The sequence below is a fragment of the Pinus tabuliformis genome, chromosome 2_2, assembly GCF_031772625.1.
Source record: "Pinus tabuliformis cultivar Carrire ecotype Pingquan chromosome 2_2, CPIR1, whole genome shotgun sequence".
NCBI classification, from domain to species: domain Eukaryota; kingdom Viridiplantae; phylum Streptophyta; class Pinopsida; order Pinales; family Pinaceae; genus Pinus; species Pinus tabuliformis.
The window spans coordinates 363,685,847-363,757,935 of NC_142300.1; the positions used below are offsets into that span (position 1 = coordinate 363,685,847).

The window sequence follows — 72,089 nt, forward strand, 5'->3', positions numbered from 1 at the left end:
GTTGTGATGAGCTTGGTTAATTTGGTGTTACTGTAGCAGAGGATGATGTAGTGAGCCTAGCCCTTTTAGGCCTTCCCAAGAGATGGCACAACTACCAAGATTCAATGAATAGGTGGGAGAAACTACCAAATTGGGAATGCTTGTGGTTGGATTTGGTAAAGGAGAAATAAGGAAGAATACGAGAGACGTGACTTCATCCAAGGGCGAGGATGAGGAGAATTGTGCCTTGGATGGAAAAGAAAAGAAAGGGAAAGAGAAGAAATCCCAATCCAAAGCAGAATCTAGCTAACGGGGAAAGAAGAAAGACTTATCCAGAATCAAGTGCTTTCACTGTCAAGAATTCAGGCACTATTCTACAAAGTGTCCACACAAGAAGGCAATTAAGAAGACCATAGGAGGAGCATCGGGTGAAGCCTTAGCTTCACAGTTCGAGCTTGATTTTACTCTCACTTCATGCATGACCAACACAATAATGGGAAGCATGTGGTATCTCGACAGCGGTGCCTCATTCCATATGACGGGGAATAGATATTTTTTCAGTGATTTGGAGGAGAAGTATCTCCATATGCACATCGAGATGGGAGATGATGGAAGGTACAATGCTACTGGGATTGGTACAGTCACCTTCAGAGGGAGTCGGGCTCCCCTGTGACACTCAAGGATGTCATTTTTGTTCCAGGTCTAAAGAAGAATCTTGTATCCATTGCAGTTTTGGAAGACTGTGGCTACGATGTGATTTCCAGCAAAGGAAAGGAATTCTTGAGACACATAGCCACGGGACAGGTGAAGCAGATCAAGGTTTGTGTGAAGAACCTCTATAAGCTAGACCTGGAGGATTGTGTTGCATTGAGAACAAAGACGAAGAAGGTGCAGAGTCATGATGTTGACGAACTTTGGAATAAAATACTTATCCATTTGCATCATGGTGCTTTAAAGATCATGCAGCAGATTACCACGGGCCTCCCCAAAGGAGCACTAGAGTAGGAGGACACGTGCAAATGGTATACCTTGGGGAGGTACACAAAATCAACTTTCCATGATTGGGACAGTAGAGCACATGCAGTCCTTGAAAGGATCCACTCTAATGTTTGTGGAACTTTCTCGACAACTTCCACTGCCAGACACAAGTATTTTGTCATCTTTATTGATGACTACTCGTGGAAGTGTTGGATCTTCTTCATGTAGAAGAAGGATGTGACTTTCTTCAAGTTCTTAGAGTTCAAGGCACTAGTGAAGAAAGAAATGGGAAAGAAGGTGAAGGCTCTCAGGAGTGATAATGGAGGTGAGCACATGTCGAATGAGCTTAAATTTTTTGTGCAAAAGAAGGCATTCGACGAGAGTTGAGAACACCCCACAATGCACAACAAAATGGGGTGGCTGAGAGGAAGAACTGAAGCATTTTGGGAGAAGCATGGGTGATGTTGCATGACCAAATCCTACCTCTGCACTTGTGGGTTGAAGCATGCAATAAAGCGGTCTATTTGCAGAACATGAGTCCTCATCGAATTCTTGGAATGATCACACCATAGGAGGATTTCTCAAGGAGGAAAACAGATGTGTCACACCTCAGGATCTTTGGGGCCTTTGTCTATTACCATGTCTCCAAATAATCAAGGAAGAAGTTAGAGTCAATTCAAATTGGGCAGGTAGTCCATCAGAACAGAAGAGCACATCAGGTGGAATTTTCAGCTATGGGTCCGCGATAGTTTCTTGGTACAACAGGAAGTAGAGATCAGTGGCACTCAACTCATCAGAAGCAAAATACATGGTTGCAAGTCAAGCAACATGTGACGTTATCTCAATGAGGAAGATACTTGTTGGCTTGTTTGATTAGATGATGGATCCTACTGTGATTTACTATGATAATCAGAGTTGTATCAAGCTCTCTGAAAATCATGCTTTTCACAATCAATCCAAGCATGTTTATACCCAATATCACCATCTACGTGATTGCATGCAGAGGCAGATTATATTGTTGCAGTACATTCCGACTGAGGAACAAGATGTAGATATTTTGACAAAGGCCTTGTCAAGAGGGAATTTTAAGTTCCACAGGTGCAGGATAGGGGTGGTTGATAATCCCTTTCTTGCTAAGAGGGAGTGTTGAAAATGCAACAATAAAATCTAGTTTTGACTTTGTCTTGGTCAAACTAGATTAAAATTTGAATTTCTATTTCAACAGAATACTTGGGGGTAGTGAACTGAGGCGACATAGAAATTTTCACTCATTTAAGTTAGTTAATTCAATTTGGTGAAGCTTGAGTTTAATTTAGCATGAGTGATTGCTAATTTGTAGCAATTTGTTTTAGTTAATTTGAGTTATTGTCAGTTTAAATAGTTTTAACTATCAGAAGAACTAGTGGAGGTCAATTTGTGAAAGTTGAACTTCAACCACATTCAATGATCAACCAATTAATTGATCAATCAACCCAAAATAATTGTTGCATGCAGAGATTTCGATTTACCCAGTTGAGATGGAGATTCTAAGGTAGTGTACTATCAGTTGTATCATATTCCAACAATGTGTACATGTGGTGCATAGAGATTGACCTAAGGAAATTGCGTAATTCCATGGTGTGAAATTCCTAAACAACAAGGGAAATTTCCCAAGGGAACAATGCAAGGAAATATGAGCTTGGAAGGCTTGAAGTTGGCTAATTTTTTGCCAAGTTTAGTCTATCGGGCATATGGATAGACTATACACTTGCAAGGTGTTCTCAAGCTTGAGCAGACATATGTATTTCTTCTCTATTATCTTATTAATGCAATATAGATAGTAAGGGGTTTTGAGTAGATTCTTCCCCTAGATAAATATTTTTGCATGTGTGGTGTTTCCTTTTACATTACCATGATTCTTGTTTTAGATGGTGAATTAACTTCCGCAGATCTGTAGATTAGCTTCAAGTCTTGTGATTTTGTAAATTTCATGAGCAGTATTGGATCTACACATTAATTTCTACATCTAAAAGTCATATTCTCATAATCTAATACTTGATTCCAACTAAATTCTTTATGTTTCATTTAGATATGGCCAAGAAGAATTTTACCGAGGTCTATCTCTACACGTATTTTGGAAAAAGTAAAAATTCGTTTCTCATTGCTTTCATGGTCCATCTTCTTGAATTTTCAAATAGTATTCCCAATGTCCTCTAGGACCCTATGGTGCCAAAAGGTTAGGGGAATACTTGGAAGTCTCACCCATCCCAACATTGTAGAAGCCATCATAGTTGTAGCATCAAACTATGGCAACCATGGTGTAATGAAAAGCCCACTATTGCCCCAAAACCATGGCCCTTCATTCAAGACGATATATGTTTCTTTTTGTGTGTCAAATTAAATAATGAAAAAACATTTAGAGCATAAACATATGTTGCAGTTTGGCATCCAAAGAGTTAATATCCATTAATGTAGTTCTTTAAGTTTGGGCCAAAACCAATTAACCTACAAATGACAACGTTTGATTTGAGAGAATAAAAGAGAGAGTTTACCTTTGTAAGATTTACTTCCATGGTTGGTACATTCTCCATTTATTCAACATTGTAAAGACTAGGATTATTTTGGATCAGAGGTCCAGATCTATTTTGGGGTTGTTCAAGAGGAAGGGAAGCCTTTCCCTTTATTGCATCCTTGTAAGAAACTAAGCCATTTTGTTTCATAGATATAGGATCTCCACGCAACCGTAAATTTAGAACAATGGATGAATTCCTGAAGATACCATTGTATTTGATATATGTGCAGTCCTAGAGAAATTTCCCTCCATATATGGGCTTTGATACTCAACAAGAAGTTCTGAATACTCTATTTCAGAACATAAATAGTGTCTATGGCATTTTTCCAAAATAGGGATGTCTTTCCATCAACACTCTATATGAAATTCTTGCAAGCATATGAATCCCCCTCGCTTAAGGAATGAAATACACCAGACAGGGAGGGAGTTGATCCCTTTTTTGTGCGTTAAAATCCCTACTAGAGCCAAATCCATTTCCCTTCACCAGCCCCGACACACCCAAATCAGCGCACAAGGAAATAGAGAGGGATATTTTACATCGTCCAAAACAGAGGAATGTATGTTGATAGAAGAAAAAACCAAAAGTATAAATACCTTTTCGCTAGATACATCAGACATAGTACTCAATAGAAGCCCGAGATATAAATAAAATGAGTTTAGATGTTCGAAACAATGGCCAACCTTGCCACTACCATGCTAGAATTTTGTTAAAAGATTTAGAGACAATATTTGAAAGTTTTTCATGATTTTGGAAACAGGTAACATCCATAAGAAGGGCCCTGATAGAGGGAATTTGTCTAGAACCAGATCCATGTCTATCATAAAAAATCTTTGAAGCACAACATTGAAAGGAAAGTCGAACCACCACATACGAAAACCCATGAGATCCCCGACCATGGTTCTATGCAAATGAGGAAATGGCCTCTCCATGCCGAAGGCAATGGATAACATCCGTCGTGTGTAGAATCTTGGCGATGGCGCAACCCCCTGTTGGCTTGAGGGGGCTTGGACCCAGGTTCAGAGTTAGTTGTGCTAACCAACAAAACCCTACACTACCGGCCCTTTTGGCAACAACCCACTTAGCGCAGGCTGTAATCTCACCCAAGGCAATATTGGGGGATGCTAGAACCAGTTTTCTACATCTAGAAGGCTATGCGATGTGGGGCTAGGGCGTTTCTTTAGTTCAGGCTTGATCTAACCTTCATGAAACCTTATCCCCGAAATCCCCAAAATTAAAGCAATTTTCAATTAACAAAGTTATGAACTTCGTGTAAACATCTAGTGACTAGTCATTCATAAAATAACGTATAACAGTAGATCCAGCTCTTCGTGGAGCAATTAATACAAAAATACAGATAAATGGCATTTAATTGCGTGTAAATATAGAAAACACTTAAGCATATAAATTGGACACAAAATTGCTTCAAATACTCTTTATTTCCTTAGATCTTCAATATACCGACTTTCCAGATCTTGTGCACACAGTTGTAGGGACCCGTGCACTCAGTTGCAGACTTACTAAGGTCTTCGCACACTCAGCTGCAAACTTACCAAGGTCTCTGTGCACTCAGCTGTAGGAGCCTTCCCCTTCGCCAAAAATAAAGAAAGATCGTACTGACTCAAAACATATCAAATCCCATTCTATTTATTGATTGATTTCCATATACTCGCTAAGACACCCTTTTATATACTTTTTTCTATTAAAATACCATGGTCTACAAACCATGGGCGAATCTCAAAACAATAACAAATTGTAAGGGGTTTGACCTTCCTAAAACCCCTTGACTCCTATTGACCTACGCGCTACACGCTCCACTCCTCAAAATGCGGAGAGTTTGCAATATTTTATCAAAATTTGACCCAGGGACCCCATTCCAACATGCCCCCAACACAAATATGTGACTTGTCCTCAAGCCACTCCACTGGTACACTATGGATATTTGCTTTCAAGCTGCCAAACGAAGAATTCACTTGGTGAAATTCCTTCGTGCATTTTACTACTTCCTGTCGAACTTCTTCGACCAAATTTTCCATAGTCTGCCCTTCTACTGCTAAGTTGATTATTCGTTGCCTTTTTTGCATACTCTTGAGTGTGCCTTCCACAATTTGTGAGAGTTTCCCTAACTCTTCTTCCCATGGCTGCATCCTTGCAGTGATAATCTGCATCTTCTTCCACAACTCCTCGATTTGCACTTGCAGGGTTTCCCTTCTTTCAACCGAGCGAACTGTTGCATAGGTGCTAAGGTGTGCATTGTTGCCTTTATCTTTTCATACTGCAATTTCTTATCTTGGATAGCTACTTCAATAATTTTCACCTGTGGGTCCTCCTACAGTGAGGCCCATAGTTCCAACGTTTCTTCGAACAGTTGGCTACAGTCCTTGACTGCAGCGTCAAGCTTTCCCTTATTTGTTCTAATGGCAGCCTCACACTACTCTCGGATCTCCAGTGGCATGGTGGACTACAAATTCAATTGAAGCTTAGTAATTTTCATATACAGAGAAAAATGAACTTTATCCACCCGTGCCTTCAATTCTCTGAATGCATCTGCAAGTTGTTTCACTTTGTCTTCTAAAGCGACCTCAAACTGAATTTGGAGCTCTGGAAGCTCATTGCATACTGTGGAAATGGCCTGGTCTAGTTGCACCCTTCTTGTAGCTGCCTCATTGTGATCTTGAAGAGCTTTGTGATTTTCATCATACATCTGCTAACTAGTGATCTTCACATCTTTGATCACCATGAGAGCCCGTTTCTTTCGCACCTTAAGCTCATCTGCTACACCCTGGTGTAGCTCATGCAATATATGCAGAGGGAGTGGTGCGAGGTTAATACCCACATTATTAGGCAGCTGCACACTCTCCCTAGCTGTGGAATCAGTCAAGTGTAAGGATCCATCAGGCAGGGGTACAACAGGGAGCTCTGAAGTGAGTACCAACTGCACACAGCCCGATGTCGTTGGTTCCATGCTCACTTGAGACGAGCTCACTTGAACCACGTTTTCTTGAACCTGGCTCACCTAACTCTACAATTCCTTGAGGCCCTCTTGGAACTTCATTAATACAGACTTGTACTTCTCTTCAATATGGCCCCAGATGTCTTTTGTCGCCGACCTAAAAGTATCCCCAATTTCATCAAGGTCCCCCTTGGTGAGGACCATGGCCTCCGGGCAGGTGAACTTATTAGATTTGTGCTTTTTACGTGCACCTCTTGCAATTTCCTTTTGTCATCATTTGATAATAAAGGGAGAATCAATGTCCTCTGGGTCTACATAGGGGTCTTCGCTACCCTGATCAGGTTCTTCTCTATGTTGCTCACATTCTAGTTCATGCATGGTATTCTTTTCCAGGTCGATGGTCACCTTCTTATTTTCCTTCTGCGCCTCTTTACTAGTCCCTATTGCACCCTCTACAATATCGGTCAGAAGAAGCCAGTTAGTTGGCCACTGAAGGAATAGCTGGGTGATATCGTTTTTGGTGACCAAAAACAACAATGTTGTCCAATTCTTCGTCAAATCACACCTCGCGCGGATGTATACATGGTGGAAATCGGCCTTAAAATCAGTGATGTGTGGATATTCTATGAATAAACTTGGTGACAACCTTGGCTTTTGGTTAATCACCATTCATAGGTCCATTTCAAATAATACCCAAAACATCTTATTTTCTATTACGCGAGCAAGGTCAATTGTTTCCCATAGTGAGGCAAATCTGGCAGCCTTGCACAACTCTGGATCTGTAGTAGGGAACTTTGAATCATTTGGTGTCCTCCAAGATATCAGTGTGATCAACAATAATAGCCACGCATAGTGGAATGCTTTACTGTCCTTCTGCGCTTCACGACAATCATCTAGGAATTCTTGACACAGGTATTTTTCCCAATTGAATTGAACCTCCTTACTGCACTGCGTAGCCAAGGATACCACTGGTGCCAGTAATTCATCTACCCGACACTTTTGCATGATCTTGCCTACCAAAATCTGTGTAGCAAACCGCACAGCTTTGTCTGAGATGGAACTGATGACATAGCCCCTAGACTTCTTAACCAACCCAAAGTCACTTTTCATTTGATCCACAAGATTTTTCTCTTGTGACTTCCCCACAAAATCATATGCGGGGTTCACACCTTGATAGGGTAGTGTTGTGATTCTTCGTATCAACATGTTGTCGATTAGGATGGGCTCTCCCAGCTAGAGACACCCATCATGGACCAGCGCCAACAACTGGCACACAAAAATAGTGTTAATGATGCTTCGGCTAAAATTTGGGACATACAACATGTTTAGAAAACCTGTGCGCTCAATATCGGCTAAGCATTTCATTGGTTCAAGTCTTGTAAGGCCTACCTCCTCATAGTATACTGCCTTAAGATACTTGTTAGGTTCCAATTGTGGAAATTTCTCATGGTCACCCAAATCCAAATCTTCCATCTTCAAGTATGGCACCCGGGCCAATAATTCACCCTCAATAGGTACTTCCTCCAGCAACAATAGTGTGAATACCTTGAACTTTAAAGAGTCTAAGTCCTTATTTACTTTTTAGGTAGGCTTCCGCGGTGCCATATGCGACGGAAACCAAAATTGGCTTCGTGCCTTCTGTAATGATATCCTCAAACCCCTCATTTAGTTCTTCTTCGTCCAAGTCCTATGTCTCCATTGGCTGCTTGTTTTTATCCATTTTTCCCTTCTGTCTCTACTCAGTTGGAACGTTCTGCAGTGATTGCCGAACCGGGGTTTGCTGCAGTTTCTTCTGCTTTTTCTCACCTACTGCAGAGGTAATTGGTTTTGGCCTCAGTGACCCGGGTGTTGTATCATGGACATGAGGTGTTGTAGTCATGATTTTTCCTAACCCTCTCTTCAACAACTCCTTCTCAACTTCCTCCCAACTCAGGTAACCAAGCATGCAGTAACACACTCAGCTCATGAAGCACAAAAACACATAGCAAATTATCAAGGATAAAAGTGTCCAAATGTGGAGCGGGGTGCGATTTTTATAACCCAATTCAAATTCAAACTATGTGTTCCCCCTCAGATATTCCTCATAAATGCGAATTTGGTGGCATATTTTCCCAGATTTGCGCCTTAAATGCATTTCCCATGCTCCTTTCAATGGAAAATTCCCTATCAAATCAACTGTAATTGTTCCAACGATAATTTTCTGGGCAAGATGTGTGGCACTCCTCCTTGTGGTAGAGCTACCTCATCGTAGCTTCCACCAGCGCCATCGTCCACAACATCATGCAACCCTCCTTCTTTTATAAATTTTTTCCTTGGCAGAGTAGTTTATAGTTTTGCGCTCTCTTTCAACTGCCAGAAGCAATAAGACTTTTCTGCGGTCATGTAGTCATTGCATAGGGGTGAGAACGTCCCCGTAAACTTTCAATCTACTCCCATTAATCCTACCAGGAAATACTTCCCCATTCAGCTTCATGAGCTGAACTGCACCACCATCTGAAATATCCTTAATTACATATGGTCCTAGCCAATGCATCTGAAACTTCCTCGGAAATTTGGAAAAAAATTTTGTCATACATCAGGACCAAATCACCATTCTTGAAGGTGAGTTGCTTAATGTGGCAATTGTGCCACTCCTTTTCTCTAGCTTTATTCTCCCGTTGATGAAAGCCAACCAAAAGGTGGTCTTCCTCTAATGGAAGTATCTGTGGTAGGCATTCCTCCATTATGTTGCGATCTTCCATCTCGGTTACTACTGCGATCCTTAGGCTGGGTACTATGTATTCCATCGATATCACTGCTTCTTTTCCATAAACTTGTCGAAATGGTGTTTTCCCAACCAATTTCATACAGGTTGTCCTATATGCCCATAGAACTGCTGGTATCCACACATCCCAATCATTCCTATTAACATTGCAGACCTTTGTTAGGGAATTCTACAAAATTTTGTTGAAAGCTTTGACAGTTCCATACGCTTGGGGATGATACGACATACTCTTTCGATGGTACATCTGAAATTCTTTTGTTAAAGCTGCAATTGTCTCATTCAAAAAGTGTGAACCTCAGTCACTCATCAGAATCTTTGGCATCCAAATCTTGACATAATAAATTCAAATACAACTTTGCAACAGTTTCTGTGTTGCAATCTTTCACAGGTTGTGCCTTGGCCCACTTGGTTAAATAATCTGTCGCAATGATAATATAACATGCTCTCGTCTTCTTCCATGGTGGTTGATTAGGTCAAACGAAATTAATTTCCCACTTATCAAATGCTTGTAGCGTGACTTGTGGATTTAAGGATAGTTTATCCCTCCATGATGGCCTCCTAGTCCTTTGACACACATCGCACGCACTACAATACTCCTTTGAATCTTTATGTACCGTAGGCCACCATAATTCTGCTTGTAGGATGTTTTGCACAATTGCCTTGCTTGCATAGTGTCCTCTAGCGACACCACCATGTGCTTCAGCTAGAATACAGTGTCTTTCATATTCAGGCACATATCGGCATTGAAATTCATTTGACCCCATCTTATATAATTGCCCTGCAATCACAGAAAAATCTGCAACCCTGACAACTAATTCCTTCTCTGATGTGTCGTATAACCTTTAGGAGCTACGCCAGTAGATAAAAAATGAAAAATATCTGCAAAATGGTCATCTACAACCCTTACAACAAAGAGTTGTGCATCAAACAATCCTTCATCAATATTTGTAGGCTCTTCACCATTCTTGATCCGAGAGAGGTGGTTTGGTCCAGCATTCAATCCCCTGGACTGTACTTTCACTTCAAAATCATATTCCTGGAAAAGGAGCAACCATTGACAGATTTCCCCCCAACACATGCTTATTGACTAGGTACTTCAAAGAAGAATGGTTCATGTACATCTTAAAGTGTGCACCTAGTAGATAATGCCTCAATTTATGTAGTGCATAAACCATGGCCAATCCTTCGTGCTCTGTGGTTGAATAGTTCTTGTCAGCCTTAGATAATTTTCAACTGACGAAGGCAATCAGGTGATCAATATCTCTTGTCCCTGGTTGAGTTAAGACAACTCCCAACACTATACAAGATGCATCTACATGCACATGAAATTCCTTCTTCCAATCCAGGAATACTAGGATTGGTGTCGTAACCATCTTTTCCTTCAGAGTATCCAATCTCTTCTAACAGTCATCGTCTCAGCAAAACGTAGCATCCTTCTTCAACAACTTCTCCATGGGTGTAGTGATCTGCGCGTATGCCTTAATAAACTTCCTATAGTACCCAGTATGACCCAATGTCATGCGTATCTACTTGACATTCCTAGGAGGCTCCAAATTGATAATTACAACAATCTTAGTAGGGTCTACCATCAATCCTGCTTACAGATAACATGGCCTAACAATATTCCATAAGGTATGCAAAAAATACATTTCTTCAAGTTCAAGGAGATCTGATACTTCCTACATGTATCTAACATCAAGCACATATTAGAGACATGATCTTGACTAGCCCAAACATTGTCCAATCATTGAAGTAGACTTCCAAAAATTTATGAATGAATTCCTTGAACATTGTGACTACCACCATTGAAAAGATCGCAGGAGAATTTTTTAGTCTGAATGGCATGACTGTTTATTAGAACAACCCCCATTCTATAGTGAAGGTGGTCTTTCTTCTATCCTTCGACATAATTTTAATTTGGTGGTATCTGGAGAATCCATCTGTAAATGAATAAGCTTCCTGTCCGCCAACATTCTCGAGAACTTCATCTGTAAATGGTGTAGGGTATAGATCATGTACGCATGCATCATTTAACTTCCACATATATATGCATATCCTGATATCACCATTTGTTTTCTTCTCCTGGACCACCATAGGACTGACCCATTCAGATTCTTCCATCGACTTAATTATTCCTGCCACGAGCATCTTATCGAGTTCTTCTCTTACCTTTTCCTAGTATTTGGAATTCAAGCGATATGGGCGATGCTTAACTAGCTTTGCATTAGGTTTCAAATTGATCTTCATCATACCCAAATCTCCTACTATCCCTTTTAAGTTAGAGAACTTAGTTGGAAATAAATCATGGTATTCATGTAATAATTCAACTACCTTATCCACTATGTCTTCATCCCAATAGTCACCAATGTTCACGAATTTCGTTTCTGCTTCTAAGCAAATATTTACATGTTTTGTGCGCACCTGTTGTGAGATATCAAGGATATCTGCATTAGGTCCACCAACTTCGGGTTGTCCTTCTGACTTAGGGATATTAATATTCTGCGGATCCTCATCACCTTCTTCTGTCGTAACATTGTAACATTCTAAAGCATGTTGTATATGTGTACTCCAGTCAGGTTGTACCCAAGTGATAGGCTCTACGGGTATTTGGAAGATTTTTTCTTTAATCTCCTAAAGCGCTTCATCAATGCATTCGAACCCATCTTCGAAATTGAATATTAACATGAACTTTCCTTCATCTCATCCCAATCAGCAGTCCCGTGTCACAACTTTGCCTCTCAATACCAGTTCTTTGGGATAACATCCAGGGTATGAATAAAGATATGTACCCATTCTGGTTGAGGTACCACCCATTCTGGTTGAGGTACCCCACCCCATGTCTTAGTCCATTGAGCCAGATGTTCGTGTAGATCATCCTTCCCTGTGTATTTGTCAATGAGTCGGGGGTTCACATAGCCAAATCTTAATCGCATCATTCTATGATATTCCTTCCAGTCAACAAAATTATCCTTGTGCGTACCCCACCATCTTGCAGGCATAGCTCTCAACGTCAGATCTAAGGCCTAGAACCAATGTTCCTCTGGTATGTCCCTTTCAAAATGATCAAGAAACATGTTTACATCATCCAAGCCATCATAATAGGGTAACTTACATAACTCAATAGATATACAATGTATCGACCTTGTAAGCTGATTACATTGCAGCGTAGAGACCTCATGCAACCGATTCTACTAGTTTTCTAACTCTTCATCCAAATTTGACTGACAGGAACTGTCCTTCTCCTAGCTGATCTTCCACCTGCAATAGGATTGATCCACTCTTCATTTCGTGCAGTTAACTTATATATGTGCTTAATGTATTCATTTTCATAATAATCATGGTTTGGTTTTGGCTATCGTGCACCTTCAGTTGGATCCATGGGGGCGTCATTGACAAACCAATATCATATCACGTGTGTTCATATTGGGGCATTAAAAATGGAAAAAATAAAAAATTAATATATTCGGGTTATAATGAGGGCAAAAAGGGTTTTAATATACCATACAATAATATATATAACCTAAGGTATTGTTTATATGATTTTTTGGCCAAGCGGAAGGAAAAATACACCATAGTTTTGGAGAATTTCGAGAACAACATAGTTGCACGGGCATGAAAATTTGGGAAAGGTTGCAATTTACAGTTGAGCCTCTCTTCGACCCCAAATCTTTCTTTGTTTCTAAGTTTGAACCCTAATCGTTTCTTCCTTTCTATCTTGAGAAAGACACAACAAGATCACCTTAACAAACAAAGACTGCGAGTGTTTCTAGACGAAGATGAATTGCAAAATGGAGAGTATATAATTCCTCAAATCCAAAGTGCCATTCGAATAGCTTCTCTACATATCACTATTTTCTCTCCCTGATATGCAGAGTCAAATTTGTGCCTTGATGAGCTCCTACTCATGTTTGAGTCAAGGGAAACTATTATTCTAGTCTTTTATGGTGGTGTCAAGCCTTTAGATCTTAGATGGGGAATGCAGGGCGAAAAAGGAGTATATGGTTGATTGTTGCAAACGCTGGAGAAGAAGATAATGTTCAATTCTAAACCATGATATGACCCCAACATCATCAAGAAATGGAGGAAGGCTCTCACTAATGATACAGAAATAAAATGTTTCGATATGGAGACATATAATGGGTGAGTACTCCAATCTCCCTCTTACTCTAACCTTCTACCTTGTTGGATTGAGATATACTTTATGTTGTACACATTTCTGACTCGTAATTTCATTTCAGCGATAGGTCAGAGACACTAAATCAATGGCAACAATGTAACTAACAATGTTTGGAAGAGTGAGGCCTCTAAAAAAAGCTCATGTATACTTAGACATGGCAATGTTTGGTTGCATGTTTTTAGGGTGGACAACCTGGTATTCACCAGGGCCAACAAGCTCAAAGGTAAGATTCACGACAAGCTCATCTACTATTAGAGGACCATGTGCCTAGTACTTCAAGCCATTAATAAAGGGTAATAGATCATACGTTACATAAGGTCCATGAATTTTAGCTTTTCCCTTCTCTTGCATGGTTACAATATTCAAAGGAGTTTCATATGGGTTTGCCACAAAGTGAGTAATAGGGCTGAGCGAGATGGATCAGGAACTGGACCATAAATCCAGGGTGCAAAAGAACTACTAGCTACTCTTGGAAAGAGACCATATCCAATGTCGTTGATAGAGCACGAATCCTTCTACTCCAACCCAAAAAACATAGGATTGAGGGTAACTTGTTGCAACAAGCAACGATATGAGAAAACAAGCAAGGGCAACTTATTTGTCGGGCAGGAAGTAATCTTGGAAAAATTTAAAAGAGCACTACATGTGTCTAGATATCCAACAATGTTGGATGAGAAATTTGAAGTATTCGAAAGGGAAATGTTACTCGAGCAGCAAAGAAAGAAGACTAGAGTTATAGGAATTGTGGGGCTTGCCAGTGCTGGCAAAACCATCGAGATGGAGAGAGCACCTCTCAATGCAATCACTTCATTGCCACATGTTCTTATATTAGTGTAGGTGCCTGGTAGTTCAGGACATCAGAAGACGTTGTGACAGATTGATATTGTGACAAGGTAAGAAAGAACTCAATGTTGAGCTAACTACACAGAATTTCATTGTAGCAAACGTTTGGCACAATATAATTAAGTGGCTTTTAGCAATTTCTTTTTTGGTACCCTAAACACAGTCATGTGGATTAATACTTTGAGCCTATTTTAGGATAGATGCTAAATCATAATTTTAATCTTCATAGTCTCAGAATGACATATGATATAGCATATATAATATCCCTTGTATCGACTCTAAGAAACATCTCCTATGGTAATTGATCATTTTTGTTTGTATACTAGAAATGTAGACTGTTTCTAACAAGGCTTGTAATCAAGCCTCCTTGAACATGGCCATGATTTAATTTGTCTTACGTGATTTGGGAAATTTCTTTAATCTTATTGTGTTTTACCTTTATATGTCATGAACATGCCCAGGTAAATTCTATTATTAAAGATCTTTATTTTATATGTGAGCTTTGTCCTAAGCTCAGCTGGAAATGGAAAATATTCCAAAACTTGTTTTAGGTTTTTTTTATAGTCAACACTTCTTTACTCTACAAATAAATTCCAGAGTAAAACACATACACATGAAATTATGTGGTTTAGTAAACACCACAAAGCTATATAAGGGTATATAGGTAAGGATGTATCTATCAAAGATAGTTCTTGCATGTCCCAAATATTCCAACTTTGTAGCATGAACCTACAACGCCTTCAGCTATTGCAGAACTTATGGTGCAGAACTGGAAATCTTATTACTATAAGGTTGTAAAATTGGGGACATTGAAAACAAAGGTTTGTGGGATGTATTAGCAATGTAACGTTTGAAATATCCCTTCAGTGACAAACTCAAACTTGAGAACTTTATATTATCTGTTGGTCAACCATTTTATAGTGACTCTACAGAAATAGATTGATAATAAGCTATGATTAAATAGGAAACAACTTGCCCATGTTAAGTACTCACAATGCCTTCCATTATCGAATCAATATTTTCATTATCTTACTTCAACCTATTTATTTTTGGGTAAAGACTAGGGAGCGAGACCTGTGTATATGCCCATGATAAACCAGAATATTTGTTTAAGGGCAATTTAAATATTGATTTCACCAACACAAGATAAATATATATATAGGAGATTCTTTACAAATGCAATGTTAGTTAGTGGATACATAACTTTTTTCATGCTAACATGATTTTTTTTTGGAACATGGAGCAAACCAAACCTCTCAGGCATGTAGTGTAATTTATATGAACTTTTCAATGTTAGAAGTAGTCTTGACCCAACTCAGTCGTACAAAGAAAAATCGAAGAAAAATAATTTCCAGAGTATATAGTTGTATATATTTGTGTTATTTACATCATCATACATCTATAGAATGGTTCCTATCCTATTGGTAAGTTGTAAAAGGATTTGATCAAAGGCTGAAACTTAAGGTGAAAAGAAGATAGCATCATCTCTCATCTCCTAGCAGTGTACAAATCCATAAGCAATGGAAATTGGCTTTGAATCTCATTCATGAATGAAATTACAGCTGGCTCATATGTACCAAATTCTAAGCTACGTTGATATACAATGCTCATCTAATTCACGCAAAACCACTCACATCAAGCCCCCTTTCCATGGAGGATATAGTGGTATAACCACTGGAATTCAATTCCAATTCTGCTACCATTTTGAGAATTTATTATACCCGTTTGAGCATTTTTTAACTTGATTCATATAAAACTTTCATGTGGAGATAGAGCACTAGAAAAGGTTGATTATTTGTATAGAGAGATAGAGCACTAGAGAAGGTTGATTATTTTTACACAGAGATAGAGCACTAGAAAAGATTGATTATTTGTATAGAGAGATAGAGCACTAGAAAAAGCTAATGTCATTTTCATGGGTTGAACAAAAAGCATGCCATTCATTCACAAGCTTCCTTTTTCTTCAGATAAAGGATTGCCATTTTCTTCTGCATGTACTATGTCACTAGTAGACTTCTCATGCAAAATAATTGAAGAGTCCTTGGTCCCAGAGAAATAAGAAGAAATATTCCCTTCTCCTGCCAATTCTTGCAACCTCATATCTTTTCTTATTTCTTCCTGCTAAAACTACACCATTGCATCATATGCATACCTTGATTGTCTTCTACCACCAACCTGCAAATGTTTAGTAGGGATCTTCTTTGAACTCTCGTTCTTTGAATTATGTTACTGATGTACACATTTTTCACCCCGATACATTGGTCAATATGGACAAGAATGAATATGTGGCCCTTTTATCTTGTGATGGCCAATGGTCTTTATTCCTTAACTATGTTATATGTTCTTTTTTATTTCCACATTCTTTACTGAAGTTTTCATTCTCAAGCCTTCAAGGTAAATGAGAGTTGTGAAATTCCATCTTACCTGCTAGATAGGGAGGTTCCATCTGCCAAATCAGCAAGTGGATGTTTTCAGCCATTGCTACAAGTTGAATTTCATGCAATTGTATCATTGGGACATGGCAAAAATCCTAACCCTACTGATGGATGATGGGGCCTTTTAGCTCATTATTGATACTCAATTATCTCTAGTAGATGTTTTTCTATAACTAAATTGGCATATTATGAATGTTTCTATCCATTTTTCTCCTCATGCATAGATTTTTGGCATAAAGTTGTTTAATTTTTACTGCAAGGAATTCCCTCTTCCTTTCAAAAGTAAAAATGTTACATCAGTAAATAGTTGGGGACTTTCATATTTTACTAGACCTTGTTGTGCTTTCTATTACCATTTGCCTATACATAAATAACTATTACTAAATGGCATATTGTGAATGTTAATGTTTTGTCTTTACCAATACATATATTTTTGGTATATTTTGGTTTCTTCAGCACTGCAAGAAAGTCCCTTTTCCTTTCATCTCCTCAATGCTAGAATTAAAGGTGAAGAGTTGAGTTAGTCTTTAATTTACAGAATGTAAAACCCCAACATCCTGAACAATGGTGAAAATTGCATGTAGGTTGTTATATTTCTAGTTTCTCACCATCAGTTAATATGTTTTTTGGCAGGCATAAATTTTCATGATGCTTTCCATTTTGAAGTGGATCTTCATACATAAATACTTATGTATCTTGTGTTACAAGCTAAAAATGAGAACCTCCCACCCGTGGTGATAAATGAAATTGCAAAGGAGTTGAAGAATCTTGATGAATCACCTCATGGAGGTATAAAAGCAGTGGTGAATGATGACAACTTTTTCAATCAAAGTTGCAGACATTGAAGGACCAGGTACATTCTAAAAGAATAATCGAGAACATTGTAACATATTTTGGATGTTCTATGCTTGAGAAAGGGATCATTTTTTCATATTGCATTTACTGAAACATCTTAATTCGTTTTTTTGCATGATTATTACTAGATTTTTGGAACATGAGCTATATTTACATTTATTGATGCTTTTTCCTGCAGCTGGCATTCCATATGAATTTGGTGTTTTTCGAATGAAACTGGTTCTAACTCCTAATTTTCCAAACTCTCCTCCCAGAGGTAATTTTTGATCCTTATAATGATACTTCATCCAATTTACATTCTCTTAAATGGATATTATGTTTTCTTTAGATGTTTAGTTGCCTATAGGACATTCTTTTTGTTTTTCTACTCACTTCTTATCTAAATCATCAAGTATATAAGGGGGATGCATGACTTGTAAAACTGAGAAATAAACTTTGGCATCTTTCAATAGTAATGATTAGCTTGGACTATAGGGTATTTCTTCACAAAAATCTTCCACCCTAATATTGCAAGCAATGGAGAGATATGTGTCAATACTCTGAATAAGGATTGAAATCCAACCCTTAGACTGTGATACATTCTTCTTGTATGTGTTCATCCACTTATCAATTTAGCTTATTTATCATAATTTTTATTAAGCATTGTAGTGTGTTACATTTGGTTGGACACAATTGTGCTTGTTGCGTAATTTTTGCTTCAAAGACATTTGGAAACTAAAGATGGACATGAGATATTTGGATGGCATTGTAGTGTGTTAATTTTTCGATACAAGATGAGCTACAGGATTTGCACTTGTTTCATACTGCGTAAGTGATATTTGAAAATTGATGTTGCACATGAGCACATAACTCAATGAATTTGGCTCAACTTGTGGATCTTTTTTTCGTGGCCACTTTTAACATTCTATAATTAATTGACCAAGAAACTTAGGGATGAACTATTTTTGGTTCTAGAATTTAGAAGTGAATTTTAAAAATGTATTCAAAATGTTACATTTGATGCGATCTATGTGCATTGCACAATGAGAATTGACTCGAATTCATGTGAAGAAGAAAAAAATTTGTCGGAAGATTTTTTATTGTTATCTGTTGCATAGTTAGCACACCTTGTATGATTGTTTGAACTTCATTTTTTATCAACTCTGTAATAGTAAACTGGCATGGACATTCATGCAGTTTGTATGTATTCTTGGATCTTAGTTATAGGGACTGGGGTACATGATTTTTTCCATAAACAATAGTAATTTATTTCCCTTTCTAAACTTTGGATTATTGTTGTAGGTCATAAGATGCCTACTTGTAGAACCATTCCTGGAGTCTTCTTTGAATGAACAAGCTAGGAAGATGCTCATGGAACACTATGAAGCATATGCAAAGCATTATAGGCATGTTATATTTTTTCATCTATATCTGGAAATTATTTACATGATTACTCTTTATTCATATAATTTTGGGATATATATGGTTAACCCTAATATTTTTCTCTATCCTTTGAGAAGGGTATGAGGATATTAAATTCAATATTAACAAAGTGATTTGGGTACTAGTAAATAATTGAAATGTTGAACATACCCACATTAGAGGAAATGAGTATTGATCTTCAAATCTCAATTTTGCAGTTATTGACATAATTCTGGGCATTTCCCCATGTAAAGTTGACCATGCTTTAAGTATAGTTTCTACTAACATTTCCCCTAGTGAGTAGGGTCCAAAACGTCTTCACATTTTCCTTTAATTTCATTTTTTAAAGTTTTGTCTACACATTAGATTTATCAGGTTCTTCACAGGTTGTATTCTCTCTACATCTTCATCTACATCTGCCTGTGTTATCTAATGTTGAGTAGAACATCTCCCTTTTCTAGGGTTAACACTCGTGGGTCACCCTTTCTTAGGGTCTTCTTTCTTGTTTTCACTTGTATCCCATAGCTTGTAGCTTATGCTTGTTAACTGGCTTTTCTAGCCCCTAGGCTCATTCACCTGTTTTCCTTGTGACAAATTTTGCTTTATCAATAACAAAAATAATAGTGTGAGAGGTTCTTAATGGGTCCATATCCACACACCTATACCTGTCTCTGCACATATGCCTTTTGTAGTTGTCTACCTGGATGTTCTTATGCGAGTCTTCCTTTGGTAATCGTCTACGTGGGACTTCTTATTCGAGTGTGTTAATTTTAAGTTAACATGTTCTTTGCTTAGGTTAGTTACTTCATACATCCATTTTCCCATTAATCGATCAACAATAATAGAGTAACTAATGAAAAAACATAAGAGGTAAATGCTGAAAAGAAGCCAAGGCATAAGAACACAAGAATATGGCTCAAGCCAGGGAAAATCCCCAAGATGGGGAAAACCCTTGATCGAATCTTCCTATTATTAATCATCAAATCTTCAACAAAGAGAGTTATAGAGAACAATGATTTAAAGTCAATACTAACTTTTCAAATGGAAGATCTAACATCAAAGCACTTAAACATGAAGATGACTTAATGAAGCTGCAATTCTGGCACCAAGGGCTAGATATTTCTATACTGGAATTCTGAATGCTGGTTATGGCACAAACATAGTTAGCTTCAAGTGTTGATGGAAATCCTGGTCACTAGTTAGGGCTATCAGCTTCATTCCTCATTCTCCTATCCCTCAATTACTACGATTATCCATAGAAGACACCCAATCACTGATTTAGAGCTTGGTAGCTCCTCCTCAACAAATCTTGAAACAATCCCAAACTACATGGAAGAATTTTGACCCATCTGCACTCAAGCCTGGGCATATGCATCCTATAGAGGACTTATACATGCCTTCATACCCATTGAATAGTCTTAGAAACAAGCTACTGTAGCATCTCTATTCCTGTGACTTGTAACAAAGATAAACCTCAGCAAATAGCACAGAAAAACATCCAACAAGTATTCCTCTGACAGCGGCTATATTCAACAGGAAATCTGTACCCAAAATCAAGTGATATGCTACCTAGATAGACCTCCTATCCTCCACGCATGGAGCCACATACCTGTGGCTCTTTCTCCCAAGAAAACTGTACCCTAAACAGAGATATGCCTCCTCATAATCTTGACCCCTGCCACCTGCATCTTGCCTCAGATGCCATCCTATTTCAGAGGAGAGGATGAGCACTTGGATGATCTAAATGAGGATGGAGGATGCCTATATATATGACAATTTGTCCTTATGGAGGTGAATCCGACCTTGACACTTGGAGGCAAATTTGAATTTAAAATTTTCAATTTTCCCGCCTTAATAAGATTATGACTTGTAGAATTTCTTTTTAAATAAATAAATAAATATTTTCCTTATCCAAATTCAGTGATCTTTAGGTCAATGTTGGTCCTCTCTAAAAGTGGATTTCAGTGCAATAATCATCTCCAATAGATTATTTTTCCAATGGTGGAATTTGGCCCTAGTTGCCAAATTTAAAACTCCCTCTCAACTAGGGAGAATTCCACCTGTCAAACAAACAACTATGTCATCTCAATTTTTCTCTGCTCTATTGAAAACTGGAGTAATAATGAAGAATAATTTACTGAGAGTGAGTCACAAGACCTTACCACTCTTCACTGACAAAATTCAGTCCAGAGGTAAAACCTCAATAAGACTTGATCCCAGGTCAAGTTGAAGAACACCAAGCATCCTAGTCATAGGGAGCACGGGAATACCCAATGCATCCATCGGTATTGCTATGGTCCTTAATCACTTTTCCCAACTCATTAGCCAAATGAGAGGTACTTCCCATGTGTCCCAAACTACATGGGTAGGATGATACTAAATCAATAGCAGGGAAAGAATGTATCACATCCTGTTCACAACCACACATAGGGAAAAGGACGAACCACATCCTACAATCACACATCACAATCACATGTATGGAAAGGATGAACCACATCCTACAAACACACATCACAATCACATGTTGGGAAAGGACGAACCACATCCTACAAGCACAAATCACAATCACACGTAGGGAAATGACAAACCACATCCTACAAACACAAGTCACAACAATCAATCGTAGGAGGATCCTACATGTGGGGAAAAGGATGAACGACGTCCCACCGACATGTCAACCAACAATAGTAGGGAATGAGCATCCTACTTGTGGGGAAAGGATGAACCACATCCACTGACATGTCAACAAATGCCTATATGCATCTCTCGCTGAGGTATCCATAGTAGAAGGTGAACCACCTATCCTGCTCATATGCCATTAGGAGAAGGTGAACCACTCGTCCTATGCATATGTCATCACCAGTAGGGGAAGGTGAACCACTCACCCTACATACATATCAACCATCATGGGGTATCACAGGGGAAGGTGAACCACTCACCTTGTACACAACACACCAATAGGGGAAGGTGAACCATTCACCCTATGTTCGCTCATAGCTCAATAAGTATCCCAAGCCCCCAGGAGCTCCCAGAGCTCAATCTTCAATCTTTAATCAAGGATCCCTTCATATAGGGAATAGTGCCAAGCTACTTTCTGAAAGTGAAGACTATATTAATAGGATCCTCATAACATATAGATGTATGTATAGTAAACACATTGATTTATAGCAGAGATCTTGGTCGCACAATCCTCTGCTTCTTGCATTATTTGATTGATCTTACTCCCTCTTTGTCTTTTCAGGGGGGCATTGTGTTCATCTGACAACCTTCTCATCATAAGATCTGTCCACCCAAACATGCCATAGAAATTTGTCCTTTGTTGTACCATATATGGTGGTATGAGAAACACTGGATTCTCTAAATCTTCTTCTACAAGATACAATGAAGGAGTGCATAAATGGCTCACTGAAGCCATACTTTTTGATTTCAACCTTCAATCCAGATTTTAGCCTTCATAATGTTTCAGATTTTGATTTATTCATAAATTAATGTGAATTTTAGATGTGCACTTTTCATTTACCATACTATCTAACCAACAAAAATTTCAGCAATGTATTTCAGGCAATAAAGATATCTGAGTAAGCAACAATTCATATCCATGGATCCACTCAAAAGTCTTCATATAGAGACCTCATAAGATGACTATGTCCAAATTAAAAACATCTCCATCTTATCAAACCTTTTAATCTTAGAGCCCTTCATCTTGACCCCTCAAGAAAAATCTCCCTCTTACTTTGATAAATGAGAGGGTTATCACCTGTAGGACAAAAGTCATCAATAGCTAAATCATAGCTCGCTCATACTCAAATTGTATTCATAGGTATGTCTTCAACCTGCTATTAATCCAAATATTTTATAGTAGAGCCTTGCTATTTTTAATTTCCTAATCTTCTCATATGGGCTTCAAGGAAGCTCCAAACTAAAGAGGAACTTTCTAAAGAATCGACAAGGTTATTCTTTAATAAGGAGAAGACATCTTTCTTGAGATGATTTTAACAAAGGCCATTCTTTTCCTCGTTGATCTTCAAGAATAAAAGCTTCAAAAGATGCATTTGACTAGTTTATAGTGTGATTGTGAACAATCCTGTAACACATGCATCAACATATAGGGCTTACAACATATCACCACTACTACTAGACATGTAGTGATATCATACAAAATGGTGGGTTGACAATAGAGCATAAATGATGTTGTGCTGCATGTATAGGGATGTCATTCATAGATAGTGCCACTGATATTGTATCTCTACTACACAGGATACTATCCTTGATAGCTACAGATCTTCATACTTCCAGGACGACCCCATCATTACTCAATATACCAATATGGTCCATACAAGTATTGTTCTATTAACAAGGCTTCTTAGTTTTATTCCAGAGATAATAGTAATACATGTCCAATAGTAACTGATCTCAACATTTCATTATACATATTCATCAGCGAAAACAAGTTGCATTCTTGATCTGAATGTTTCAGCCTCTGACAGGTTCATCGCAACATTCAGCCAATGATGTGTATTAGTGATACAACTTAACAACAAGAGCGGAACCCTTTTATACTTATTAATGATTCCATGACAACTTCTACACACAGTCAATTTTCAACCTGAATCTTAGACATATCTTCATAAAACTATCCTAATTCAGTTGTCACTTATATGATTTCAAAATGAATTTCCATCAAGCTGATACCTTTGCTCTTGGAGATGTTCCATTCTTAGCTTTGAATGATTTCAATAATTCAAGAGAGATAAGGTCAAGTAGATTTGAAAACCAAGAGCCACATTTCACAATATGATAAGGCATTTGACTTTGAATAAAATGATATTATAATTTGATATCAAGGTTAGAGATAGGATAAGGTTTTCAAGGCATCGAATATGACATGTAATAGAATTCCTTACATTTTTGTGTGCTTCAACTTCAATCTTCAAATATGAAACTCTTAGCACAAAATATGGTTGCCTTACTTACCAACAAGAAAACTTAATAGGCCATGCTTTTAAGCATAGCCCAGAATTCTTGTGGGGAAGTTAATTTTTGATTTCAATGAGCGAGATACCTTCAAGAAGAGCATCAATCAAATGTTTCTAGGATTACATCATCATTAGAGATCAAGATTCTTAAATCAAGTTCAGAGCAAGGTCACTCAGAACCTTAGAGTTGGTATTAAGAAGAAAGGACGTATTTCCTTGATATATCAAGTGATCAATACATCTCCAATAATGACCTGATGGATTATGTCGATAACATATATATACATATAACCCCAAAAACAACTGCTGCAAAAGTTAGAGCAATACAATCATTGATTATCTAATATTGCTCCTTGATCTGAAAAAATTCCTAGAAAGTATGCGACATAGGATAATCAAGGCTAATCCTTATATTCAGAATTGTCAACAAACTCTCAACAAAGATCCAGTACTCATGCTCAAACTAGGTTGTCTTCAATATACCCTTTAATAATTCAGCTTTAAATTCTCAGTGATATGCAATGAACCAAAAAGGGATGAGATGGATGTGAAACCATAGCTATCATTTGAAACATTCCAGGGATCTAAGAATCTCAGAGAAATTATTCTTTTAAGAATGATACAATCCTCTAAAATGAGGGTTGTAATACTTCAATCAAGCATCTATAGAGGTTTGGCCCTATCTCCAAGGATCATAGAAGATTTCTATCTTTAAGTATATCCTCCTATATGCTTATACAGTCTCAAGCTAGGACTGTTAAATAATCCTCCAAAAATATCTTGACATTACTCAAAACATACCTTATGAATATAGGAACATACCTTGATGCCTTCCAACCTTTCCCTATGATTTTCGAGTAGCTCCTAGATTAGTATCCATGATCTTTAAGAGAATTTCACATATTTGTTATTCTTGAACTTAGAGTTATCTCAGAGGGCTGAAGGTTTAATCAATGAAATTCCTCAGAAGCTTCTTGGTGATTGCAATCTCTTATACTTGGGCTTGTCCTCACCATGGGCTTGGGCTCTGATACCATGTTAACTTTAAGTTAACATGTTCTTTGCTAACCTAAGTTAACATGTTCTTTGCTTAGGTTAGTTACTTCATACATCCATTTGCCCATTAATCCATCAACAATCATACAATAACTAATGAAAAAACATAAGCAATAAATGTTGAAGACAAGATAAGACATAAGAACACAAGAATATGGTTCAAGCCATGGAAAATCCCCAAGATGGGGAAAACCCTTGATCGAATCTTCCTATTATTAATCATCAACTGTTCAACAAAGTGAGATATATAGAACAATGATTTAAAGTCAATACTAACTTTCCAAATGGAAGATCTGACATCAAAGCACTTAAACATGAATATGACTTAATGAAGCTGCAATTCTGAATACTGGTTAGGGCAGAAACACAATTAGCTTCAAGTGTTGATGGTAATCCTGGTCACTGGTTAGGGCTATCAGCTTCAGTCCTCATTCTCCTCTTCCTCAATTACTGCAATTATCCATAGAAGACACCCAATCATTGATTTAGAGCATGGTAGCTCCTACTCAACGAATCTTGAAACAATCCCAAACTACCTGGAATAATTCTAACTTGTCTGCACTCAAGCCTGGGCATATGCATCGTAGAGAGGACTTATACATGCCTTCATACCCACCGAATAGTCTTAGCAACAAGCTACTATAGCAGCTCTATTCCTGTGGCCTGTAACAAAGATAAACCTCACCAAATAGCATAGAAAAACATCCAACATGTATTCCTCTGACAGTTGCTATGTTCAATTGGAAATCTGTACCCAAAATTGAGTGATACACTACCCAGACAGACCTCCTATCCTCCATGCATGGAGCCACATACCTGCGGCTCTTTCTCCCAAGAAAACTATAGAATGCAATTTAATAGTTTATTCCGCCATATAAACTAATTTTTTTCTCAGTGGTGTATATTCTTCTACCAATCTGTTTTCCTTATGTGTTAGTCATATCCATCCATGATGAGTATTCCTGCTAACCCTACACATTTCTCTTGTACAATGATTGGTGGCATTGTCAAGAGTGTTCACATAAATGATAGGAAATGCAGGTGCAAACATAGAGGAGAATGTGGGTGCCTAATAAATAGGGACTAGATGCTTAATAAGTATGAAGTGAGGTTTTGAGCCCCATGTTTCACCAAATCAATTTCAGAGTTTAGGAGTGCCAGAGCAAACAATGAATATATAAGGTGTTAGTGTGGGCCTCTCAAGTTATAATGAGAACGAAGGTGCTTGAACATGGTGTTAAGATTTCAGCCCTAAGCTTTGCCAACTCAAATACTTAATTTTTCTTTTGTGTCATTTCCAAAGAAAGCTATTGCCTTCCTGTCACAATGCAAATCGAAATTTTGATCGGAAAATTTAAAATACTAAGCCCTAACTAGCTGTCAAAAAAATCCATGTCCTAAAGATTATTTATTGCTCAGTTGTTTAAGAATTTTTATATTGTAGATGTAGTGTGCACAGTACAGGTTTTGGATTCATATATGAGTTGCTCTTATGAATTTCTAAACTAATTATAGAAATTCAATGGTATATCTAGTACTATGCTGAAATTCTGGAAATTATTTTTCCAGCTTATTCCAAAGAAGGGTGGGACACCCAAAAAATATGAAGTTGTTTTTATTGCCCCAACAGGTGAAGAATTCAAGACAAAAAAGGCAATAGAGCAGTACTTGAAGGTAAATCCAGGAGGGTCGTCTATCTTTGAATTTGATTGGAGCACAGGTAAAGTTTGTTATTTTATTGGTTTTTCTTGATCTGAACTATGTTCAGAGCACAGGTAAAGTTTGTTATTTTATTGGTTTTTCCTGATCTGAACTTATGTTCTTACATGTCTTTGTTTTTTTGCCATTTGAAATCCATACCCTTTTTGTGAGGATATTGGCATGTATCTTTTAGAAAATATAATTTGACATTTTCTTTGTACCATAGGTGAGGTAACACCAACAAGGAGATCTTCAAGGATAAGTGAAAAAGTAAAGGAATCACTAGTCAAAACACTAGAAAGTGAATCGAAGAAAAAACCAAAGAGATCCAGAAAATCAAAAGGAGATTCAGAAGATGCAGAGAAACAAGAATCACAAGTAGAAGCTAGTAAGGAAGAGGAAATGCATGATACCCATCATGGGGAAGATATGGCTGAAACAGGGGAAGATCCTGATGACAAAAAGGAAGAAGGGAAGGGAAAATATGGCTGAAACAAGGGAATATGGCTGAAACATAGGGAAGATATGGCTAAAACAAGGGAAGATGTTGATCAAAAAAAGGAAGAAGAAGGGAAGGGAAAAGATGATCTTGATAAGAAGAAGGAAGCAGAAGAAGAGAGTGATGACAAAAGGGAAATAGAAAACAAAGAAAAAATACATGGGTCCAAAACTGAAGAAATAAATAAAATGGATGAGAAGGCAGAAGAGATGGCACCACAAGGGGCAGAAGGTGCCATAAAGAAAGATCCAGTGTTGGAGAATGAAGAAAAGCACAGGGATTTGGAGAGTAAGGGAGAGCCTCAGGAACCCAAGCAAGATTCAATTGATGTAGCAAAGGAGAATGGTTTTGATGGTACATGTACAATGGAGCACTGTGCCCAAGTCAAACATGTAGAGCCAGTGAAGGAAGTGCATGACCTGAGGGAAAAAATACTTGAAGGTCAAGCAAGACAAATGATAGATGAGATTGGTTCACTTTCCAACCACACTGCAGTAAAACAGACCCCTGAGCCCCCACTTAATGCATCCAGCTGAACTTCTATGGTTTAAATTTTTGCATTCTTGGAGGTTAGCTTCTTAATTTACACATTATTCATTGGGAGTTATGCCCCAGGTTTAGAGTTTGAAGAGAGGAGGAAAACTCTAGGAGTGTTTCTTTAATATTGCAATGATAGATTACTGCTATCCTACATATCATAGCAAAAATGGAACCTGGCTTTTGTAGCGACTCTTGCTACAGTTGCATAGTCACCGATTAGTTGCCATGGTTTTGGTTCTTTGACTTGCATTTCTTATCAATTTACTTTTTGTAAATTTAACTTATCTAGTTCCTTTTATAAATGTTCACTACAATTTTTAGCTTCTTGCATATGATTTTATTAGTCTTTTCTTTATGATGTAACAAATTATCCATGAATTGTTATGTAGCTATATTTAGTTCTCAATATATTCAATTTATCAGTAGTATGGAAAATGGTTAGGTTTAGATGCTTTATAGTTCTTATTGCCTGTTATACATTCTCTGAAGCAAGGAGATGCAAAATGTTATTTCTCAGAGTCCATTATATCTGTAGCTTTGAAAACCTAGAGGTGTTTGGGTGTACCCCCAATATTCTAATTTTCTTGTTCAAGATTTTGTTGATTTTAGCTTTTTAACCTAGACGAGGTCTCTATCTTGTTGCATCTCATGAAGCTTGAGACCTAAACAGAGCAGGATTCAGGAGCAAATATCAAATGTAACACTGATGCAGAATCTGTTTGGGGTGAGTCTTTCTGGGAATTATGTGTTGCTAATACCTTCTTGATTATGGTTCATTTGTCTTTCTTATTCTACAAAGACATGCTTCATTATATTTTTTTTAGTATCAGTTTTAAGTTGTTGGATCATGTTCTTTGTTTTAATGAGATAGCTGATTTATAAGCATTTTATTGGGAACACTTAAAGCATATTAAAACTTAAAAATAAACAATTCCCACATTTTTGATACATGTTTTACTCTTGGAGTGGGTTCTAAAGCTAATTTTTTTGTGTTTAACCTTGAATGCTTTTGATTTAGTGGTGCATGATTTGTTGATTTGAAGTGTTAGATTTATCTTCCACAAGCCTTTCTTTGCGTTCTTCATGTATTATAATAGATGTACCTTATGTAGACCATGAAACATTTTTTGTGATGGAGTAAGGATAACATTCTATTGAAGTGAATGTGATAACCTATAGGAATTGAGGTGGGAAAGGAAGGGAACGATACTACTTTAGTTGGTGGTATTATTTTTGTATATAATTTTGTTAATAATGTTTATGGGCTATTGTAGTTTTTATAGCTACTTATCAATGTTTTGGTACTTATGTGAATTGTATCTCCTCTCTTTATAAACTCTGGTCATGGAAAATAGAAAGGGCTTCACTGTATTAGTGGCAAGAACCAACGTCCTTGTAGAGTTTAGGGGAAGTGTGGATTTACTTTTTGCTTGACAACACAAAATTGTATGCCTTCTGTTTCATTGAAATTTTAGGCCTTAAATTTGATCTTACATAGGTTGCTTCGTTATAGGGCGATAAGGCTCTTGGTTCTTGGTGTTCAAGACATTACTTTAATATTGTTTAGCTTAAATTTTCAAGAGATTCTCTGATTATAGAAATGTCGGGGTCATTCCTATTTCAAGCAAATGATATTAGTTCTTAATATTGTTTCCAAGGTCGTTTCTATTTCCTATATGATGTTAGTTCCAATGTGGTTCCAATGTAATCACTCATTATGTAAAAGAGACCTTAAAGAGAAATCCACTATATCTAGATTGAGTGGGCCTAATGGTTAAGAGCATGTGTTTCCTCCTAAGAGGTCATAGGTTCAAAACCAGAGGGGGTAGAGTATGTATGCCTTCATTGACTTAGCGTTCAAATCACTATGCAGAGGTGGGTCCCTTGTCCCACAAGTAAGGGGGTCTCATACACCAATGTGGGGTCTGGCTTGGTTGTGACCTTTAGAATTGTATTTCAAAGGTATGAGAGTGCAAGGAAGCCTTGTCTTTAGTGAGGTGCATGATAAGGTAATGCTTGCCTTCAACATGTAGAAAATATTGTAGACGTTTGGAGGTTTATTTTGGAATACACCATTGTTTTGAGCTAGCCAAATGGAGCAGATCACCTCTACAACCAAAATTTTGTCTTATGTTCTAGTTGTAGTCCATTCATTTAATGCCTTTGTGTTATCTCCAATCCATTGTTGCATTTTACATAGTCTATGAATGATGGTCCATATCCCATTCGTGAGATGATATTGAATCAAAAGGTGATTTCATGCTTTCGTGTTATTCCCTTAAGAGCGCATGTGTTGGTACTTTTCCATCCTCTTCTTCTAAGCATGTCTAGGTTGGGATTGCACCCTTGATTTGAGATTTGGGGCCCCAACCTTGGTTGTAGATAGTTGTCTTGCATCTAGAGGGTCTAGACTTGTGCTTGAACACCTTATTTGGTGCAAACCTATTCATAAATATTCATCAATTGATTTTTCATCATCATATAGATCAATTTATATGTTATTTTATATACATGCACATAATCAATCTTCCTAAAACATGGTTGATCTTTGTGTGCCTTAGCCAACAATGTTTCTCTAGGTGGGAGGGAAAACAATGCTTCTATATCTAGAATCAAAGAAAGTCCATCCTATCATGTTGGTTGGCCCTCCCTCCCCAACTGCCATTAAATAATACTCTTCCTTTATAAATATTGAAAGTATTTCTTCGCTTTGGTGTTGTGTTCATTCTTTCTGTTATCTATCAGAGATTATCCACCCCCATGATACCTTCCAACTATGAAACAAACAATGGAAAACAAAAAAAATGGGTTTCTTGTCAAACGACAAAACAACAACAGAGCTCAACGAAGAAGGGAAGGGGAACAGAAAAGACCCGCAAAGAGAATTACAACAAGAACAACAAGCCCAACACTAATCAATAGGACAGAGCAAGCATCTTGTAGGATCAACAATGGTGAGATGACTATGGCGATGGCTAGATTACTTAGATGGGTCATTCAATAGAATCAGTCTAGCTTGTTCACCGCCCCTTGAAACCTAATGAAACCTAATCTCCCATAAGGGCTAACTACCTTATGCTACCTCTCTGCCCCTAAAAGAAGAGCTTGACCTTGACCTTGAGCTTGACTTGAGCTTGACTTTGAGCTTGAGGTTACACTTTCTCTCAAACTAAAAGAAGATCTTGACCTTAAGGCAACGCCTTTCATTACCACTTCATGTTCCTCAAAGAAATAATAATAACCTTACTTTCATTCTAAGACCGAACTTCCCTTCGGCAAGCAACAAGTATTATCAATGAGCAGGCAGTGTGCCTAACCCTCACAATGTGTATCATTCGGTGCCATATCGTGTCGTAGTACTGTAGTATTGTGATGGTTCCTTCTCTCATGGTCTGGCGGTGCGGACTTCCCTCTATTCTGGTGGTGCAGACTTCTCTTCTTTCTCTTGGGTATGTTGGAAACTAGGGGGCCTTCTCCTCTCTCAGGTATGGTGGCTCAATAGGGTACATATCCTCTTGGCCATTAAATGCCACAAATCATAGTGAGATGTGCTTGAGTGTGGGTTAAGTAATTGCATTGTGGGAGAACTAATATGCATTTACAATGTCTATCAAAAGAAGAAAGGTGCAACTAATATGCATTTACAATGTATATCAAAAGAAGAAAGGTGCATTGTAGAATGCATGTGGGGTCATAAGAGAGGCATCATGTCACTATACCAGGGATATAAAAATAAAAGGGTATAAAAAATGTGAATAAAAAAATGGATACATACAATATTTAGTGAAAATAGGGGTTTTATAAATTGGGAAGGTGTATTGGATTTATATTGGTAGGGGGTTAAATAATGTGATTTTTAGAGGTATTTTCCAATATGTAGTCAAATTAAGGGTATTATTTAGTATGCCATGAACGCATGTGTTATGTTAGAGGTTTAGTGAGTGAAGCCCATGTGCTAGATCCAAAGGGACAATTACTCGAATCTCATTCTTTTCAAATACCATGCTTCACTTCTTTAAGTTAATGATTGCATTCATGTCAAAGGCCCAATCAATCCCGAGAAACGCCGGGTATGAATTACTATCATCTACTCTCTCAATAACTTCAAAATTGGCCACTACTCTTGCACCTTCAATATCAACAGTGACTCCATGTAGGCGACCCATTGGAATAATCTTTTGTTGATTTTCCATGCGCAGTTGAATTGGTGACCACTGCAACTTAGGCTTTCCCATACATTCCCAAGTTTTTTTTTGGCAGTATGTTAGCAGTATAGCCCAAGTCTAGGATTACCTTATCCATTTCGAATTCACCAATATGGGTAGTCAACTGCATTTCCCTACCCGTTCTTTTCTTACTTCGGTTCACATTATTGACTGCTCGTTGTCCTGGTAACGGCTTATCCTTGTTGGTGCAGCTATCTATTAGCTCTTGCAGTCCTTCAACTGCCTTCTCATCGTGTAGTAGCTTCATGCAAGTCTGCAGAAACGAATTTAACACTATGGGATCTAAATCCTGTGTCACAGTAGCTTCTTCAAGTTTCTCCTTTAGTGGTATTTGATTCTTAGATGTAGAAGCACCTGGATCCATAAAACTCTTTCTTGCCCCCATGAACGTCTCTTTTTCTCTATGCAAATCAAGCCCATTATTCTTTTCACTGGATTTTCAAAACCATAGATATGATTATGGTTGTTTTCCTTCGACCTTGTCTTCACCAGTGGCTACACTGCTTCGCGTGACTATGTTGATATTGGGATCGTCTTCGCTTGGTTCGGATATCATTATTTGAATATTCTGCGTCGGCTGTTGGTTCTTCTTCTCTTGCATATTCGCTATTAAGACTGGGCAATCTTCTATAACATGATCAACATAACCATTTGTTGGCTTGATGGGGCTTCGACCCAGGTTCAGAGTTAGCTGCGCTAACCAAAAAAACCCTACACTACCAACCCTTTTGGCAACAACCCGCTTAACTCAGGCTGAAGTCTCACCCGAGGCAGTATTGGGGATGCTAGAACCAGGTTTCTACATGCAGAAGGCTATGTGATGTGGGGTTAGGGTGTTTCTTCAGTTTAGGCTTGATCTAACCTTCGCAAACCCTTACCCCTGAAATCCCCAAACTTAAAGTGATTTTCAGTTAACAGAGTTATGAACTTCGCGTAAACATATAATCATGCGTAATATAACATATAACAGTAGATCCAGATCTTCGAGGAGTAATTAATAAAAAAATACAGATAAATGGCATTCAATTGTGCGTAAATACATAGAACTCTTAAGTATATAAATTGGACACATAATTGCTTCAAATACTCTTTATTTCCTTAGATCTTCAATATACAGACTTTCCAGATCTTGTGCACATAGTTGCAGGGGCTTGCGCATTCAGCTGCGGACTTACCAAGGTCTTTGCGCACTCAGCTACAGGAGCCTTCCCCTTTGCCAAAAATACAGAAATATCGTATCGACTCAAAACATATCAAATCCCATTCTATTTATTGATTGATTTCCTTAGACTCACTAAGACACCCTTTTATATACTCTTTTCTATTACAATACTATGGCCCACAAACCATGGGTGGATCTCAAAACAATACCAAAATGCAAGGGGTTTTGACCTTCCTAAAACCCCTTGAATCCTATTGACCTACGCGCTCCTCTCCTCAAAATGTAGAGACTTTAAAATATTTTATCAAATTTGACTGAGGGGACCCTGTTCCAACACCCCCATGCCTGAAACTAGACGAATCCCTAGAGGTCCTCTCTATCGCTCCTCATCTCCAATATCAAAAACTCCTAAACTATTATCAAATAATCTACAACTATTGAAAAACATATTTTTATATTTAAAATTGTTTTGGGATTTGTGCATGGTTACCAAATTGATCCAATTTCATTGCATTGTATGGACACATGTATTTCTACACTAACAAGTCACATGGGTCATCTCTTTGATAAACGAATAAAATGGGTTGGTCAATATGGAGAAAATAATGCATGATCATGTGACTTTCTTGTCATGAGGAATTTTAGTGTGTGTAGTCTAACTAAGAGATAAAATGGCCATTTTCTAGGATTTTTTTTCGCAGGTCACTTTTGTCCAAAATTCAATATAGATTTTTAAAGTTCATAAGTTTAAATTGTTTAATTTGTAAATATTGAATGCCTCATGGGATTTTTAGGGTGTTGAATCCATTTATGCCTTCAAAAGTGCATTTTAAATAACAAAAAATCATAATTTCACTAGAAATTGTATTGCTAGGCTCTGGCCAAAAAATACATTTCGTCTATTAGTTAGATTGTGTCATTTTAATGTTTTAACCCAATGATGTAGAAATATGGACTTGGTAGAGAAGTACTTTATTCTTGTGAATTATAAATTGTATTTCAACAAGCACACAATATATATTAGATAAGAGATGGATTGTGAATTCATTGATAAATGTGCACATGATGCTAATTTGTGGTTGTAGAAACTTGCTACTTCATGTTAGATTTGTTATGTAGTAGTGTTAACCATGCGTTATGATGCCAATTTGTGGTTGTAAAACCTTGCTACTTTATATTGGATTTGTTATTAACTTTATTACATGAACTTTTAACCTAGGGTTGTTACACAGTATCTAGAGAGTAGAGAACAACTCCAATCCTTCCTTTCAAAACCATAGAATGTGTCATTCTAAGAGATTTATTTCTCCACATAGAACATAGTTATCGAGATGAGAACTATGACATTAAAACAAGAAATGTAGCCCTAAAATCCCATATTTGTGCGTCAAAATCACCAAATAAATCCATAAATCAAAAGTGGTTATACCACTAGGAACTTTTCTGGAGGGGTGTGGGGGGGGGATTAATACCTTTTGCAACCATGGCCTTAATAACCTTGTAATGTTGCCAACAAAAAGCTTAAACTCAATCCATGAATTGAAAAGTGGCATTGATAATAACCTTTTCTTGAGGTTAAAGTTATAACTTTTTTGAAATCATGGACCTAACAGTTGCAAGGGTTGCAAGCAAATTCTTAAAATCGATCCACAAACAAAAAATTGATGCTTCTAATAAAGACACTCTTTTTTCATCGAGTTAAAATCACTTTTTTTTTTTTAAATCATAGCCTTGACATTTTCTATCCTTGCAACTAAAACCTTAAAATCAACTCTTGAATCAAAATAGAGGTGGTACTAATAACACTCTTTTTGGTTTGGGGCTTAAAATTGCAATATTTTAAAAGCAATGACCTAAAAGACATATATGTTTACTAATGAAATCATAATAAATGAAAAAAAATGAAGAAGGAAAGGGAAGGTAAATAAATAAAAAATAGTGAGTTCAAATGAAAAATACAGTTTGTTTTGGTTATAATAATGTGTATTAGTCTAATTTAATGGTGAATTATCATGAGGTGTAGAGTAAGGGGGGACTAGAGTCCAGGTGTACACTTGTCACAATTGACATGTGATGATTGCTTCTGTCACAAGGTTTAATTCAAAGTATAAAATGATTATGTCTTAAGGAAAAGTCCCAAGCACATGAATTGCAACCATGGATTTAGAAAAATCCTTTACCTTTACGTATTTTCTAATGTATTTATTTATTATAATAATTTAAATAGAATGTAGTAATAGAAAACTATATAGGACCCCTCCCTTGCCTATATCCTTTCTCATGTCTTTTCATTGCCCTTCCTATCACATAAACATTTTTCTATCATATACTAAGGGTTAAACACTTGAGTACGAAAAATAAGCAAACAATGAAACACAAGCTACGTAGGGTTGGTTTGGTATCAAGGAATGAGAAGTTTTCAAAGTCTAAACCTAATGTAAATTATAATAATCAATTATTCCAATCTTCTAATAAAAAGGTGTCATGTGAGAAGTTTGGCTATGATGCATATATGGCATTTGACATTTGCTAGGAAACATCACCCTCCTGTATGTTCCATTTGTGTCACTCACCCACCCTCTTCATCTTCCATTTGTGTCACACACCCACCCTCTTCATCTTCAGCTTGATCCATAATACTCATCTAGAAAAGGTTTAATCCTTACTAACTCAATCTACACAAGATTGCTCAATCTTCCAAATTGTTGCTTGGAGCCACTGTCATGAAGAGATTCAGTGGTTTTCATTACCTTCCCACATCATCTACTAAGAAGAAATTGTTCCTTTATTCTATTGCTAATTATCCGCAAGGAGCCATGAAATCCAACCTCTAAGCACTTTCAACTTAATATAACTTAAAATGTGTTTAAGAAGGGATCATTTAATATAGGGAAGAGGTGGATTGATTTTGGGTAACTCTCTTTCTCTCTTTCTCTCTCTTTTACTCACACACACACACCCAAATATCTAGAACTTGCCATTTATCATCACTATTTTTACTAAGGAACATCTAGGACATTGATATGAGTAAATGCGGCCTTTAAATAGATAGCCACTTGTTAATTATGGATAAAGAAAATGCAAAAAAAAAACCTAATCAAAATAATACTTAAACACAACTTTAAAATTAATGATAATCATTTTGTAATAAAAAAAAAAAAAACCAACAAAAACACAAAAAATTGTTATCAATCAATGATAAAATTATATAGATATCAAATCTACTCAATATAGACTTGAAATTAAAAAAAAATGTTATTCCATTAGAATACCATGATTCTATTAATAAATATATTTCAAACATATTTAAGATACTAAATTAATATGTAATTTGATAAATAAATGTAGCAACGAAAATCTATGTGGGCAGAGGAAACCTCTCTTATTACTTTTATTTATTTTATTTTTGCAAATTGTAACATGACTATTCAATTACCTATTTTATTTATATATAATAACCAATATTATAAAAAGACGATACAAAAAGTCAACCATATCTTTATTTTTGATATGAGTAGAGTTTGGATTAGATAATAACCATCGTTTCCTCGCTAGTGAGCACATGGATTTTAATGACAACTGGGGCTAAACCTATTCTATTAGTGATTTGGGCGTGGACATGATTCCTTAATATAAATTATAAAAATCGTACCAACAACTAAACCTACATGCCCACGGAATGAATCCTCGTGCTTCCCGACTTTCTCTTCCTTTATGAAATAAAATATGTTGGGTAAGTGTATATATATAACTAGAGTTACGTGAATATTGGGTAAGTGTCTATATACAACTAGAATTATTTGGTGGTAATGTTATTTTATTTTATTTTGCACATTATTATGATGTGATATGTGATTCCGGTTATAATATATTTAATAAAAAATAAAAATAATTATTTAATTAATTAAAGTAAAAGATAAACAAGGTTGTGATATAAGAGTGGCTACTATGTTAAATGGATGGAAAGAAAGAAAAAATTAATTATTATAATATATTTGTAATAACTTAGAAAACAAATTTAAAATTAAAATAGATATATATATATATTATTTTTCAACTTTACTTAAAAAATAATATATATATATATATTTATCTCTTTTATATTCACACTATTAAAATGTTTTAATTAATATTAATGTTAACTTTGAATATATCATACATTGAAAGGTATTAAATTTTTAGAGGTATAATCATTTTATCAAATTTTCTATTTTTAAAAGGAATTGTACTTTTAAACATTTTACCCTTCTCAACTCAAAATAGATATATATATATATATATATATATATATATATATATATATCTATATATATCACCTATCTATTCCATATAAAATATGAAAGGAATTAGACATTTTCCTCATGTACACATCATTGAAATATTTTAACAATAATAAATTTCTACTTCAGTTGTTATATATATCTCTCTCTCTCTCTATATAAAAGATCAAAAACTAACTTTGTTTTCATTCAAACAAAACAAAAGTTTACATATCTTCTTGTCCTTCTTTCTTCACAAAATGAGACAGCAAAAATCATATGACATTGTAAAAAATATAGATACTCCGACCTAATAAAAAATTAACTATCTCTGGATCTCCCTACCACTAAATACACGGAGAAAAAATGAGCTACTTATTATGCATAGTCCAACAAAAAACAACAAGATATGGATGCCTTCCTCTGTCCAGAATCCCAAAAAAGGACAAAAACCCAATAATGTTCAGCCTTAGACTTTCACATAGCATAGAAGAGCAAAAAATAAACTTGCATAGTAGGATGACCTCCCTCAGATGTCAATATCCCCTAACCTATGAAAAATGACCCTGCAAAAAAATAGAATAATTGTTGGCATTATGATACATGTGTTGTACTTGATGGCAACCCACTAGTAGCAGAACAAGTCACTTGTATATGGTAACTAGATGAATCTACAAAAGAGATATCAGATGTGACAGAATGCATGAAAATACTGTTTACAGATGTGATGAAATGCAGGGCAACTTCAAGGAATCAGTTCAAAAGGCAACTCACTCAGATGAAAGATCAAAGTATAGCATGAAAACAACAAAGAATTACAGATTAGTCTTCACAAAATGAAGAAAGAGAGGTATACGCAGGTTCACCATTGACCAAGCTGCGTATACACGCAGGTTCACTATATTCAAGTCGCGTATATGTACACACGCACTTTCACGGAAGGAAAAGTGCGTATACCTTGGAAAACTAAGTTTTTGGTCCGAAGAATTTGGTCCATGGTATCTGGTCTGAGGTATTGACCCTAGGTATTTGGTCCAAGGTATTGGTCCTAAGTGGTTTTGGTCCATGGTATTGAGAAAGGCCTAAAACTATAAAAGGAGGAGAAGATTATTAGGCCAAGGTGTGCAAGTATTGAATATCTGATGAAGTGTGAGATATAGTATGCAGGTTATGAGCTTCTGATGCTTTGCTTGAATTGATCTAAGGATGCACCTATGTGGTTGATGATGGTTGATGGATCGGGATCTTAAGGCGTAAAATGAACTATCATTATGTGTTTTTGCCCATGTATATTCTAGATCTGAATAATGACGCATATATTATTCTGTAAATGATATGATCTGGGTATGACTAAAGTCTGGAATAGCTGCAGAACTCTAAATTTAGATTTGCAGATGTATACACTGGTTGGCTTTGGTAAAAGCACGTATACACGTTGGTTTGACACATCGAAGTAGCGTATACCTTATGAACTATGATGTTTGAAGTTAAAGTTGGTTCTGGTTGTAGATGTAGAGTTCTGGGTTTTGCTTTATGTTCTGGTGATTACATTCTAGTAACAGTGTTCAGATTGACTGATTGTGATTTGCTTCAGTGATGATGGATGAGATCTAATAATGGATCAGGATCATAATGACTCATCATTATGTGATCCGATGGCCTAGATCTGATTGCTAACACATGTATTATCCTCTATATGTGATGATCTGGGTATGTTTGATGTCGGGAAGTGCAGCAAAGTTATAAGTAAGTATTTGCAGATCTATACGCTGGTTCGCTTTGATGAAGTTGTGTATACACGTTGGTTCGGCTCTTCCAAGTTGTGTATACACTCTGATGCATATTTTTGAGGTTACAACTAGTTTTGAATGATGATGCAGTGTTCTAGGTTCAGATTTGTGTACTGGTTATAGTGATCTCTCTGTTCCAGTTGATTTGTTGAAGTCAATTAAGTATAAATGAATGATTGATTCAGTTGTGTCAGAGGTTCAGAGGTTTTCAGTGATTGATTGAGTTTGGTTGATTCAGAAAGTAATGATTGAGTTTCAGTGATTGGTTGATGCAGATGTAGTTGATGGTTGTATTGCAATAATGATTGATTCTAAGCCTCAATGTTGTTGATGGGTCCAGCATGAAAATTGGATGAAACGTGGCCTTCAGATTATGGTGTTGTGTTCTAGAAGTATCCAATCTGAAAATTTATGAAACGTGGTCCTTGGAGGAAGAGAGAAGGTTGTAGCCTTCTGTAGGTCGGCGCCTACGTACTAGTAAACATATCGGCTAGTACAAGATCTAAGGGGTTGTAGCTCCCTTCCAGTAGAAGCTAGAGAAGGAGAGAAGGTAGTAACCTTCTGCAGGTAGAAGCCTGCATACTGGTATGAGTCTACACCAGTACAATGTTGTAAACATATTTTCTTATTATTAAAAGAAGACAGAGACGACAACAGCAGGTGGTTTTCACCCACATTGGGTTTCCACCTTAAATCTTGGTGTTCATGTGTGATGATTCATTATATTATTAACTACACATGGTTATTGTTTAATGTTTAATAAAGTACTGATGCACAGATTAAAAGATCAACATATGATGAATTAAGTGAATTATAAGTTTGCTGGATATACTTTGGTTTCCTTAAACACATTTGCATGTACACGTGGGTTACCTTCATTGAAGTAGGTATATAAAATTGAGTATGAAAAGAAAAAGATTTTTGACTTGACTAATACTGATTCACCCCCCCTCTTAGTATTATTTCCAACAATTGGTATCAGAGCAGGTCATTTGGTAGAAGCTTGATCGCTTGAAGGAGATCCGTAGAACAATGGGAAAGAAGCTAAAGAAGAAAGCGCCTCAGAAGAAGAAGACATCTAAAAGGAACTATGAAAGTGGGAGAGTCGATTGGGGATTATGTGGAAGCAACTCTTTAGATTCAGAATCACCTCAGAATGAAGATGAACAAACAAAAGAACTATCGGGTATGAATTTGTTATCCTCTGGTGATACATTTCTTTGTCCATTTGAAGATGATGAAAGTGATAGAGAAACTACTAAACTTGCCCTTATGGGTGAGAGAGAAAGATATCAAATAGAGGCAGAATTTAAAAGGCTCACAGACAAAATAAGAGATCAACAAGATCTATTGGATAAAAGGGAGCGCGCCTTCAAAGAAGAAGTTACCAAACTAAAAGAGGAAGGAATCAAAGTAAGGAAGCAGTACAAGGAAAAGGAAGATCAATGTCAAAAGCTGCAGGATGAAGTGACATCATTAAGAAATGAAGTAAATAAAAGGAGCACAATAATCAAGAAACTCAAAGACAGATCCAGTTACTATGAAAGTCTTGAAGCTAAGATCCTCTCTCTAAAAGAAGATCTTGAAAAATCAAATAAGCAGAATGAAGATCTACTCCAAGCTCTTAAATAACAAGAAAACAAATTTTTTGAATTAAGGCAACAGATGGAACAAGGAAGAAAAGCTGAAGAAATCATGAAGAAACAGTATCTTGAAAAGGAAGAGAAATATCAAGTTGAGGTAAATATCCTAAAAGGTAAATTAGGAGAAAAGGATAAACTTTTACAATTTCAAGATAGTACTAAGATTTTGGATGATATTTTTAGTAATCAAAGGTATCCTGCCATCAAAAATGATCTTGGTTTTCATGAATCTGTTGAAGGTGAATCTAGCTCACAAAGTAAGGCAAGGAACTCTAATGCAAAATCTGAAATTCTCAACAAGGAGATGAGAGGTCAATCCCATCAACAACCAAGGAAAGAAATTCTTCAAAGAAAATATTTTACTCCTAAATATGGAAGTGATAGTCGGTTATTTCCTCAAATGAATAATGTTGAATGTTTTATATGTCATAATCTTGGACATGTTGCAGCGAGATGCGAAAGTAGAATGGTTCAAGACCATCACACAGAAAGATCATCAACTTCTAGGTACTTTAAGGGATATTGTTTTTCTTGCAATATGTTTGGTCACAAAGCCATTGACTGCTATAGAAGAAATATGAAACATGTAAGATATTATGCATGTAACAAGTTTGGACATATAGCAAAGGAATGCAGAAGAAAATTTCGGGCACCATACCAAAAGGAGAAAACATCTTCACACTCAAAGATATGGAAGAAGAAGGAAGTACAGTCAAAAAAATGTGGCATGGCATAGTGTACAAACATGATAGACTCAGGGGAAGCCGAAAGTATGAAACTTCAATGTTCTAAATCTCATACACAAGTTTCATGAAGACAAGTTGCGTATATACGTGAGTTTGAAGCTGCACATTCGTGTATATGTAGTTTGAGAAAAATGTTGTGGGACAGTCTCATAAAAACTGATGTGATATGATTCAGACAATTATCAGTTATATTTTCTGTCATAGATAACTACAGTCTATGGATGTTATTTAGAAGTGTTTTGATCCTCACAAGTTGTTGATGACTTGATGTATATCTGATTGATGATGATACCTTAATACTTCTTACTGATATATGCAATAGTTAGATCTGACAGTGAACAGGTGGAATAGGTTCAGGGGGAGAACATGCTATGCTTCTAATAAAGCATTGTTGGCATTATGTTAAGAAGTCTTTGGTATCTAATCAATGATGATGAAGCTTAAGTGTTTTGCTATGTGACGATTATGAGTTGCCCATGATGAAATCTCAGATGATATTTGTATTGATTGGGGTTACATAGTTGTTATTCAGATCAGATTTATGGATGATTGTGGATGACTTTTTGATGATGTATATAGTACATATATGTTGCTTACATGGTGATATTCATAAGGACAAGGAGAAGTACAAATCTTGAGTACACAACTTCATTAATTGATGATGTCACTGTCATCATGCCTTCAAAGATGCATAAAGTTCATATGGTGCAGTTATGATGCAGGATTCCTATAGTTCTTGGCTCTCACATGGTTGAGGATTGTTGCTGTTGATGATATCAAGAAATATTGACAAATGACCCTGAGCTCATGGTTTGCTAGATACATATTACTATCTCTTTATGATGGATACATGGATGATTACTTAAGTTGCATATTGTTGGTTGGCCAAGAGAATGGTGTTATTGCAGGTCACATGAAGACATAGCTATTTGAAGACATGGATATTCGAAGACATGGCTTACTTAACCACATAATGATGATGAGTTATATTATCTTATGGTGATAGGTTGATACTCACATATGTTGATTATCATGGTTAATGCCTATCAGATGTGGGATGTTCCCTAGTGATGATACATGGTTGATATATTGAAGGTTCTTGTGGAAAGATCATGCAGTTCTTGATGATGATGTGAAAGATCATAATGTGATGACTATGGTGTTTTCACATATGATATGGTGTGAATGATTTTGTGTTACTGCTTGGAGATATGACATATGCTGAGTTGATTCATGGAAGGTTATGATAAGGCTCTTTCTACTAAAGAAACGAAGCAAGTTGATCTTGATGAGATCAAGAGGATGAATTGATATCTATATGCAGACATACTTTGTCATAGGTTGATGATATTTACACTGTCATGGACATATACAGGTTGCTAGTCTGGATGCTGTTGACAGATGCTTATGGAGTAGATCATACATGGTGTATGATAGTTGTTGATGACTATCATGGTCTTGTTTAGATATTTGGTCTCTGTTATAAATGTCATGTATATCATTCGATGTAAAGGTCATATCAAGACCCATGATGTAATAATTTGTCTTTGTCTATTGTAGTCTTTTGATGAGTCCCTTTTGGTCATATGATGTAATTTGTACCCCCACTATGCATGGGAAGGATGATGTAATATTTCAGTCATGTATAAACAATTGGTATATCCCCACTTGGTTGGGTGGATGAGTCAAGTTTGGTATATCCCCACTTGGTTGGGAGAATGAATGTATGTATGAGTCATTGGTGATAGGAAGGTCAAACTCACATAGTTGAGTTATAGAGTCATGTTATTTTTTCTTGAAAATATTTGCAGACTCTGCATGTGCTCAGGGGGAGCATGGATGATACAGTACATCTCAACATGAACAAAGGGGGAGTTCAATCAGAGAATTCAACATGTGCCTAGGGGGAGCATGATTAATACTCAGCTATTCAGATATGAAAGTCTTCATTTTGGTCTGCCCTTTTCTCTTGATATCAAAGGGGGAGAATATCTTGGTCCACCCTTTGCCCTTGATGTCAAAGGGGGAGAGTGACTTGGTGTTGTTGTTGCCATCAAGTCCAAAGGGGGAGATTGTTGGCATTATGATGCATGTGTTGTACTTGATGGAAACCCACTTTTAGCAGAACAACTCACTTGTATATGGTAACTAGATGAATCTACAAAAGGGATATCAGATGTGACAGAATGCATGACAATAGTGTTTACAGATGTGATGAAATGTAGGGCAGCTTCAAGGAATCAGTTCAGAAGGAAACTCACTCAGATGAAAGATCAAAGTATAGTAGGAAAACATCAAAGAATTACAGATCAGTCTTCATAGAATGAAGAAAGAGAGGTATACGCAGGTTCACATTGACCAAGCTACGTATACACGCAAGTTCACTGTATTCAAGTCGCGTATACGTACACACGCACTTTCATGGAAGGAAAAGCACGTATACCTTGGAAAACTAAGTTTTTGGTCTGAAGAATTTGGTCCATGGTATTAGTCCAAGGTATCTGGTCCGAGGTATTGACCCTAGGTATTTGGTCCAAGGTATTGGTCCTAAGTGGTTTTGATCCATGGTATTGAGAAAGGCCTAAAACTATAAAAGGAGGAGAAGATCATTAGGCCAAGGTGTGCAAGTATTGAATATCTGATGAATTGTGAGATCCAGTATGCAGGGTATGAGCTTTTGATGCTTTGCTTGAACTGATCTAAGGATGCACCTATGTGGTTGATGATGGTTGATGGATCGGGATCTTAAGGCGTAAAATGAACTATCATTATGTGTTTTTTCTCATGTATATTCTAGATTTGAATACCGACGCATATATTATTCTATAAACGATATGATCTGGGTATGACTACAGTCTGGAATAGCTGCAGAACTCTAAATTTAGATTTGCAGATGTATGCATTGGTTGGCTTTGGTAAAAGCGCGTATACACACTGGTTCGACACATCGAAGTAGCATATACCTTATGAACTATGATGTTTGAAGTTAAAGTTGGTTCTAGTTGTAGATGCAAAGTTCTGGGTTTTGCTTTATGTTCTAGTGATTACATTTTGGTAACAATGTTTAGATTGATTGATTGTGATTTGCTTCAGTGATGATGGATGAGATCTAATAATGGATCAGGATCATAATGACTCATCATTATGTGATCTGATTGCTAACACATGTATTATCCTCTATATGTGATGATATGATTGCTAACACATGTATTATCCTTTATATGTGATGATCTGATTGCTAACACATGTATTATCCTTTATATAGGATGATCTGATTGCTAACGCATGTATTATCCTTTATATGAGATGATATGATTGCTAACACATGTATTATCCTTTATATGTGATGATCTGGGTATGTCTGATGTCGGGAAGTGCAACGAAGTTATAAGTAAGTATTTGTAGATCTATACGATGGTTCGCTTTGATGAAGTTGTGTATACATGCTGGTTTGGCTCTTCCAAGTTGCGTATACACTCTGATGCATAGTTTTGAGGTTACAGCTGGTTCTGAATGATGATGCAGTTTACTGGGTTTAGATATGTGTACTAGTTACAGTGATCTCTCTGTTCCAGTTGATTTGTTGAAGTCGATTAAGTATAAATGAATGATTGATTCAGTTGTGTCAGAGGTTTAGAGGCTGTCAGTGATTGATTAAGTTTGGTTGATTCAGAAAGTAATGATTGAGTTTCAGTGATTGGCTGATGCAGATGTAGTTGATGGTTGTATTGCAATAATGATTGATTCTAAGCCTCAATGTTATTGATGGGTCCAGTATGAAAATTGGATGAAACGTGGCCTTCAGATTATGGTGTTGTGTTCCAGGAGTATCCAGTCTGAAAATTTATGAAACGTGGTCCCTGGAGGAAGAGAGAAGGTTGTAGTCTTCTGTAGGTCAGCGCCTACCTACTAGTAAACATATCAGCTAGTACAAGAGCTAGGGGGTTGTAGCTCCCTTCCAGTAGAAGCTGGAGAATGAGAGAAGGTAGTAACCTTCTGCAGGTAGAAGTCTGCGTACTGGTATGAGTCTGCACCAGTGCAATGTTGTAAACAGATCTTCTTATTATTAAAAAAAGATAGAGATGACATCAACAGGTGGCTTTCACCCACATTGGGTTTCCACCTTAAATCTTGGTGTTCATGTGTGTTGCTTATGTGTGATGATTCATTCTATTATTAACTGCACATGGTTACTATTTAATGTTTCTTAAAGTACCGATGCATAGATTAAAAGATAAACATATGATGAATTAACTGAATTATAAGTTTTCTCGATATACGCTAGTTTCCTTAAACACAGTTGCATGTACATGTGAGTTACCTTCATTGAAGTAGCGTATATAAGATTGAGTATGAAAAGAAAAAGATTATTGACTTGACTAATACTGATTCACCACCCCCCCCCCCCCCCTCTCAGTATTATTTCCAACAATAATAAATCTTCCCTGGGTCTTAAACGCACCCTGCCTCTGATAGTGGATCTGCTGCAGTGTTTTGTTCCTGATAGATATGAGAAATGAAAATTCTAGAGGACCTAATCAAAGTTTGAATCCTATCCATCCAATGAGAGAGGTCACAAGCAACTAGAGAGACTCATTGATTTTCCCATTAGACGATCACCTTGGAGTCACCAAATACATCAATCTCCAATGTCCAACCATTTTGCACATAAGATGATGTCCCACAGAGCCAATATCTCTGCTATATATATAGTTGATATTTAAGTATTTTATTTAAAAGGGACAATGAAATATTATATTTATAATTGATGCTAAAATATTGTCTTTAAAATTTATATTGAAATATATTTTTTTAATATCTTTTTAAATTTCATTTCTCAACTCTATATTAAGTATGAAAGTAATTACACATCCATTCGGAACATATTTACATTGCAATCACACATAATGCAATTTCAATGTTTATGAAAGGTGCATGAACTGACATATAAATACCATTTTATAAAGTTTGTTTTTTAATAAGATATATAAATACCATTTTACATAAGTTTTTACTTATATAAATAAAATGTTCACTTTACTTATATTAACAAATTATTTCAAATATAATTAATAGTATTATTTTAACAAATAAGTTATTTTAAATAAAATAATTAATTTTTATTTAATAAAAAATTATTTAAACACATTTTGAAAATGCAATTTATTTGATAAAATATGTAATTGTGTTATTTAAAATATTATGAAATTTTTGGTTTGATTTTTCTATTTATATTGATGTCATAGTGCTTAGAATGGTAGTATCTAGTAATTATAATGACAATGAACCAAAACATTTCTTATGTATGTGAATACAAGACCATTCCATTTACCAATTTTGTTAATAAAAAAAAACTAGGAAGATTAATTTAATAACCAAATAATTTTTAAATTATAAAATTATCGTCAAAAACTTTATCCTCATCTCCTTAGAAAAGCATATGGAAATGGAACTCAATTATTGATTTCCACCTCTCACTTCTAAGTGCCCTCATCTCTATTTTAAAATGTCAAAAAGTCTATGAAAATTGAACTCGAATAATTCCACCTTAAAAAATTGTAGAAATGAACTAGATCCATAATATATTCATGTAAATATTCACCTCTTAACATTATAAAGTTTAACATTATAAAGTTAACTCTTACCTTTAATCACCCTTAACTATCATAAACCACCTATACAAACACATCCATTTAAGGTGCTTTAATGAGCTTATCAAAAACTCGTTGCCTTACATGCTACAGAGTATATTTTTACCTTAGAGGCTCATTGTAGGAGGTTCGAATTTGTGGATCAGGGTTGCAGGTTTTCTTCAAGACTGCGAAGATGGCTTTCAATGGACTAAGGCTTGAGTTTTCCCTTGAGGGAAGCTCAGATTATGTTGCATGGAAGGACCACATGGAGGAAGTACTGGAGGATAATGGGTTGAAGGAATTCATTGATAATGATATTCTGAAACCAGCAACATCTGATGCAAAGGATCTGGTAGAATGGAAGAAGTGTGTTGCTAAGGCGAGGCAGATCATATTAGAGGGAGTAAGAGACCATATTGTCTCAAATCTCCACAGGAAAGTGACTCTGTATGCAATGTGGCAAGCATTAATAGATTTGTTCTAGAATAGTAGTGACCATAGGAAGCTGACACTCAAGGACAAGCTTTGAAATCAAGATGTAGAGGAACGCGACCATTCCACAGTACTTGAGCACGTTCACACAATGTCATGATGAACTTGGTTAAGTTGGTGTTACTGTAATAGAGGATGATTTGTTGAGCCTAACCCTTCTAATCCTTCCTAAGAGATGTCACAACTACCAAGATTCAGTGAATGGGAGGGAGAAACTATCAAATTGGGAATGCTTCTAGTCCAATTTGGTACAGGAGGAAATAAGGCAGAATACTAGATATGGGACTTCATCCATGATTTAGGTGGATATTGGTGGCCACCAACCTATTCCACTTGGACCCCCACCATTGTTCTGTCAGTTTTTTTCTTCAGTTTCCTTAATTGTAGCGTAATTTACTATTTTTGGAAATTTTTCAAGTCGTGAACTTCCGAAGCCGTTTTGAGGCCCTATACGATGTTTTTTTGGCAATATTCCTTTGGGAAATTTCATTGAAATCAAGTTTTCAGTTGTATTCCTTGGAGATATTTTTCCAACTAGGTATCATGTGTGTCAAATGAAGATAATATGACCAAGTTATGACCCCGGGAAGTTGGCTTACCCAACTAACCCCAACTAGGCCCATAAACTCTTTGTGTTACATCTCCTCGGGTTAGGGTTTTGGTTTTTTAGGTTTTCTCTTATTGTTCAATAATAAAAAGGCCCTTAAGCCTCATTGTAACTCAATTCAGAGGCATGTAGCCACCACATCTCTTCTCAGAGATAAGCTACCATCACTCGAGCTAGTCTCATTTCTATTATGTTTGTAAGCATATTTCATTATTTGATATTATTGAAAGGAAGTGTTATTTCTGCTCCATCTCTGTATTTCTAGTTATATCTGTAATTTGCTGTATTCCTGTTTAAATTTGGATCAATCCAAGGGCAAGGATGAGGAGAACTATGCCTTAGTTGGAAAGGAAAAGAAAGGGAAAGGGAAGAAATCCCAATCCAAAGCAAAATATAGTCAAGGGGGCAAGAAGAAAGACCTCTCCAGAGTCTAGAGTCAAGTGCTTTCACTATCATGAATTTGGGAACTATGCCACAAAGTGTCCACACAAGAAGGAAAGTAAGAAGAGCGCAGGAGGAACATCGGATGAAGCCCTGGCTTCATAGTTTGATCTTTATTTTACTCTCATTACTTGCATGGACAAAACAGTAATGGGAAGTGTGTGGTACCTCAACAACGATGCCTCATTCCATATGACGGGGAATATATATTTTTTAGTGATTTGAAGGAGAAGGATCTTCAGATGCACATCGAGATGGGAGATGATGGAAGGTAAAACACAACCAGGATTGGTACAATCACCTTTTAGAGGTAGTTGGGCTCCCCTCTCAGGCTCAAGGATGTGATGTTTGTTCTGGATCTAAAGAAGAATCTTATCTCCGTTGTAGTTTTGGAATACCATGGCTATGATGTGATCTTCAACAAAGGAAAGGAATTCTTGAGACACATAGCCATTGGACAGGTGAAGCAAATTAGGGTTTGTGTGAAGAACCTCTACAAGTTATATGTGGAGGATTGTGCTACATTGAGCACAAAGGCAGAGACGGTGCAAAGTTCCAATGTCAACAAACTTTGGCATAGAAGACTTGGCCATTTGCATCATGGAGCTTTGAAGATTATGCAACAAATTACCACATGCCTCCTCAAAGGAGCACTAGAGTAGCATGACACATGCAAAGGGTATACCTTGGGGAAGTACACAAAAACCACTTTCCATGGTTGGGGCAATAGAGCACATGCAGTCCTTGAAAGGATCCACTCTAATTTTTGTGGACCTTTCTCGACATCTTCCACTTCCAGGAACAAGAATTTTGTCATATTTATTGATGAATACTTGTGGAAGTGTTAGATATTCTTCATGCAGAAGAAGAATGAGACTTTCTCCAAGTTCTCAAAATTCAAGGCACTGGTGGAAAAAGAAACAGGCAAGAAGGTCAAGGCTCTCAGGAGCGACAATGGACGTGAGTACGTGGCTCTTGTGGAGCAAGAGTTGTGGCTCCTAGAGACAACCCTTGGGTTGAGGAGAGGTCAGTGCCTAGGACATATTTTTATCCCTTGATGATAAATCAATGTAACTCAAGAGATGGATGTAAAATGATTTGGATTTTGGTTCAATTACATTTCTTAGAGACAAATTCAATGTACACATGAAAAATGTATCATTCCCAAGAATAAATGTTCAGGTTTGGTGGGTGACACACAAATAATGCAACTTAATGTGTCATTGTAATAAATATGGAGAGAAGAAATAGAAGAGATGAACCTGGTGTAGAGGGTTGGATAAACAAAAAATCCTAGGAAAAAAATCCTAGCAGAACCATGAGAAGATAAAAGGAGTGAGGTGCATAAATTATGGAGCACATTTTAAGGGTTTCGACTCTATCTCTCACATGTACTATCAACTATTTCATAACACTGGTAGTTCTGCAATTTCATATGTATCATCTACTAATGCATAACATAGATAAAATCTACAATTTCACAGGTATCATCTACTAATACATAACATAGATACATCTACAATTTCACAGGTTCAATCCACTATCACATAACCTAAGTAAACATCTGAAGTAAGAGTGAATCCAACAACTACAATTACACAATTTGTGAAGAAGAAAACATACATGGAGTGAAATACAGAGGAATAACACATACTACATATCCCAAATGCTTGGAATCACCATAACTTCTTCATCAATATTCAATAATGAAATACATATCACCACCCAAACTTGTGGGATTCGCCAAACAATAACATCCTGTTGGAACCAAGAAAATCAACCCTTCATATGAAATTCCTATTCCCTTTTATAGGGAGAGAGAGTTCAACAAACAGTCACAAAATATCATGAATGCTGTAATTGTCTGAGAATGATAGTGGCCTAGTTGTCCTAACATATTTTGATTCCTATTTGGAATGAAATATTTATAATACATGAAAACATGAGGTGTCAATATTGACACAACAAAATATCTCCATTATTGATTCCTCTGATTTCCTGAGATGGACTCAGGATCCCTTATATGGACTCATGGCGTGTTGATGATCTGGAGTTTGTGGGGCATTGACAGACTGATCACATTTATGGATCATTAACCTCTAAGAACAGGCATTTGAGTGATCTTCATACTGATAATTAATTCTCAGTCACACTACACAAAGATAAAAGTGTACAACAACATGCTTCTACGAACTGATTGATCTGAATGGAAAATGGCATCAACCCATGGTATGCATCCACCCATGTTATTCATCCACCCATGGAATTTACCCATGGTATTGTAAGTGGCATCCACCCATGGTATCGTAAGTGACATCCACCCATGGTATTCATTCACCCATGGTATTTGCCCATGGTATTGTGACATCCACCCATGGTATTTATTCACCCATGGAATTGACTCGTGGTATTGTGACATCCACCCATGCTATTCATTCACCCATGGAATTGACCCATGGTATTGTGAAATCCACCCATGGTATTCATTCACCCATGGAATTGACCCGTGGTATTGTAACTGAAAAATATTATAAGTAACAAGTCACATTTTGTTAAAGGACAATTTGTCCACCGCAATGTAGTCCTTATAGTTATTATCTATTTTAATAAAAAGTTTCTTTGTGGTTTGTTTTATTGGGCATTCTCCTCTTTTTCTTCTGGCATTTCAATTTTTCAGATCTTGGGGGCCTCCCCCCAAGATCCAGATCAATGGTATTGGAGCAGGTTATTATTCCATGAGAATGAGGGTTTCATGCATATTTCAGTTTCAATTTTTTGCAGCAATATTCAACAAACTTCAGGCATGTGCTGTGACCTCCATAGAGTACTTTCTTGGGCCAAGCAGGAAGAATTTTTCTTTTTTTTTTTTTTCATTTTTTTGTAGGAATTTTTTTTGGGCGGCGAGTTTGCAGATCAGACCTGAAACATTTGGTACAATATTTACAACAACAAAAATACCAGATCTAGACTCCTTGTGAAAAAATACCAAAATTCAAAAAAAAAAATCGACCGAATCAGAGTCTGGATGAGGGAGATATTACTGATTTAAAATCAGCTATGTTGTAGAATTTTATTTATTTATTTACTTATTTTTTTTTCTGACGACAACTGGTGGACGACAACTCTCCTATCATTTCTTGAAGATTTTGTGTGGAATTTCAAAACAATGATTGTAGATCTGAACTCCTCTTGAAAAATGACCCAATTTAAAAAAAAAAAGGGTCGAATCGGAGTTTGGATGTGGGAGATATCGCTGATTTAAAATCAACTATTTTTTTCAGAACTTTTGTGACGGCGGAAACATTGTAGTGCGAATATGAGATTCTAGAGTGTCCAGATAAGGATTTCCAACACATGGGAAGATGCAAAATGGTCCTTCTTCTTCCAAAAACAGGTTATAATAAATATTCTGAGTTATATTGACTGAGTTATGTCCATTTTAATTCTGGAACAACATTCGAAGTGGGTTCCCATTGGAGATGTGCCCTCCCACCCCACTTTAGTAGGCACCTGCTTCACATTCATCATTTTCAGCATATCAGCATTTGGCTTGGGTTATTTGGAGACGTGCCCTCCCACCCAAGGCTATGTAGGCACCTACTACTTCATCAACAACCAACATCACGGTTATGGGTCAACCGCACAAAATCCTTGTCATCGAAGTCCATTTGCTAGGCCGCACACTATTAGTATCACAGTTGGTCACAAGCATTACAAGGTATCTCTATCCTCAGATCTTCGTTCATCATGGTTATGGGTCATCCATAAACCCACACTTCATCGAAGTCCATTTGCTAGGCTGCACATTGTCAGTATCACAGTTGGTAACAAGCATTACAGGGTATCTCTATTCTCATATCTTCGTTCATCATGGTTGTAGGTTAACCACATAAAACCCTTCTCTTCAGTGGGTCTTCATATTCAAAAAAGGCTTTGCAGGAGGGAACTTCACGCAATGGGGACCATTGCTTCTTAAGGAGGGAGGAATGATCCGAATGGAAAATGGCATCAACCCATGGTATTCATCCACCCATGTTATTCATCCACCCATGGAATTTACCCATGGTATTGTAAGTGGCATCCACCCATGGTATTTATCCACCCATGGTATTGTAAGTGACATCCACCCATGGTATTCATTCACCCATGGAATTGACCCGTGGTATTGTGACATCCACCCATGGTATTCATTCACCCATGGAATTGACCCGTGGTATTGTAACTGAAAAATACTATAAGTAACAAGTCACATTTTGTAAAAGGATAGTTTGTCCACCACAATGTAGTCCTTACAGTTATTATCTGTTTTAATAAAAAGTTTCTTTGTGGTTTGTTTTATTGGGCATTCTCCTCTTTTTCTTTTGGCATTTCAATTTTTCAGATCTTGGGGACCTCCCCCCAGGATTCGGATCACTGATTGATCCAAAATGGATTTTGGATAGACTCCTAAGTCTAAGTGTTCCTCACAAAGGGAAATGAAAGTCCAAGGAAGTTCCTGGACATAGCCCCATTGCAGAGATCTTTTCATTCTGAATCTACTACAACTTGAATGGGAAAAAATGGACTTAGGATGCAGAAGTTATCACCAAAAGAAGATGCCCTATGTTCTTTAGAAAAAGAGGAAAAATCCTCTAAACTGGGCAAAAAAAAGCCTTATAAAGGGGAATCACATCAGACCAGGGCAAAAGAGCGGACTTAAGCAGAAAGGGGAGAAACCCCCGATCGTCGATCCCCGACATATCGGGTCGGAGGCAGATATGCGATATAACATAAGGACCGGGCCAATGCGATATTGCGATTACCGACATCGACGGATCGACATCGGCGAGGGCATGGGACTTAAGGTGGGACTTCGAGCCGACTGATATTGTGATCGCCGATATCGGCATCGGCAGATCAGCGTCGGCATAGCCATGCCATATAAAGACCCCGAGACTTTGTGATATGCGATTACATGTCGCATCACAATATCGCATCAGAGCAACACAAAGGAGCGGGGCCGATACATGCGACTATGATAGCTGGACCCGACGGGATTATAGATGAAGCTTAATATATTTGAGTTCCAGAAAACGAGTTTTTCTATGTATTATGCATTTTCATTAAATAAACGAAATAGAAAGGGAACGTGCCCGATGCAATTAATCCAGACCCGAAAGGGTTTATAAATGCAAATGTATATTATTTGAAGTCTGCCATAAAGCCATTCGATGGTATTTTTAGTGTTTTAATGTATTTTTATAAATACAAAGGAAATGCGAATGGGGCGATATAATGGACCCGAAAGGGTTTTATACGCAACGAGATGTGTTTTGAGTTCCGTAACAAGCAGGATTTCGAGCGGGTCGTAGGCGTTAAGTGGTATTGGCCAGGCTCTACCCGAGCCCATACATTGGCCACCACGTGGCTAGGCACCAGAGAGAGAAAACCACCCTTTTTAGGTGAGTAATCTCCGGGTGCATAAGCCACCTGAAATCGATAATAACTGTTGGATCAATGATGACTTGCGATAGCACCCAAAGGTGGACCTGAAAGGAATCTAGGGCGAAATTAATGATTTTTGAAGTTTGATAGACTGCGTTTGGGCAGATTTTCCCGTGTTTTAGTGTATTTCTCTGTGTAAATAGAGAATGACTATTATGAGGATTTCAAAGGTGCCGATAGTCCTTCCATTACAGAACAGGTGGCCACCATCCCTGAAGTCATTTAGCAATGATTGCTAATGCTCAGAGGGGGATTTGAGAGGACGGAGGCCGGGAGCCAGAGAGCCCAGAAGAGGAAACAAACGGACATCGCCGATTGGCTTAAAAGCCACAAAATGATAGAGACAGAGAGGAGAGGGCTGAGACAGGAGCGCAGAAAGTTAAGCCCAAGCAGGAAGCAGAGGCAAAGAGAGCCAGAGCCAAGAGCTAGAGCTAAGAGCCAGAGCAAGAGTTGAGAGCCAGAAGAGCCGAGAGCTTCAAGAGCCAGGGATAAAATGGTGTCTAAACCCATTGTTTCTGTGTAAAACAATGGAGTTGAGCCAAGAGCTTGTAAAAGGACTTTTCCATAATCCCAGAGAGCCTAGTTGAGTTGACTAGAGCTCATGGAGATGTAGCCCAAGAGTTTTGGGTGAACTCCTAATTAAATTGTTGTCTTATGTGTGTTGTTTTATTGCTGCATTATATTTGCTACTTTAGTTGTTGTTATATCAGTTCAAGCAAATAGACTTAAAAACACATAAACAGTCAACAATAAACATAAGCATACACCTTATTTCAAGCACATATTTAATTCCGCATTGGTTAATCATAAAGACTTGGGAATATTTAAAGCTTTGGAAGTGGGAGAGGTTCTTGAAAATTAGCCAAGAAGCCTAAGTGCCCCATTTTTAGATCAGGTGGTATCGAAGCTTGAGATTGATTAATCAAGCCTTCAAAAGAAGGTTATATCAGAATGCTTGATTGATAGAGCAAATATTGCTAGTCTGAAAGGTTTTTAAACAGTCAGAGGTTGATTATATGCTTGTTGCAGACTGACTATTGTTTGAGTTTGCAGAGGTGAAGGGAAAGTTGTTGATAGCTCAGTCCAGGAAGGACAAGAAGGAAGAAGGGCTGAAGGAATTCTTCTATTCCAAAGGACCTCAAAGTAATCCTTGAAGCACAAGATGTTTGTTGCAAAAGGTTGCTTAATAAAGCACTTTATTAATCTTGTTTGAAGTTCTTTTGTTCATTGGTATAATGACAACTTATACAAGTGAATCCTCAAATTCCTCCTTTATCACAAGACTCTATGATGGAGACTTGAAGCAAGACTTTTTCATCATGATGGACAAGGTGAGAGAAATGTATGAGGATGGAAGGAAGAGCAACATACTTAGAGAGCAGTTGAATTCCATGAAGGAAGAGAAGCAGTTGCTTTCCGACAGACTACAGGAAATGGAGAGGCAACTTCATATTGCAAATATGAACCTGAAAAGGATGCATGAGTTGGAGTGACGACTCTTTGTTGCCAAAGAAGCATTGGTTAAGTATCAACTTGAAGAAGAGGTAAGCCATTCCAGTTTGTATTCAAATTCCTCTAAGAATGAGTATATTAGTTCTTTTGAAAAACATACCAAAGGCATAGGTTCCAAGCTAATGTCCAAGATGGGCTATGAAGGAAAAGGCTTGGGTAGACATGCACAAGGTATTGTTGAGCCAATAATAATTGAGGAAAGACCTAAGTATTTGGGTCTTGGCTATGGACAAGCTTACGAAGAAAGTTCCAAAGCTGCCATGAAGACCATTAAAACAAATCCAAGAAGGAGTTGCATTGCAGGTCTTCAAGAGTGTGAAGGTTGTATTAAGGAGGAATGCAATAGCTTGAAACATCATTTGTAGGATGCAGGTGTTCAGAAGCACACACTTGAACCAGAGAGTTGGGGAGACTCTAACAACCTTGAAGAGATTGATGGGGTTCCAAAGGGAGCCACTTCTTCATTTGCTTCACCTCCTCATGAAGGCAATAAAGGTGAAAGAGAAAGGTATAAATCTGGTTCTAATCATCTTCCTTTTGAATTTGCAAAGCATGATAAATTTCCACACATGCATGGGAAAAGAATTGCATGTTCCTTTTGTGGTTTGGATAACAATCATGTTTCTAGATGTTAGAAGAGAATGGCCACATACTGGAAAATTTTGAAGGAAAAGAAGAAAAAAACCAAAGGTCCATTGGACAAGGCAAATCACGCTGTCAAGAGGATGCACATGTGTTGCGCTTACTACCATAAGCAAGGGCATCTTGCTGAAAGATGTTGGACTCTGAATCCAACAATGCTTCCACAAAACCAGAAGAAAGTGGAAAGAGAAGATGGCAGAAATGGAAAGGAAGATTCCATGATTGATGTGCCTCAATATGATTCACATGTTGATGCTGATGTGCAGACAAAGGTAGTACCTTTGAAAGGGATTGCTGAGAAATGGCTAGAGTTCTTATCCAATTAAGGTTGCATGTCTATTGATGCATCTATTTGCATTTCTTTGTTAATGAGATGCAAGTTGCAGGTTCTTACCAAGAAGGTGAATGGAAAAGTTGAGTAGGAGACTCACTTTATTGCTACAACATTAAATTTCATTTCAGCTTCGAAAGTACAGTGTACTTAAGTGAAAGTTGAAGGATGAAATGCATGCATGAGCATGATGTGCATGGACACAGGGATGTTGATGTTTTCCTTGTTTTGAACATGTATGTGTAATTAACTTGTAGGGTTGATTGCTTTGGCATTCATGTGATGCAATGTTGACTTGGGAGAAGTTAACTTGGTCTCCAAGATGGAGATAATAATGAAGTATTTCATCTTTTGAAAAGAGTCCTAATGGTCTTTTTCTACATGCTTGACTTGAAGAATCATTTGTTTAAAGGCATGTTTTGTGGGCTTGTTATCTAGTCCATCATTTGTATGCAGATGTAAGACATGGAGGTGTTCAAAAGCTGTGAAATCTGTGTCTTTTGTTGAAGCAGGAGTTTAGGCCATCCAGTTGTTGTCTGTATTTCTGTTGCTATTAACAGTTATTGTTGACATCTTTTCAAACAGATACAAATGAAAGTTTTGTGGAGTAGATGAACTTCACATTTGTTTGAGCCACCTTGGATCAATGATCAAGGAAAAGAAGTTCAAACCACCTTCTATGACCATTTCAGAAAAAGTTCTGCAGGAAGGCAAGGAGGAAGACAGTTCCTCCAAGGAACACCAACCCATCCAGGAAGGGAAGTGGTTAGAGACTTTCGTTCAGAGGAACTATGCAAGGCAAGTGTGTGGAGGTGAAAGAAGAGGGTGTTGTTACTCTCATTTACTGTTCATATCAGTATATCAGTCTTTTGGAGACCAAAAGTTCTTTTAGTTGGAAGGTGTGATCCAAAATGGATTTTGGATAGACTCCTAAGTCTAAGTGTTCCTCATAGAGGGAAATGAAAATCCAAGGAAGTTCTTGGACATAGCTCCATTGCAGAGATCTTTTCATTCTAAATCTACTGCAACTTGAATGGGAAAAAATGGACTTAGGATGTAGAAGTTATCACCAAAAGAAGATGCCCTGTGTTCTTTAGAAAAAGAGGAAAAATCCTCTAAATTGGGCAAGAAAAACCCTTATAAAGGGAAATCGCATCGGACCAAGGCAAAATAGTGGACTTAAGCGAAACAGGGAGAAACCCCCGATCGCCGATCCATGACATATCGGGTCGGAGGCAGACATGTGATATAACATAAGGACCGGGCTGATGTGATATTGCGATCGCCGAAATCGACAGATCGACATCGGCGAGGGCATGGGACTTAAGGTGGGACCCCGGGCCAAGCGATATTGCGATCGCCGATATCGACATCAGCGGATCGGCGTCGGCATAGGCCATGCACTATGGAAACACCCTGAGACTTTGCGATATGCAATTGCGACATGTCGCATCACAATATCTCATCAGAGCAACACAAAGGAGCAGGACTGGTACATGCAACTGCGATAGCCGGACCTGACGGGATTATAGATGAAGCTTAATATATTTGAGTTTCAGAAAATGGGTTTTTCTATGTATTATGCATTTTCGTTAAATAAACGAAATACAAAGGGACTGCACCCGATGCGATGAATCTGGACCCAAAAGGGTTTATAAATTCAAATGTATATTATTTGAAGTCTGCCATGAAGCCATTCGATGATATTTTTAGTATTTTAATGTATTTTTATAAATACAAAGGAAATGCGAATGGGGCGATATAACGGACCCAAAATGGTTTTATACGTAGTGAAATGTGTTTTGAGCTCCGTAATAAGTAGGATTTCGAGTGGGCCGTAGGTGGTAAGTGGTATTTATTGGGCTCTACCCGAGCCCATACACTGGCCGCCACGTGGCTAGGTGCCGGAGAGAGAAAACCACCCTTTTCGAGTGGGTAATCTCCAGGCGCATAAACCACCCGAAATCGATAATAACTGTTGGATGAATGATGACTTCCGATAGCACCCAAAGGTGGACCCAAAAGGAATCTAGGGCGGAATTAATGATTTTTGAAGTCCGATAGACTGCATTTGGGTGGATTTTCCCGTGTTTTAGTGTATTTCTTTGTGTAAATAGAGAATGACTATTCTGAGGATTTGAAAGGCACTGATGGTCCTTCCTTTATAGAACAGGTGGCCACCATCCCTAAAGGAATTTAGCAATGTTTGCTAACGCTCAGAGGGAGATTTGAGCGGACAGAGGCCAGGAGCCAGAGAGCCCAGAAGAGGAAACGAATGGACAACGTCAATTGGCTTGAAAGCCACAGAATGACAGAGACAGAGAGGAGAGGGCTGAGACAGGAGTGTAGAAAGTTGAGCCAAAGCAAGAAGTAGAGGTAAAGAGAGCTAGAGCCAAGAGTGAGAGCCGAGAGCCAGAAGATCCGAGTGCTTCAAGGGCCAGGGACAAAATGGTGTCTAAACCCATTTTTTCTGTGTAAAACAGTGGAGTTGAGCCAAGAGCTTGTAAAGGGACTTGCCATAATCCCAGAGAACCTAGTTGAGTTGACTAGATCTCATGGAGATGTAGCCCAAGAGTTTTGGGTGAACTCCTAATTAAATTGCTGTCTTATGTGTGTTGTTTAATTACTGCGTTACATTTTCTACTTTAGTTGCTGTAACACATAAACAGTCAACAATAAACATAAGCATACACCTTATTTCAAGCACATATTTAATTCTGCATTGGTTAATCATAAAGGCTTGGGAATATTTAAAGCTTTGGAAGTGGGTGACGTTCTTGAAAATCAGCCAAGAAGCCTAAGTGCCCCATTTTCAGATCACTGATGGAATTGTTATTCATTTAATTCCCTATAACACACATGCTATATCGGGGATGACTTACTTCTCAGCACAAGATAAGACCAAAATTCTCTCTAGAGATGGTGGTCCTTCTCACCTTGACCCAACGATCTTTGTAGTTGCAATGACTCCTGTGAGACCAAACTTGTGTAGACATTTAATTAGCTTCTGACCCATTCGTCTTCCATGCTCTTTGTGTCACAGTGTCAGATCCTTTTCATATCATAACTCTATTAAAATAATTTTTACGAAGTTATAACACTTTAATGCCTTCAACCCATTTTCTCTTAACCCCGCTTCTAATCTCTCATCCATGGGACCATGTGCTATGACCGGAGGCTCAGTGCTCCGGTGCTAAGGTCTTTGAAACTCTTTCGGGGGCCTATCCCTTAATGTACTTGTTCTCTCCCTTTGGTTTTTGGGTCCCAATAACCAAGTGCCAACGACACATCAAAGCCCCTTTCATCGTAACTTTTCTCAAAAGGATTTTACAGTGGAGTTTTGATCTCCCCTACCTTCGAAATACTTTATAGCACCTAGGTGCTTTGCCCTCTCTATTCCCTTGGTCCTTTGAGTCCTCATGACCAAATGATACTTCACATCATAGCCCCCATCATTGGATTGGAACTTTTCATAAAGAAAATTTGCCAGGAGTTATGAAAACTCCAACCTCTAAAATACTGACCTCCGAAATGATGTCATACTAACATCATCACTTCCACATGGCGCCCCTTAGATGGTGACATGTGTCATCCAAATTTTCCCTATTAGGTCCCGGAAAATGCCAAAATTGATGGACACAGGTCCACTGTATGGCCACGTCATGCTGATGCCATTTTCCACATCTGCTCCCTAAGGCCAATCACATGTTGCTATGTGTCTCCCTTGATGAGAGAGAAAGGGTATTTGGGGTCCTTGATTTTGCGATGATTTCCTTTGTATTCCCATTGCTCCTTGCTAATTTTTTGCTTCTAAAGAAATCCAACTTTAAAGTAGTTATGAAACTATGATATTCCGTTATCACTCTATTTCGAGGTCTTCTCCTTTCGATATCGAGTTCTGAAATGTTGAGGCTCCGATATGCTCTCTTCCTCCCCTTCTAATTTCCTACTCCAATATCCAATTTTGGGTTTTACTTTTAAATATACCGTTGAGTTCTATTATGTTTTGACCTCCGAAATCCCAAAGTCTTGATATGTTGCCTGCTAGTCCTTCTGATATGATCAGCTCCTGAATTTCATCCCTACCACTTGATTTCGTCTCCTCATTAAATATCAACTTCCCTTCTCATTTCCCTTAGCATAATAGATATCACTTTCCATTCTCTATCCCAGGGGTAAAAATATAACCATTTGTCATAAATACAAGATGGTATGACAGGTGACAACATCAACTCCAATTGGGGACAATGCACTGCAAGCAATGGATTGAGAACCTGCATATTAGTGCCTTCTATCCATTGGGCATGGAGTCATTTTATTCAAGTACATAAAAAGAAAAAACAGAAACATTTAGAACTTAAAGCATTACTGGTATGTACAATGGCTCATCGGTATATACAGTGGGTGAAAAATGGACCCTTTTAATGCTGGAAATAGAGCTTGAGAAACTTCCCATTCACAGGCAGTTCAAGCACCTCACCATACAAGTTTTCCAGTAAGAAGGTGTTATTTCCTTTTTTTAAGGATATTTTGAAGGGTCTAAACCACAAGGGATCAAACTTCCCATGTTTTCCTTTTTCCTCCCTCCTATCATCCCATCTGAGTACCAAATATCATGGTTGTAAAAATATGTCCCTTTCCTTTTTGTCAAAAAAGAGCCTTCATCTTCTCTTGATACTTAATCAGATTCTAAGTTACCTCCCATTTGGTTTCTTGCAACTCTACCAACTGATTTATTCTCTTGGTCAGGAAGTTGGGCTCGTCCTTGACATCCTGTAGAATTTTAGCCACTGGCATGGCTAGCTAGATAGGAAAATTATAGCCTTTCCATATACCAATTCAAAAGGAGACTTCCCTGTTGACCTCTTGGTAGTGACTCTGTTGGCCCATAAAGAAAAATTCAATTGTGAGTCCTATTTTTTCTAATTTTCTAATATGTTATTTTTTAGAATCCTCACTAGATTTTTATTTGAAGATTCAGCTAGTCCATCCCCTGTCGGTAGTAGGTGTTGGAGTGCCCCACAATGATGTTGTATCTTTGGTAGAAGCTTAAAAACTTGGTTGACTTGAACACCTGAGCATTATGAGTGATAATATTCTTTGGACAGCCAAACCGGGAAAGGATATTCTCCTCCATAAACTTGATTACCATTGCATCAGTGGCATTTCTAGCTGGGATGGCCATGAAATAGTTAGTGGCTGTAAGTATCCATTTGTGCTGATTGTTGGATGGTGGATGTATTTCTCCTATGAATGCTAACCCCCATTTCCTGAAGGGCTCCTCCACAAAAACAAGGATTAAGGGGTGGGGTCCTAACTTCTGCTTCTCTATGAAAATCTCACATTTATCATAGGCTTGAACATATATATGCACCTCACCGAATAGTTTAGGCAAATAGAAATCAACTTTGAAGATTTTATGGGAAGTGGCTCTCCAACTGTAATGTCCCCCACAAATACAGTTGTGGAATTCATAGATCACCTTATGAATCTCTTCTTCTAGTAGGCATAAAAGTAAAGTCCCCACCAAATCCTTCCAATACAGTTGTCCATTTGAAATGACAAACTTCTGGGCTTGTAGCCTCAAGGCCCTGTATTTAACTTTGTCAAAATTCAATGGGAATTTTAGAAAAAAGTAAATAATGGACCATATATTTATACCACTTTGAGACAAGGTACTTCATCTGAATTCTATGTATTCAAGCTTTAATATTATTCTACTCCTCTTCTCCTTTACTTCCTTCTTCCATATTTACTAATAGGTTTATGCCAAAGGCTCGACAGTTAGCTTCAGAAGATATTCTCGCTAATCCTTGCCCCTTGATCAACTTAGTGGGTTTAATGTCCATGTCATATTCTTGAATCTTGGAAATCCACTTGCCCCTCTGACCTTCACTATCTCCCTGTGTTGGGAACAGGATCCCCCAAGGACAGTTTTGGGGCTAAAAGCCCATGTTTTGGGTCGAATTTTGTAATAAAGTTGTAAAGACTCCACATTTTGTGGTCGCAGAGGGCAAAGGTGTTATGAGTCATAAAGGGTTGTCTGCCCTTATTTTGTAAAGTAAATTCGGCTGTAAAAGATCTACCCATGGTCCGCTGACCATGGGATTGTATAAAAAGAGCTAAGTAAGTAAGCTCTAGGTAGTTTTTTAAGAAGCAAGTCAAGAAGAAATCTTGAGTGATAAGGATAGAAGTCTAAGTCTCAGGTCGTAGCATAGGTAGAGGCTCTGCAGCTGAGTGCGCAGAGGCTTAGGTAGGAAGTTCGCATCTAAGTGCGTGGACCCCTACAGTTGTGTATGCAGGGCAGATAGACTCTGTAATCATCTGAATATGTCAATAAAGAGAAGTATTCTACAAATTCTATGTCTTTGTTTCATGTTAATGCATCTTGTCCTATTGTGTATGAATTTTGTTTATAATACTTATGTGGTGCGCGAATGTATGTAATTACGTTGGTTAATTGAACACAAGTAAGGATATCTATTTACGTGATGCTAACTGTGAATGTTTAATAAGATAAGTAAGACACTTAAGCTAGTTTGGGAATTTTCACGATACACTACCCTAGCAGCATGAAAGTACCTGAACCAAAGGTTAGGGCTGCACAAAGGCCAATCGTACCCCTTCGCAGAGGTAGTGAAGGGCGGAATAAAGGGCTAGACTGATAGAGCCCTAGAACTTAACGACCTGCGCAAGCGCAAGAATAGAAGGAATAAATCGACATCACAACCATCTCAGGGTGTGGAAACTCGGTTCCAGCATCCCCCCATACTCCTTCGGGTGAGACTTTGGTCCGCGCTCCACGAGCTGATGCTGAAAGGGCGAATAGTGTAGGGATTTGTTTGGCTAACTAACGTTGAACATGGATCAGGCCCCACGCAGCTAACAAATGGTTCCGTTGCCAAGACCAGAATGTACATAAGAGATGTGTGATGTCGTATCACTGGAATCCGACTAAGAAAGAGATTGGAGACTTGTTAGATAGGAAGATCCACAAATCCACGGCGTAGGAGAACATAAATCCGCGGCTAACAAAGGAACAGTAGCTGGACAGGTACCTAGGTATAGAGATCCACAAGATATTTTTCTGTTCCTTTCCGGTTGAGCTATACCAGCGGATCGTGAAGCTAGCGGATAGCCAAGGAAGTTGGAGACTTGACGGTCCTATTGTCTAGACCCTGGAGTTAGTACAGAGATTGGAAGCCTCTAAGGATAAGATCACCTGCGCTGTCGATCATTGGCTCAATCACATCATAAGAGGATTTGTGACTGAATTCGTGGTCGATACCTCAGTCAGCTACAACAAGGCGGAGCGACACTTTTTCAAAGGTCTGTGAGGTAAGTACTTAAAGTCTTTGAATACCTGGATTAAGATGTTATTTTGCAAAAAACAGGTTATGCTTCTACCTTGATGTTCGGAGCTACGCCAAGCGGAAAGACTTACAGGAACGAAGGAAGAAAGGGTCTTGAATATAGTCCATTGATTTCACCTCCATTGGGTGACGAAGAGGGAGTAGCGTAGGCTTCTCTGCGAAGTTCTATTCAGTTGATAAGACAAGGATTCTCACGACTACCACCTCCACCCACACCACCTCCAACTTCACCACCATCACCTGCGACTTCACCCATACCACCACCACCTCCCTCGCAGTTCAGCATGGCAAATTTAGTGAAGCTGCCTTTATTTAAAGGCTTGGGAAATGAGGACCTGGACCACTTTTGGTTCATCATGAAAGCTGTATGGGAAGCTCAGGACATCACAGATGTTCACATGAAGAAGGCAACATTGGTTAGTTCTTTGCAGGATCGTGCACTAACCTGGTACATCAAGTACTCTAATGATAACCCAAGCGTTGGGGTGATGGACATCTAGACCGTGTTAAACAAAGAATTCAGTAGGCCTAAATCTAAGACACATTCGATTGTGGGGTTCAAGGAAATCGTGATGAAACCAGGAGAGACACCTTGGGAGTTAGATCAGAGGTTGAAGTGTAAAATCCGTGAACTAATATGAACTTAACAGATGGACAACACCGCGAATGGTTCATGGCTTCGCTCATGCCACACCTAAGGGTTGCGTTGTCACAACAGAAGATAACGACTCAAGTAGAGGCCTTAGAGATTGCAATGAGATTGCATGAACCACCGATGTATGATCCAAATCTGGGGGTTCAGTAGATCCATGCACAGTTGCAAAATCTTTGCCTTGAAATGCAAAGTTTGAAGCAGGACATAACAGTTCGACCAAAGGTGCGTGAAGAGGTATGGTGCTTGAAATGCAAGAGTCAGGGACATGAAAAAGACCATTTCCTGGTCTTTGCGAAATACATTACAGGAGGACGATCGATGCCTTTGAGGCTAGAAGCTCAGGCAGGACCAAGCACGGGGCCTGCGTTATGGTGCGCTATATGTCAGGTAGCAAGAAAACATACTACGGATAACTGTCATTTTTTGCAGAAGTTTGTACAAACACCACAACAATTATTTTGTAACTTCTGTAGGTTGGTAGGGCATGATGAGCATAACTGCAGAATTTATGAATTGATGATGGACAAAACACCCGCTTATAGGGTTCAGGTAGAAACATGGCCCCCTGACTAGAACGTGGGGATGGGGGCGCGGACGAGGCCGAGGGGGAGGAAGAGAAGGACCTGGCAGAGGTCAGGGGCAACCAATCTACTACAATTGCGGAGGTCCATGACACTACGCCCGTGATTGCACTAACCCAACACGTCTATCGTGAAAATATTGCACTCTGTTTGATCATGAAACGGAGGACTGTCCTACGCTGATAGTGAGGATACGCGACAAAGGGGCGCTACCACCTCACCGACTCAGAACTTGCAGATGATGAGGTTTGAGCCTCGTGAAGAGGATCCGAATGTGAATATAATGCTCTGAAGTGAGATTGAAATAGGGGATGATAAGGGGAAACAAATTGAAGACATCACATGGGTTCGCAAAGCTCTGGTGAAGGAGAGTGAATTTGATTTGGAGCACACACACAACACGTTCATGGAAGCAAAGAAGAGCTTCATTGAGGCCTCCACCTAAGGAAGCAAGGATAAGCTGGATCAAGAGATGGACCCTTCTATTCTTACAGCCTTCCTAGAGACCTGCATGAAGTTGTTGCGCTATAGCAAGGTTGTGAAGGGATTACAAGAGCTTACAAATAGATGCGCCGGAAACACTTCGGGTGAACCGCGCTTGGTACGAAAGATTGGTAAACATAAAACAAGGATAGGACGAGAGATGAGGCTGATTGCGCAGATAGGAGAATACAAAATGGATCAGGTTATTTTAGATCTAAGGTCAGATGCGAACATCCTAACAAAGAAAACTTGGGAACGGATGGGAAGACCCGTGTTGCAGTGGCCTCCGATTCAGTTAAGGATGGTAAATCAACAGAAGATCATCCCCATGGGATAGCTGTAAGGGGTGACTGTAGATATTGAAGGTGTGAGAAGTAATAGAAATTGTGTATGAAAACAACCCCTATAATGCACTCCTTGGAATTGATTGGGCTACTGATATGAACGGGGTAATCAACCTAAAGAAGTAAAAGATGATATTTGAGAACAAATCGCTCTGCGTAATAGTACCCCTAGATCCTGCTAAAAGATCACACTATACTAAACTAGTCCGCGATTATGAGAGTGATGACAATCTGGACTATATCTATAAGATAACAGCGCGAGACCAATATTGGTTGAATCCAACAACAGATGGACGAATTACATGGGATTGCGAGAGTTCCTGCACCTCAGAATCTGATGAAGAATTAGAGCGCTGGAAGAACTGCTGACATGAAGTAACCACACTGAGATGTAACATGATGACCCAGTCGTTGCGCTGTGTGTCGTTAGAGGTAAGAAATTTACCCATTTATGATGGCTTGAATGATGTAGATGTATTTTTGGATGCATTTGATAGGGAGGTACCAGAAAAGCAGCGCTTCCAGGCTTTGGACTGGGAACTGTGCACTATGCCCGCAAGATGGTGGGGTATGCACAAGGGTAGCTTCGATGATTGGTGCGAATGTAGGAGGATGATGAGAACATGCTTTGGAAAGCCAAAGGTTTGAATGATAGACAAGTATGACGGGAAGGATGATTTGCGCACACACTTAGCCAAATGGGTCGAGGCTTATGGAGCGAAGCCCCAACCTGAATGGGTGCACTTGCTCTGTCACATCCTGGATGTCATCCTGATGAATTGGTACTTGGAAATAGAGCTCCACCATGGTACAGGTGAATGGGATATTCTGCATGAAGGATTCATAATGACATTTAGCTTTGAAGACGGGTTTGATTATATTGGAAGCGCTACAAGAAGTGAAAGCAACAATCTTTAGGATATCACAAGATCCTTTGGCCCTGGTTCAACCTGATTGGACTACTCCACTGATTCATGCGCTGGAATGATATAACGTGACTACTGAGGAAGAAGATGAGGATCTATGAAAGATTAATATCCCTAAAATAGAAGGTCATCGTGAGATTAAAGGACCGAAGGTTGAGAATCCTGATATAACTGCACTGCTAAAAATGAAACAAGTAAATATTGGTATGGAGGCAGAGCCTAAATTCGCGAAGATTGGAGATTACTGGGATGACACGACAGTGGATAAGGTCACTGAATTGCTCCGCAAATACCAGGATTTGTTCCCTACCAAGTTTACAGATCTAAAAGGGATAATAGGAGACCTGGGTGTTATGAAGATCACGTTGAAGCCCGATGCAAAGCTAGTTAAGAAAAGGCCTTACCGTGTAAATCTGAAGTATAAAGAGAAGGTCCGCTTAGAGCTAGACAAGATTCTTGCGGCAGGAATCATTCAACCTGTAGAAGAATCTGATTGGGTAAGCCCAATGGTGGTATAGGAAAAGAAGCGAAAGCATGAAATAGGATATGCGTAGATCTCAGGAACTTGAATGATGCTTGCGTACATGATCCTTTCTTGACTCCATTCACTGATGAAGTGTTGGACAATCTAGGTGGCCAGGAAGCATATTCCTTCACTGATGGGTTCTCTAGGTATCATCAAATCAAAATTGTGCTGGAGGATAGGAGCAAGATGACCTTCGTGACTGAGTGGGCGTGTTTTCAGTACACTGTAATGCCTTTCGGATTGAAGAATGCACCTGCAATTTTCTCGCGCGTAGTCATTGGTGTGTTCAAGGAATTTATTCACAAGTTCCTGGAAGTATACTTTGATGACTGGACTGTGTTTGGGCTAGTGAAATGCCATGTGGAAAGTTTGTGCCTTATGCTAGATACCTGTCAAAGATACCAAATCATGCTCAATCTAAAGAAATGTTTGTTTTATGTTCCTTTTGGGACCCTGCTGGATCATGTGCTTTGTAGACAGGGATTGATGGCAGATCCCGCAAAAATTTTGGTGATACTTAACTTAGAAGCGCCTAGGAGTGTGAAACAACTGCGGACTACCCTAGGACATATCGAATATTACAAAAATTTTATCAAAGGCTATGCCCAGATCACCGCGCCTATGGAGAAGTTGTTGAAAAAGGATGTCACATTCTACTAGAACGAGGACTATAAGAAAATCTTGGATGTATTGAAGGAAAATATGTTCACCACGCCGATTTTAGTCTTCCCAAATTGGAAGAAGAAGTTTCATGTACATGTTGATGCATCATGTATAGCGCTGGGAGCAGTACTGACATAGGCTGGTAGACGAGACTTGGACCATCCTATAGTGTTCGAAAGAAGAAGGTTATCCAAGGTGGAGAAGAACTATTCCACCACCGAGCACGAAGGGTTAGCCATGGTATACGCGCTCCAAAAGTTTAGACACTATTTGCTGGGTGGCCATTTTAAGATATATATGGATCATTCTGCATTGAAATACCTGGTCAATAAGCCTGTGTTGGGGGGGAGAATCTGCAGGTGGTTGTTATTGTTACAAGAGTATGATTTTGAAGTTATTGTAAAGCTTGGATGACTGAACGCGGGACCAGACCATCTGTCGCGCATCAAAATAGGGGGAAGAGCCCACTAATTTGGAGGGATTGCTTGACACACAGCTATTTCTAGTGCGTGTCGCGGATGGTCATTTTGAAGATATCATACACTTCCTAACAATAGGAACTGCCCTAGAAGGATACATCGTCCAGCAGAAGAAGGAGTTAGTGGTGCACGTGACAGAATTTTCTATCATTGTCAAGCATATGTACAAAATGGGGTCTGATGAGATATTGCGATGATATGTACCAGAGTTTGAAAGGAGCAGTATCCTCATGGACACTCATGGGGGTGCCGCAGGAGGATTTTATGCAGGGAGAGTGACTGCACAGAAGATTCTACACGTAGGATTGTGGTGGCCAACCCTTCATCAGGATTCAAAAGCTTATTGCAAAGTGTGTGATGTGTGTCGAAGAACTGGCACGCCATCATGGAGGGATGAGCTGCCTCTGAATTAACAGATGACGTTACAAATCATTGAGAAATGGGCGATATATTTTGGGGGACCCATTCAGCCCCAAGGGAAGAAGATGGGAGCAAGGTACATTATCACTGCGGTGGAGTATTTTACTCGATGGGTGGAGGCACAACCTGTAAAGGATTGTGCAGGCATGACTACTGTGAAATTCCTCTTTGAGTATGTACTGACGTGATTTAGGTGTCCAAAGATTTTGATGAGTGATCGCGGTACACACTTTCTGAATGACACGATTAGCGCGCTGATGGACGAATTTCAGGTATATCACTAGAAGAGCGCGCCTTATCACCTACAGGCTAACGAGATAGTGGAAGAATTTAATAAAGTGCTGGAAAACGCGTTGACCAAGGTTTGCAATGCTCAGCGAAGTGATTGGGACCTACCCATACCTGCAGTACTATGGGCCTATCAGACAATATGCAAAAAGTTGATTGGACAAACACCCTTTAGGCTTGTATATGGTGTTGAAGCGGCGATGCCCATGGAATACATTGTGTCTAGTCTGCGGATAGTGGCACTAAAGGGCATGACAGATCACGAAGCCTTGGGGGAGAGGCTCGTGCAGGTGGCTGAGCTTGAGGAAGAAATATTTCTAGCTGGATTTCACCAACAGGTCTAGAAGCAGCACAAAAAAGCATGGCATGATCAACACATTAAGCTATGCACCTTTAAGGTAAATGACCTAGTTTTGTTATATGACAGCAAGTTTGATAAATTTCCAGGGAAATCCAGAATGAACTGGTTTAGGCCTTATGTCATTAAGGAGATTACCGATGGAGGAGCAGTTTGGTTGGTTAAATTGAATGGAGATCCCTTCCTAGGAAAGGTGAATGGTAGCCGATTGAAGCCATACACTGGTGGTCTGGCCATGTGACTATATGAAGGTAGCACAGTCTTAGCGCTCCAGGCAGCTAAAAGGAGGCGCGAGACTATAAACTACACTGCCTGGGTTGGGGAGCTGCGCGATTGGAGGATTGTGCAAAGCAAGGAAGTGTCATAGGGTTCATGACAATGCGAATGGAGCTGCGCTACCCAGGTAGAAATCGCGCAGGTTGGCCAGAAAGTGACCGTTAAAGTCATTGTTCATGATTTGACAGTAGAAATGCGGCCAAATGGAGCGGGCAACCGACATTTAAGATGAAATTTATGGGTCATATCCTTGAAAATCTACTGCCAATCTAGCATTAATGGACCGAATTTGGGGGGAACGTCTGATTTGAATTCAAAATTCCCTATAAATTACAGGTGCCTATCCAACCAAAAACACTTGGCATTTTGAGAGTTGAGTTGTTGAGCTCTCAGGCGCACATGAACTGTGAATTCTTCAAGGCTCTGATAGCGAGTTCAGTGTTTGAGAACTTACCAGAGACGTCACGAGCATTGCTGATTAGCGTTATGTTGACACCTTCCACAGCTATGGACACCGAAGAAGTGATGATCAAGGAGGATATGCTGGAAGTGGTTAACGAGGCAGAAGTAGCTGCTCCAAAGGTTGTCAAAGTATTAGCAGAAGTCCCCAAATCACCAAGGATGCCGAGACCAAATCCAACCCCAACGAAGTAAAGCGTGAAGGATAAGAAGGGCAAGCACCTGCAATACCAGTGAGTGCATCGTTGAGAAGAAATCCACCAAAGGACAAGCCCACCACACAGGAAAAGGGAAAAGCCATCAATTTGGAGCTGGAGGAGGAAGAAATTGAAGACATCTCAATGGATGATAAGGATGTGGGAATAGACGTGGAGGAAGTTGAAGCCTTGGGTACTGACCCTATCACTTGGTTTCTTGAGTACATCCCTTTGTGCAAGGGCAAGACCAAGGTACCAAAAGATATCAATGAGTGAAAGGTCCCCTTGCAAACCCCTCTACTACTGGATAAGATTGTTTTTGAAGGATCATGCTTGGTGTGGGTTCCTCTGTTAAAACTCAAAGATTGGGACTTGGCTGACCATGAGAAGTTCCCACAGTTGGCGACTGAGCAGCTCATGTGCCGCATTATCGACACAACCACTTGAACAACTACATTGGAGCCGTAGAGGTGGCTTAGAGGAGTAGAAAAGGCAGGTCTGCTCAACATGCTATGGGTGTCACACTACAACTACACCATGATTACAGTCTTGGTCATCAAGTAGCTGCTATGCTTGGTGCATGATGGGTGTTTGTTGCTGGAGGAGCCAATACCCATCACTAATAGATTGATCCATAGGATCACACAGTTTCCATACACAGGAGAAAATATGGCCATGAAATTTGGCAGAAAAGGTGGTGAGAAGGCCCTTGCAGAGGCCATGAAGGAGAAGTTTAAGTTGGTGAAGAAGCCACGCAGATATGCCATATCAAGAATTAGTGACCCTGCTATAAAGGTGACTACATAGATTTTGGCAAGGAAGGTGATGAGGAAGTGTCATGCCAATGAGGTGCCGATGCCTGTTGTCGTGCTAGTAGACCAGTGCGCCGAAGGAGTCCAGTTCAATTGGTCGTATTATCTATGTGGTGAGTTCCTTGCGAACTGCCGCGAGGCATAGGAGATTAGCAAGACGTTCCACTACGCCTGGCTCTTGCTGTCTATTGTGCTGGTAGCATGGGAGCTGCCAGAGGACAGTCAATTCCCTTCGGTCATGCCAGACCTACCAGAAGTAGCGAAGTACGCCTCACTGTGGGCATCCAAGGATGTGTAGTGCATCAAGGACAACAAGATCTTCTAGATCTTAATGGAGATGAACATCTGCATGGCCATCAATCACAAACTACGGTTGTTGCCTACAGTGTTTGCCAACCTGCAGGGCTACACAGAGTTTAAAGCAGATTTTCACCATGTGTCCATCAGGGCACGGAAGGACCCTGTGTAAACATGGTATGACTTACCTTACTTTGAAACGGATGATGCCATTGATGCAGTACTTGACCATTGGTCGGCAGAATGGCACACTACAATAGACTTGGCAGTGGGAGGAA

At 38.3% G+C, this 72,089-nt stretch overlaps 1 protein-coding gene and 1 pseudogene across 1 annotated transcript; both read left to right on the top strand.

Moving 5' to 3' along the window:
• The first annotated feature begins 17,367 nt into the window (after positions 1-17,367).
• Positions 17,368-26,462, top strand: LOC149192741 (ubiquitin-conjugating enzyme E2 22-like; annotated as a pseudogene).
• Positions 26,463-26,505: 43 nt separating this feature from the next.
• On the top strand, positions 26,506-27,159 carry LOC149192742 (uncharacterized). The gene is made up of 2 exons (XM_089407090.1): positions 26,506-26,686; positions 26,894-27,159. The coding sequence occupies exons 1-2, from the start codon at positions 26,506-26,508 to the stop codon at positions 27,157-27,159; spliced, it is 447 nt and encodes a 148-aa protein (XP_089263216.1).
• The last annotated feature ends 44,930 nt before the right edge of the window (positions 27,160-72,089 follow it).

Bases quoted from the DNA above. Each gene is read 5' to 3' on its own strand.
- LOC149192742 (XM_089407090.1), top strand. From the start codon at position 26,506: ATGCTGAAATTCTGGAAATTATTTTTCCAGCTTATTCCAAAGAAGGGT. The intron at 26,687-26,893 runs GTAAAGTTTGTT...TTTGTACCATAG, and splicing joins TGAATTTGATTGGAGCACAG to GTGAGGTAACACCAACAAGG.